This window comes from Cynocephalus volans, chromosome 17, assembly GCF_027409185.1.
Source record: "Cynocephalus volans isolate mCynVol1 chromosome 17, mCynVol1.pri, whole genome shotgun sequence".
NCBI classification, from domain to species: Eukaryota; Metazoa; Chordata; class Mammalia; order Dermoptera; family Cynocephalidae; genus Cynocephalus; species Cynocephalus volans.
The window spans coordinates 14,883,198-14,955,286 of record NC_084476.1 but is presented as its reverse complement, the minus strand read 5'-3'; the positions used below and the strand labels follow the sequence as shown (position 1 = coordinate 14,955,286).

Below are 72,089 nucleotides of genomic sequence, written 5' to 3'. Positions count from 1 at the left end.
AGCAGAGGAGAAAAGACCGTGGAATATGCACAGTCCAATCTTCTAATATTGTCTGAGTCAAAAAGTGTCAAAACTGTGAGACATGCCTACAATCTACTTTCTACATCATCATGATTTTCCTATAAAAATGGACTCTAAATTAAAACAGCTATGTGTGAATGACAGTAAGGCACACTAACACTTAAAAGGTACTTTGATCAAGCACTACTAAGGAATCGACAGTGAAGCGGTTCTTTTGCCGTCTTACCTGTTATTTGTGCTTAAGGTTGGCTTCCCCCCAGTCTTGGTCAAATTATTTCTTTTGCTCTCAATCTTTATACTTTTAGTCAAAAGGACTTCTGAGTCACTTGCACAACTGCAGGTGTGGTAGTTTGGGTTTCAGGACAATGTGGCAGTATGTCCTTGCAGACTTCTGTGGCCTCTTCTCCCCCCCTGGAATGTAGCACACAACGAGGTGCACTAACCTTAGGTTGTATACGTCTACAGATTTTTAAACATTCATAAACCCAAGGAATCATCAAAGGAATCAAGATATAGAACATTTCCAGCATTCTAGAGAGCTCTTTTGTGCTCCTTGCCAGTCAAAACCTCCAAAACTGTAACCACTATTCTGACTTCTATCAGCATTGGTTAGTTTTGTCTACTCACAAGCTTCATTTGAATAGAGTTATAAAGTATGTACTTTTTTGTGTCTAGTTTCTTTTGCTCAGCAGAATGTCTGTTTACATTCATGTCCCTGTATCAGTAGTTTGATTTTTTTTTTTAATGCTGTGTAAGTATTTCATGTTTACCATTGGATATTTGTACTGTTTCCATTTTTTGACTATTACAAATCAAGCTGCCCCTGTGGCAGATTTTAACTCTTCAAACCAGGGCTCAATTTAAAACGTCATCTTTTACATACATTTATTGTTGGAAATGATTCCTGTTCTCTATTCAAAATCCCCTTTTGTGTCTTCTCTTGCTTTATGGCCTGATGGAAAGAGAAAGTGGATTCCTGAGTGTACATGCACCGTTAGGGTAGAGGAAAGGGAACACGTATTTATTAGAAGCCTACTCTGTGAATATGTACTTTACCCGCCTATTTCCTTAACTCTTCCTAACAGCTCTATGAGTTGGTTTTAAAGGAGGAAATTGAGATACAGAAAAATTAGGTGACTTGTCCAGAGTCCTACAGCTATGAAGTGGTGGGAAGCAGCTGTGAAATTCCAAAGCGTGGACTTTTCCCACCATGTGTCCCACCCAATCTCTCCAGAACCAGAATCACAGTAGAGATAGGGGAATGGAGGGTGAAGGGTGCAGTGATGTGGTGGGCATTGGTGATGCTGACACACTTCCAGATGATTCTATCAATAAACCTCAGATGGAGCCCTCTGCACCATATCGTGCAGCCTCGTGGTCATCCTTTTCTTCCTTAGCTAAGTGACGTTTTCTTTCGTCTCCCCTTGATTCACTTTTTCCAGGCTTACTACCTCCTTTCTGATCTGTGACTTGCACACAGCACACCGTGATGATTGTTCACTGAACGTAACGGGTTCCTTGAAGTTTGGAAAGCTGTGCCACTGATCTCCCTGTCCACCTGCTCTTCCCTGCCTCCCCTCCAGCCACACTGAGTGATGCTCCAACCCTGAGCTCTGCCCTCCCCCCACCGTGGGGATACTCAAGGGCCTGTTCTTGTCTTGGTTCTCAGTCTTGCCTCCATGGGAGGGACTCAGACAGATTCTAGTTTCTTCCTCCTCCCTGTGGGGTGGAGGAGGGGAGGGGTCTGGCAGTTGTTTTTCTTTTATTGTGGAAAAATACATGTAACATAAAGTTGATCATTTTAATTGTTTTAAAGTGTACCTTTGAATGGTATTTAGTGCATTTACCATGTTGTATAACCATCACTAATATCTAGTTCCAGAACATTTTTATCATCCCAAAAGGAAACCCTGAAACACTAAGCAGTCACTTCCCACCTTCTACTCCTCCCAGCTCCTGGCAACCATTAATCTTCTTTCTGACCGACATTGTTTTGAGCACTCACTACATGCTAGGTTCCTATATGTACCTCAACATATATATGTAATTTATACATTGTGCTAACCTCATTATACATATACAGTTACCTTATCAATTCTCATGAAAGCAGCTCTGTGGAACTGGGTTTCTTCCTACCATTTTACTGATGACATAATTGAGGCTCAGAGAGAAAAGATATTTATGTGAGGTCACATAGCCTGTAATTGGCAGAGCCTGGACCAAACCCCCCAGCCCAGTGCTGTTTCCAATTGGTGCTAAATGGTGACCAAGATGAGGTGAGAGGCCTTTCCTGTCGTGAATACAGATGACACAGGTCTGGGGGACTCCTAAGAGCATATTTTTCCATTCTAAAAGAATATTCTTTCCTCATTCTGAAGGTCAGTGGTAAGCAAAAATGCAGTTAATACACATTGAAATAACTTATGCTCTAGGAATTTTCCAGGATCTGGATGCTGGGTTGAGGGAATTAACTTGATGGCAAGATCCCAGATAATGTGACCCAAGAAACTGTTGGTTGCCTTCATAAATCTTGGGATGGCATGCAGGGCAGCAGAATAATAAACAAAGTGATCCCAAATGTGCCACAGGCTGAAGGGATCTCACAAAAAGAAAGGCTCTAACAAGTGCCAGATGCTTGGTTCTTGTCCACTGGTTATTTAAGATTCTCTGTTCAAGGGCCTGGCCTCCTGGTTTCCAGAAACATGCAGGCTGACTTCCCTTGTGGTTCTGGAAATAAAAGAAGCTGTTGCAATCTTCACATCTGCAAAAAGAAAAGCGTGGGGGAGGGGGGGCTTATTAGACTTCCTTGAAAAGTTACATTATGACCCATATAATCAAGGCAGTATTTTCCTGTCTTCTGTGTTATTAAGGCACAAAAGTAATTTACACAGATATGATTTGCAGATATATAATTTACATACATATGTTGAGGAAGGTTTTAGTTGACTAATATATTACATTTTGTAGACATTTAATCAAGCATTTATAATTCCAATTTTGTCATTTCATTATTTATTTATTTATTCTTGGTGGCTGGCTGGTTTGGGAATCCGAACTTGTGACCTTGGTGTTATAAGGCTGTGCTTCAACCAACTGAGCTAACTGACCAGCCCCTGATTTTATTTTAGTATTTTGGACAACACGTTCTTTCTTCCCAGTCTCACATAATTCCGTAAGCCTTTACAAAGCCCAGTGTCATCAGACATTGCATCCGTGGGTTTCTCGAATAATCTGTCTTTGTGGGCCTCTCTGGATGAGAGTCACTCTTGGGTAGCATCCTGCTCTTTGAGGTAAATCTGATCATCCATACAGGAAATCAGAGATGAGGTCTCTGCTAATTTAGAGAAATGTGACTTAAGTTCCCCAACTGAGTGTTCTAGGGGAAATTTTTTACATATTCAGCTTTATAAATATAGCTCAACTTGTAGCTGCTGTTCAAAATGGCAGCTAGTCTGTACACTAATGGCCAGCAAATGAGTGAGGGGGCAGAGAATCTCACCACTGAATGGACTCCAAGTAGTGCAAAAGTTGTCAAAGTACAGGCGTACCTGTGGGCGTAACCTTCCTAGTAGAGGAGCATGAACAGATAAATCGTTAAAGACCTATTACAGTGTTGTGATTTCAAAATTATTTTATAGTACATAATTGAGGTATATTGTACATACATTGAAATGCACAAATCTTCAGTATATAGCTTGAACTTTAAAAAAATCTATACAGGTAGCTATTAATCTGACTTCTAGTACCACAGATATTTTTGCCTGTTCTTAAATTTCATATGAATGACATCATGGTATATATGTATTCTTTTGTTTCTTGCTTCCTTTGCTCAATGTAACATTTATGAAATTATCCACGTTGCTATGTTTATCAGTAGTTTGTTCTTTTTTAATCCTAGACAGCCTCCTCAATAGATGGTACTGGGAAAACTGTACATCCATATGTAGAAGAATGAAACTAGACCCATACCTCTTGCCATATACTGAAATCAACTTAAAATGGATTAAAGCCTTAAATATAAGACCTGAAACTATAAAACACTTAGAAGAAAACACAGGAGAAACACTTCAGGAAGTAGGACTGGGCAATGACTTTATGAATAAGACCTCAAAAGCACAGGCAAAAAAGAAAAAAATAAACAAATGGGATTGGATCAAATTAAAAAGCTTCTGCACAGCAAAAGAAACCATCAACAGAGTGAAAGACAACCTACAGAATGCGAGAAAACCTTTGCAAACTATGCATTCGACAAGGCATTAATATCCAGAATATATACAAGGAACTCAAACAACTTAACAGTAAAAAAAACAAGTGACCTGACTAAAAAATGGGCAACGGAGCTGAATAGGCATTTCTCAGTGGAAGATATACAAATGGTCAACAGGTATATGAAAAAATGCTCAACATCACTAATAACCAGGGAAATGCAAGTCAAAACCACATTGAGATATTATCTCACCCCAGTTAGACTTGCTGTTATCAAAAAGACAGAAAATGACAAATGCTGAGGAACCCTCCTACACAATTGGCGGTGACCGTAAATTAGTGCAGCCATTATGGAAAACAGTATGGAGGTTCCTCAAACAACTACAGATAGAACTAACATACGATCCAGCAATCCTACTGCTGGGTGTATACCCAAAGGAATGGAAATCATCATGTCAAAGGGATCCCTGTACTCCTATGTTTATTGCAGCTCTATTTACAATAGCCAAGTATGGAACCAACATAAATGTCCACTGGCAGATGACTGGATAAGGAAAGTATGGTATATGTACACAGTGGAATACTACTCAGCCATAAAAAGAATGAAATTCTGCCATTTTCAGCAACATGGATGAACTGGGAGAAAATTATGTTAAGAGAAATAAGCCAGGAACAGAAAGAGAAATTCCACATGTCCTCACTCATAAGTGGGAACTAAAAAGAGGGAAAGAAAGAAAGAAACTATAATCACAATATGTTGAACTTTCAGAAGGAGGGAACAGAACTGGTTGGTAGGGGTGGGAAAGGGGGAGAGGGAGGGGGGTTAATCAGAAATTGGTTAATGGCCACAAAGATTATGTTTTGTAGTGATGAATATGCTAATTATCCTGATGTGATCATCACATATTGTACACTGGTATTGATAGTCAACTCTGTGCTCCTACAAATACCTATAATCGATTATGTCTCAATAAAAAAAGAAACAGACATAAAACTCATCTCATTTTGAAAATTAAAAAGCTTCATTTATATTAAAAAACAAAAAGAATGTATGAGAATTCTAGTTTTTCCACATCTTTGACAACACTTGGGTATTATAATATGTCTTTTCAATTTAGCCATTCTTCTAGTGTCTTATAGTTTTAATTTTCGTTTCCCTGACAACTCATGATGTTGAATTATCTTTTCCTATATCATTGGTCATTTGCATATATTCTTTTATGATGTGTCTCTTCAAATCTTTGGCCCAGTTCTTATTGGGCTGTTTGACTTCTGACCACTATTATAAGTTATAGGTATTGCAAGTGTTTCTCCTAGTCTGTGGGTTGCCCTTTTATTTTCTTACCATAACTTTGAAGAACATTTTAATAAAGTCTAACTTACCATTTTTTCCCCTACGGTTAGTTTTTTGTGTGTGTGTATGTGTCTTATCTAAGAAATTCTGCTTACTACAAATTCATGAAGATATTTTCCTATTTTTTCCTAGAAGCTTTATTGTTTTATTCTTAGGTCTAAAATCTGTTTTAACTTAATTTTGGTGTATCATGTGAGATGGGGTCAAAGTTTGTTTCCCCCCCCCCCATTTAGACATTGAGTTGCTCTGGCGTCATTGTTGAATACACCCTTCTCTCCCTTTCCCTTTTCACTGTCACCTTTGTAAAGAATAAAGTGACTCTGTGTGTGTGTGTGTGTGGCTATTTCTGGACTCTCCACTATGTTTCACTGATTTGTGTATGCTTATGACAACATCACACTGGTTTGTAGCTTTATAGCAAGTAGCTCTTTTGTAAGTCTTCAAATTGTTTAGTACAGGTTTTTCAACTTTGTTTTACTTTTTAAGATTATTTGAGCATTTCCAGGTCCTTTGTATATCTATACAAATCTTAGAATCACCTTGTCAGTGTCTATAAAAATGCCTGCTGGTATTTCGAGAGGGACAGTGTGTTGAATCTCCAGATTGAGTTGGAAAGAACTGCCATCTTATTGTTGAGCCTTCCAACTCATGGGCATGGTATATCTCTTCATTTATTTAAGTGCTTTAATTTATCTTAGCCTTGTTTTATAGTGTTCAGTATATAGGTTTTGCATGATCTTGTTAAATTCAGACAAAAGCATTTTTGATGCTATTGTAAATGGAATTTATGGATTATTATTATTTATTTATTTATTTTTGCAGCTGGCCTGTATGAGGATGCAAACCCTGGACCTTGGTGTTATAACACCACACTCTAACTAACGGAGCTAACTGGCCAACTAGTGAAATTGTTTTTTAAATTTAATTTGGCTTCATTTAAAAAAAAATTTGTTTTGGCTAGTATATAAAAATACAACTGACTTTTTGGATTCTGTAATCTTGCTAAATTCACATATTGGTTTTAATAATTTTTTTGCAGATTCTTGGGCCTTTCTATGTAGATGTTAGTGTTATCTTTGAATACAAAGAATTTTACTTCCTTTTAGAATTAATTAATTTTTATTGATTTATTTATTAATTTTTTTTTAACATTCTAAGATGTTGCAGAGCAGTTGGGGGGAGGGGGAGAAGGGAAAGAGGAGAGAAATAGGGTGGGAAGTGGAGGAAGGAGGGGGGCATGGTCAAGGCCCATGGCACCCCACTCATTCTAGCAGGGGAGACTAGGGGCTTTCCAGTGGCAGCTCAGTTGTCTCTGGGCTGGAGGCATATGTCAGGGGGTGTGGCTGAAGCCCTCAGTTCCCCATCGCCTCAGCTTGGGAGCCCAGGAGGTTTCAAGTGGTGTGTTGGTGGTCATCGCTGGGCTGGTTACAGATGTTGGGAGGGTGTGTGGCTGAGTCTCTGGACCACTCACCACCACAGCTCAGGAGCCCAAGGCATTTCTGGCAGTGGCTAAGTTTTCATTGCTGGGGCATGGTTGAAGCCCTCAGCCCCCCACCACCCAGATCAGGCGCCCAGGGCGCTTCCTGCAGTGGCTCGGTGGTCATTGCTGTGCTGGTTGTAGATGTTGGGGGGTGTGTGACTGAGGCTTTTGGCCTCCTACCACCCTGGCTCAGGAGCCCAGGGAGATGCTAGCAGTGGCCTGGTGGTTGTCACTGGGCTGGGTGTAGTCATTGGGGGGACATGGCTGAGGCCCTCAGACCTCCCCACTCACTGGCTTGGGAGCTCAGGGGTCTTCCAGTCTTTCTAGGTTTTATAGGTGTTCTTCGGCAGTGTCAGACCTTTACTAATTAATATCAAACTTTGTCTCTGATCTGTGGGTATTCTGGGTTTTTTTTCAGTTCTATGTTGGATTATTCACTGTTACCACCACTTAAACTATGCACTGGAACTAATTTGTTGTACTTTGGTTACTTCCAAAATGGGGGAACTCCCTGTGGGGATCAGTATTCGAGCTCTGTGGTTGAGCTAAATTACTGCTTTGCTGCTAATTCCCTGGGAGAGGCTTTTAGTGCTGCTCAGGTTTTAATTGTTGACCTTGTATGTATGTCCAGGTCTTGTGAGGTCTGTGCAACCTGGGTTGTGTGAAAACTCTGGTCTGGGCCTGAGTCTGTATGTCCAGGTCTTGTGAGGTCTGTGCAACCTGGGTTGTGTGAAAACTCTGGTCTGGGCCTGAGTCTTTTTAGCAAACTGCACCCCCTGCTGTTCTATATTCTTTACCAGTCTCTACTGAGTGGAAGGCAGATCCGCTGCCCATGCTGTGCCCCAGTGTTCCCCTGGTGGGCCCATCTTCTCCAATTTCTCTGCTCCAAACACTTCCCATGGTCCCTCGCGATGACTCACTGGCCTCTGAGTGGCTCCTTTTTTCAGTTGTATGTGGCTTCTCACTCCTATGTGGGTCCACGGGAACCCTGTTTGTGGTCTTGCTGGCCTGGGGACCACCAAGACCCTCTTCTCTCCTTCCACCTCCAAGCAACTTCATACAATGTACACAGCTGTGGCTTTTGTCATCTCTTGCTCTGTGCACTCAGCAGCTCCTGCCTTGAAGTGGCCGGGGCTTGAAATGGTGGAAATGATCCTTTCTTTCTCTCATCGTGGCTTCTCCTACCTTATGAAGTCCATAGGTCTCTCCCCCTCTTCTCCTGAGTTCTAGCAGCCCCAGGGGGGCTGTCATTGCTTTTTAATAGTTGTCAATTGGTTGATTTGTGGGAGAGAGTGACGCTGGGGACCTTCTGTTCTGCCATCTTGACTGGAAGCCTCTACTGCTTCTTCCTTTTCAATAGCTATGCCTTTTACTTCTTTTTCTTGCCATGCTGTATAGCTGAGACCTCTATTGCAGTATTTAGTAGAATCAGTGAGAAAAGACTTCTTTCCCTTGCCTCCATCTTAGGGTGCTTGCATTTAGTTTTTTTACCATTAAATATGATGTTAGCTGTTAAGCATTTTATAGAATGATCTTTATCAGTCTGAAAAAGTATCTATTCTAAGCTTACTGAGAATTTTGTTTTATTGTTGATTTTTTTTTTTTTTTGTCAAATGCTTTTCCTGCACCTATTAAGATGATTATGCTTTTTCTTTTTTACTCTGTTGATATGGTAAATTACATTGGTTGATTTTTCAGTGTTGAACCACCTTTGTATACTTGGGATAAACCATCCTTGGACATGAAGTCTTATCCTTTTCCTATATTTTTGGGTTCAATGTGATAATATTTTAGGTAGAGTTTTGTGTCTATGTTCATGAGCGATATTAGTCCGTAGATTTCTTTTCATATAATATCTCTGGTTTTTGATTCAGGATAATGTTGTTCTCATAAAATGGATTGGAAAGTGGCCACAACACTATTTTCTGAAAGAGTTTATGTAATGTTGGCATTGTTTATTCTTTAAATATTTGCAGAATTTATCAGTGAAGGCATCTGGAGGTTTTGCTTTGGGAAGATTTTAAGTCATGAATTTAGTTTTTAAAAGAGTTATTTAGAGTTTCCTTTTTTTCTTGAATCTCTTTTTTCTGATTGTGTCTTCAAGGAATTTGTCCTTAGGTTGTTGAGTTTACTGGCAGAAAGTTGTCCATAATATTTATTTATTATACTTTTAATGTCTGTAAGGCATGTAGTCATGTCGCTGCTATCATTTGAGATATTGATATATTTGACTTTTGCCTGAGTTTTAGCCATCCTGTGCCCTTAGGAGAATAACCAACTAAACATGAATTTCATCCAGGTGGTTCCTTTATAAGGTTAATTCCCTCTGTATTAGTTTGTGTCTGTTGCTTATAACAGAATACCTGAAACTGGGTGATTTATAAGGAATAAATATTAATTGCTTACAGTTTCAGAGGCTGGGAAGTCCAAAGTACAGGGAACACATCTGGTGAGGGCACTGTTCTTGGTGGTGACTCTACAGCAATGCAGGGTATCACATGGCAGATAGCTTGAGCAAGAGAGAACTAACCTTCTCACTCCCTCTCCTTATAAAGCCATCAGAACCACACTCATTACCACCCATTAAACCATCAGCTTATTGTCCCATGAATGGGTCAATCCATTCATGAGGGTACAGTCTTCACAATCTAATCACTTCTATCAGGCCCCACATTTCAATTACCATAATAGGATTCCCTACCCTCTTAACACTGTCACACTGGGGATTAAGTTTCTACTACACAATTCAATCCATAGCATTCCATGGCCCTCAAAGTTCATGTTCCTCTCACAGGTAAATACATTCATTTTATCCCCATAGCCCCAATGTCTTACCGTGTTCAGCTCAAAAGTATAAAGTCCAAAGGCCCATGTATGACATTAAAACATGTTATCTACTTCCAAGACACAATGGTTGGACAAGCACAGGGTGTACATCCCCATTCAAAAAGGGAGAAATATACCAAAAGAAGGGGTCCTAAACAAGTCCAAAACCAAGCAGGGCAGGCATCAAATCTATAGCTTTCCTGGTCTCCAGGCTGGTGTTCCACTATAGTAGCTCTACAATTCTGGGGTCTCCAAGTTAAAAGACAACCAACAGAGTGGGAGAAAATATTTGCAAAATATACATCTGACAAAGGATTAATATCCAGAATATATAAGGAACTCAAACAACTTTACAAGAAGAAAACAAGCAACCCAATTAAAAAATGGGCAAAAGAGCTAAGTAGGCATTTCTCTAAGGAAGATATCCAAATGGCCAGCAGACATATGAAAAAATGCTCAACATCACTCAGCATCCGGGAAATGCAAATCAAAACCACATTGAGATACCATCTAACCCCAGTTAGGATGGCTAAAATCCAAAAGACTATGAACGATAAATGCTGGCGAGGCTGCGGAGAAAAAGGAACTCTCATGCATTGTTGGTGGGACTGCAAAATGGTGCAGCCTCTATGGAAAATGGTATGGAGGTTCCTTAAACAATTGCAGATAGATCTACCATACGACCCAGCCATCCCACTGTTGGGAATATACCCAGAGGAATGGAAATCATCAAGTCGAAGGTATACCTGTTCCCCAATGTTTATCGCAGCACTCTTTACAATAGCCAAGAGTTGGAACCAGCCCAAATGCCCATCATCAGATGAGTGGATACGGAAAATGTGGTACATCTACACAATGGAATACTACTCAGCTATAAAAACGAATGAAATACTGCCATTTGCAACAACATGGATGGACCTCGAGAGAATTATATTAAGTGAAACAAGTCAGGCACAGAAAGAGAAATACCACATGTTCTCACTTATTGGTGGGAGCTAAAAATTAATATATAAATTCACACACACACATACACACATACACACACAAACCGGGGGGGGGGGAAGAAGATATAACAACCACAATTATTTGAAGTTGATACAACAAACAAACAGAAAGGACATGGTTGGGGGGAGGGGGGGAGGGAGAAGGGAGGGAGGTTTTGGTGATGGGGAGCATTAATCAGCTACAATGTATATCGACAAAATAAAATTAAAAAAAAAAAAAAAAAAAAAAAAAAAAAAAAAAAATCTATAGCTTTCCTGGTCTCCAGGCTGGTGTTCCACTATAGTAGCTCTACAATTCTGGGGTCTCCATGGCTGTCTTGCTCCCATGGCTCCACTAAACATGGCCATGGTGGAGATTCTTTGCTGCAACTCTGACCCCAGATTTCCACTCAGTATTGCTCTAATGAAGGTTCTATGTGGTGACTCTGCCCTGCAACTGACCTCTTCCAGGATCCCCAGGATGTATGATTTTTCATACATCCTTTGAAAATCCCAAGCCTCTACAGCTCTTTACTATGTGAGACTGCGGACTTAACAACACGTGGACTCCACCAAGATTTCTGGCTTGTATCTTCTAAAGCAGCATGTGCAGCAGCACCTGAGGCTGATGTAGCCATGGCTGGAGTAGTCTGAGCAGCCAGGGTGCAGGGAGCAGCGTCTGATGTGGCCCTGGGCAGTGAGCCCATGGAGGGTGCCTCAGACCTGTTTCCTGAAATCATTCTATCTCCCCAGTCCTCTGGGCCTGTGATGGGAAGGACAGCCTCGAAGATCTCTGAAATGCCATCAAGGTATTTTTTCCATTCTCTTGATAATCCCTTCCTTCTGGGCTAATATCCTTAGCAAATGGCCTCTGGGCTACACCCTTGGTTTCCTCTCTTGAACAGACTTTCTCACTCTTTATGTGGCCAGGATGAGAGTTTTTCAATTTGTTACCTTTTCCTTCCCTTTTAATTATAAATTCTGCTTTTACTTCATGCCTTTGCTGCCATAAATCAGTATAAGCTGTTACAAGTATACACGCAGCTTCCTGAGTGTTTTGCTGCTTAGAAATTTCTTCTGCCAAGTACTCTGATTTAACACCTTTAATTTCCACGTTCCATAAAACTTTTTGGGTGAATTCTTCTTTGCTTCAGGTCTCCAAAGTATCCTGAGTTTTCTGGGTCTGTAGGAGCTAACATTCTTTATCCATCTGTAAGGCAACCATGTAAACTGTGTATTCAAGTTACCAGGCCAGTTTTTTTCAAGGGGGCTTTATTGGCTCCATAAAGTCAACCTTAGTTCCTTAAAGCTTTCTGGTCATATCTAAAAATATGACATTCTACTCAAAGCCTTGGTAATATAACCAGTGTTTCCAATTGTGTCCTGTTACAAGGAGAACAGATTCTGATTGAGCTTATGCAAAAAACTATATTGCCATAAGAATAATCACAAGTAATTTCCAAATTCTGGAGGGATCAGGAAAGGAGAAAAAATAAATGCTTCAATTTTTATTCACAAAGGTATACTTTATGAAATTTTTGTAAGCTATAGATATCTTGAGAGAAAAAAAGTTTCTTAAATCTGGCAAATGAAACATTAAAGGACGAGCAATGTTTCAAATAGAAAGTCATAAAAAATTATCCTCATCAGTTCATTTAGTCCCATGTAATTAATTCTTGTTCTGCCTGATCTTAGTGAGCAGTTTCATGAAGTCATCAGTTTCATTAGAGTTCTGGAAATTCTTACCTGGTCCATTGGTATGATCTTAAAGTTATCAGAAACTTGTATTCAAGAGTACTTCTCAGAGTCTTTTCCATGAGTCTCCTTGAAGAAGACGCAACTTTAGACTGTAGCCAATTGCACCTGCTATTAGAGAAGAATCAAACAATAACTGTGGGTGAGAAAGACTTACAATGCCCATGGTTAACAATCTGATGAGAGTTTATTATAACTGGCAATCGACAAGGAAAGTAGGTTATTTCTGTGGTATACAACATTTTAACATAGTAACTAAAATTATGACTGATAACATATTAGATTTCTAGGATTCACATACAATTTTTGGAACACTCATATGAATAACATACCCATAAGTTAAAGAAGGTTTAGCAACACTTGTTATTTGACAATGCTTCCCATGTAATTTTAACATACCAAATAAGTCTAATTCATTTAACATCTCTCTTTTACAAGGTGAGAAACACATTCTTTCAACTTTCCACGGGCCCAACTGGAAAATTCCAAAATTAATTCGAGGTCAAAAAAGACTTCATTTCGAATTTGATTTGGGAAGTTTGTTGAAAATGTCAAAAGTTTAAAAAAATTTAATTAAATCTTGGTTATCTATTTAATCAAAATGACAATAAAAGATTTTAAAGGCAAACACAGAAGGTTACACAGTTGTGAACGAAAACTTAGTTCTTTTAATATTGAGAAGACTCACTTTTCTTAAGTAATCAAAGACCCAATAAAGACAACATCAAGCACAAGAAATTACATTGATAAAACACAAAATCCTCATTTGAGCCATCTCCAAAGAGGTGAAAAGATGCAGTCTTCTCAAGATCCAGTCTTCTCAAGATCCAGAGCCACCCTAAAAAACAGATAAAAGAAAGAGTCAGACAACTCTTTGAGAACTGACAAGCAGTCAGCATGCTAGCCACAAATGGGGTACAACCCATATTTCTGTATGGCTGTTTTCTTGGGGGCTCCCAACATTTCAGTTGGCCACCTGCACACGCAGATCTAATAACCTGCATGCTCCCAACAGGCAGAAAACCAAGCCAAATTCTCAGGACATGAAAGGAAGAAAACAATAGCTGTCCATAGGAGGGAAAGTATAAATAATAAATGGGTACCCCCCTGACGATGAGTCACAATTCAAACTTATTCTTGCAAACGTTAAGACAGTCATTTAGAATGAGAGTTCTCTAAAATATTTTTTCTCAGATAAGCAACTTATTTATTCAAAAGTGACCGTGGATGCAAGTGGCATTCTCAAAGTGGGCACAGAAGATTCAGCCCCCGTGATCCAAAAAGTTCATTCCCAGAGATAGACTAAGAAAGCAAAGACCTTCAGTGTCACTATGGTAAGGATAGTGTTTGTGAAAATATCTTCAATCTCCCATGGAATGTGCGATGCCTCCAGTAACAGACTCGCTAAGCTGTGACACCAGGGAGGTGATACTGGGGTGGGAGTGTCCCAGCACTAATCTAAGCAACAAAGGTTGAGGCAACAAAAGCCCCTTATGGATGGGGACCTCTTATAAGACAAACTCCCTTGAAAACTGACATGTTGGACAAAGAATGTTCAGGTTCCCAGCCTACTTGACTGGCTGCCTGACCCAAGCCAAAACTTACACCCCTTGTCTGGCAGAGACCAGAGAGAATATTCTTACTGGTCACAAAGCCAAACTCTCAAGACACAAAACAAGATGAAAGCAGAACCTCATCCAGGTTTTGTCTCATGGACTCACAGCTTGTACGCTACCATCTCTTCCATTCCATCCATTCCGTGTCCAGGGCAGGCATTGCTAATCTATCACAGGGTATTATTTCTCACTGGGATCGATCAGAGCTTTTGAATCATTATCCACTTCGCTCTCCAGGCAGCTACTCTTAGTTAAGCAGTGGTAGCACACGAAAAGAAATGTATTTGTTATTTCTGGGAATAAGGAGAATAATAGGTCACGAAGAGAAATGAAGCTAGGGAGTCAGGCAGGTCCAAGGCTGGGAAGATGCTTGTGATGATGATATTAGTGATTATAAACTCTTGAGGAAGCCAGGAAGCTTTGAGAGTGTAATACCGGAATAGTTTCAGTGCTCCTGGAGCTACCTCTGTGAGGCTCGGTCTATTCTTGTTAAACAAGGCCCCAGAGAAACTCCATTTGAGAATCTCCCAGCTGTTCTGCAATGACACTAATTAGCCACTCAGGGATGGTCTTCCTGGTTTAATTAAGTGGCCTCTGTGCTAAAAAGTTTGACTTCTCCTAAGTGAGTGGTAATTAGGTATTAGGCATGATTTCTCAGTGGATCAGTGTTTTCCTTGGAAACACAGATGTAACCAACTCAAAGTATTGGAGAAACAGGCTCATCTTTCATCTCTCAGGCTCACCTGCTTCTCTTTCCAATCAAACAAGCAGGGTCTACATGGGTCTGGTCTGGAATGACACCCAGAACTGAGGGACCAAGTTGGAGGGTGGGTATGCACAACCATAGTCATCCTTAGTAATCGCCTCTGTGTTGAAGGAATGGGACTGGTGAGAGGCCTGAGGCAGGAGTGTTCCTGATGTGTATGAGAAATAACAAGGAGGCCAGTGTGGTTGGACTGGGCTGAATGAATGGAGAGAGGTAGGAGGTGAGGTCAGAGTGGCCACAGGACAAGTTCACATGGGCCTTGTGGATCATCACAAAGATTTTGGCCTTAATGCTGAGCCAACTTTATCAATATTTTGTTGTCAATGCATTTTGATCTTATTTAAGAAATATTTCCCTAGCCCAAGGTCTAAATACAACCATTTTTATTTTCTACAAAGTGTTTTATTTTTTAAAGTCAGGTTTTCCAAAGTGTAATTTAGGTACAATAAAATTTATTCAGTGAAGCATTTCATAAGATGCGTTTTGACAAGTGTATACTGTTACGTAACAACCACAATCAAGATAAAGAACATTCCTGTTGTCCCTAAATTTCTCTCCCTAACACTTTGTAGTTATTGTTCTTTTCCCACTCCTCATCCCAGGCAACCACTGATCTGATTTCCTTTTTCCTTTTCCCAAATGCCATATAGATAGAATCATATAGGATGTGACCTCTTTTGGTCTAGTGACTTTCATTCATAGTACTTCTTTTGAGATTCATCCAAGTCATTGCATATATCAGTGGTTCAGTCATTTATATTGCTGAATAATGGTCCATGTATGGATGTACCACAGTCTATTTATTCATTCATCAGTTGATGGACTGTCTCCACTTTTTGGCTACTGTCAATAAAACTAGTATAAACCTTGGTGGCATACAGTTCTTTGTGTAATCGTATGTTTTCTTTTCTCTTGGGTAAATACCGAGGGGTGGAATTGCTAGGTTGTGAGGTAGGTATATATTAAACTTTTAAGAAACTGCCAAACTGTTTACAAAAGGGGCTGCTCCATTTTGCAATGGATGAGATTTCCAGGTGCTCCCCTCACCAGAACTTGGTATTGCCAGTCTTTTAACTTCTAGCTATGTTAGTGGATGTGCAGTGGTATCTCATTGTGGTTTTAATTTGCATTTCCCTAATGTCTAATGGTGTTGAACATCTTTTGATGTGCTTATTTGCCATCTGTATACAAAAGATATACTTTTTTGGTTAAGTGTATATTCAGATCTTTTGCCCATTATTTAATTGGGTTGACTTATTATTCTGATAATTTGGGTTTTTTTTTCATTTCATATCATTTTTAAAAAATTTTAATTTTTTATTATTATCAGAACATTCATTATTACAAATCATTATTTTTCTTTATTCCCTTTAGCTGACCTATCCCTCCCCAAGCCCCTTCCCTCCCTCCCTTCCATCTGTAGAGTAACCTTAGGTTTGTTCTCTCCTTCTGAAAGTTCAATGAGTTGTTGTGGTTCATTCTTTCTCTCTCTCTTTCTTTTTTATTTCTGTCTTTCTCTCTTTCTTTCTTAGCACCCAGTTATAAGTTAAAACATGCAGTGTTTCTCTTTCCTTGTATGGCTTATTTCACTTAACATAATTTTCTCCAGACTCATCCATGTTGCTGCAAATAGCAGAATTTCATTCATTTTTATGGCTGAGTAGTATTCCATTGTGTATATATACCACATTTTCCTTATGCAGTCATCTGTGGAAGGGTACTTAGGTTGGTTCCATATTTTGGCTATTGAAATAGAGCTGCAATGAACATGGGAGTGCAGCTATCCCTTTGACATGAAGATTTTCATTCCTTTGGATATATACACAGTAGTGGGATTGCTGGATGATATGGTAGTTCTATCTGTAAAGAAGAATATTACTTCTCTCTAAACTTTTCCAAAAAGTTGAAACAGAAGCCATTCTCCCAATCTCATTCTATGAGGCCAGCATCATCCTATTGCCAAAACCAGATAAAGATACAACAAAAAAAGAAAATTACAGGCAAATATCTTTGATGAACATAGATACAAAAATACTCAACAAAATATTAGCAACCAGAATACAACAAAACATCAAAAGAATTATACACCATGATCAAGTGGGATTCATCCCAGGGATGCAAGTTTGGTTCAACATACGTAAGGCAATAAATGTGATACACCACATCAACAAAACCAGACAAAAGCTATATGATTATCTCAATAGATGCAGAAAAAGTATTTGACAAAATTCAACATCACTTCATGATAAAGACTCTCAGAAAATTAGGTATAGAAGGAAATTATCTCAACACAATAAAAGCCATTTATGACAAACCAATTGCCAATGTGGTCCTGAATGGGGAAAAGGTGAAAGCTTTTCCCTTAAGAACAGGAACAAGACAAGGTTGTCCACTCTCACCACTCCTATTTAACAAAGCATTGGAAGTACTAGCCGGAGCAATCAGGCAAGAGAAAGAAATAAAGGGCATCCAGATTGGAAAGGACAAAATCAAATTGTCCCTGTTTGCAGATGACGTGATCTTATATACAGAAAAACCTAAAGATTCAACCAAAAAACTCTTAGAGCTTGTTAACAATTTCAGTAATGTTGCAGGGTACAAAATCAACACCCACAAATCAGTAGAATTTTAATGCTCCAGTAATGAACTAGCAGAAAAAGAAATCAAGAAAGTAAGCCCATTTACAATAGTCACCAAAAAAAATAAAATACCTAGGAATCAATTTAACCAAGGAGGTGAAAGATCTCTACAATGAGAACTACAAAACACTACTGAAAAAAATTAAAAAGGACACAAAATGGTGGAAGGACATACCATGTTCTTGGATGGGAAGAACTAACATTGTGAAAATGTCCATCCTATCCAAAGCAATCTACAGATTCAACGCAACCCCCATCAAAATACCAATGACATTCTTCACAGAAATAGAAAAAGCAATCTTAACATTCACATGGAATAACAGAAGACCTCGAATAGCCAAAGCAATCCTGAGAGTTATTTATTCTTTTTGTTTTCAGTAAGAAACAAAAGCAAAAACCATAATAGAAAAAAACCTGCTAAATACAGCCTCCTGAAAATTCAAAATTTCTGCTATTTAAATGATACTGTTAAGAAAATTTAAAGGCAAGCCACAAGCTGAGAAAAAATGTTTGCAAAACACATGCTTAATAGGACTTACATCCAGAATAAAGGTTACAAAGCTTTTCTCCTGTGTTTTTTTCAAGAAGTTTTAGTTTTAGCTCTTGAGTATAAGCCTATGATCCATTTTGAGTGGTGTGAGTTAAATATCGAAGCTTTTGTTTGTTTTTTGTTTTGTGTCTGGATGTCTGATTGTTCCAGCATCAATTGTTGAAAAAAAAAAAAAAGATCCTTTCCCTATTGAACTGCATTAACACCTTTGTCAAAAATTAATCAACCATAAATATGTAGATGATCTATTTCTGAACTCTTCTGTTTCATTTATCTGTAAAACCAATAGCACACTGTCTTGATTATTGCAGCTTAGTAAGTCTTGAATTGAGTCCTCTTTTTTTCCCCAAATTTGTTTTGGCTCTTCTAAGGCTCTTTGGAATTTCTATATCAATCTTAGAAAACGTTTTACAACTTCGAAAGAAGCCTGGTAGAACTTTGACTGAGATTGCACTGAACCAATAGATTAGGGGTTGGCAAACTATAACCCATGGTCCAAATCTAGCCCATTACCTATTTCAGTATAATCTACAAGCTAAGGACACTTTTCACGTTCTAATTGATGCTAGAACCAACAGGATGTGTGTGTGTGTGTGTGTGTGTGTGTGTGCAGAGAGAGAGAGAGAGAGAGAGAGAGAGATCGATTTATGCTATCTTAAGGAATTGGCTCATGTGATTGTGGAAGCGTGGTGTATCGGTCTGCTTCTGTCATACTTATAACAGAATACCTGAAACTGGGTAATTGATGAATAAATGAAATTTATTTATTATAGTTTTGGAGGCTGGGAAGGCCAAATTCCAGGGAACACATCTGGTGAGGGCCTTCTTTTGTAGTGACTCTGTAGCCAAGCACGGTGTCACAAGGTGAAGGATCTGAGCAAGAGAGAGACTAACCTCCTCATTTGCTCTCCTTTAAAGCTATCATAACCATGCCCATTACCCCATGAATGGATTAATCCATTCAAAATGGCACAATCCTCATAATCTAATCACCTCCTTATGGCCCCATCTTTCAATGATCTTAATAGAATTTCCCATTCTGAACACTGTTACAGTGGGGATTAAATTTCAATGAGTTTGGGGGGAGACATTTAATCCATAGCACTTGGTAAATCCAAAATCTGCAGGGTGGATGGACTTGCAGGCTGGAGACTCGGGGAAGTGTTGCAGTTTGAATCCAAATGCAGTCAGCTGATAGAATTCCTTCTTGCTTTCAGGAGGTCAGTCTGTCCTTTTAAGGCCTTCAACTGATTGGATGAGGCATAGCCACATTATGGAGGAAATCTGCTTTATTCAAAGCCCACTGATTTAAATGTTAATTTCATCCAAAAATACACCCTCACAGAAACATGCAGAATGATGTTTGAACAAATATCTGGTTACTGTGGCCAAGCCAAAGTGACACATAAAATCAATCATCATAGTCCCCCTCCTCACAAATGTCCCCATTTTCACCTTCAACCGTCATTAGTGGACTACATTTTTACCAACATTCAAACAAAAAAAAATAGGATTTTGTAGTTTGTCTATAATTAAAAATATTTTTTCATACTTAGAAATAATGTTTATGGTCAGAGAACTGGGACTCTTTAGGAAGAAGTAAATTTTTAAAATCTCTACTTCCACTACCTGGAGATAACCATTGTTTCTACATTTTGGTGCATTTCCATATCTAACTTAAAATTATTTATATTTATACCACGTCATCTTCCAGAAGAGTTTAAGGCAGCTTGAAAGAACATATGAAACACAAGATAAACCGAAAATGAAGTTAGAGCAGAACAGAAGAAAAGTAAACAAGGGTGGGGACATAACATTGAGCCAGGAATGACTGAAAAATGTAGATTATGATCACTCTTGTTATTATTAGGCCTCAGATTTGGCTCAAGCTTTCCAGTCAGTCACACAGTTCACAGTGACCAAATACAAAAAATAAGCCAGAAATGATGAACGTTTGAGGTAATAGACATGCTAATTACCCTGATTTGATCATTGCACATTGTATACATGCACCCAAATATCACAATGTACCCCATAAATATACACAATTATTACATATCAATTAAAAAAATAAATTTAATAAAATGGAAAAATAAAATAAGCCAGTTGCTTAAGTGAAATAAAACAGACACAGGTTCTAAAGACATACACATTGTATGGGTTTTCTTATAATCTGTCTCATTATAGTCTTTGGCAATCACATCAGAGCATAAAAACTCACTATAAGCAATAGTTCAGAGGCAAAAACAATGCTGTCCAGGTTCTCAGGTCTCCAGTGACCTGGGATGACAACATATTGGGTTTTAGACTTGCAGAGAAGTATGGATGAACTATACATCCTTTGAACAATCTTCCCTAAACAATTTTTCCTTTAGTTAAACTTTTGATAAATGCTGAGTGTCAGTGACCTCCAAATAACATTCCCTGGCTGGTGCCTCAGCTATGGCTGGTGTCTATTGTCATTTGAGTGGAGATGGGTGCTATTTAGAGTTGCCACTAAGTAACGCACTGCAGTATTGACAGCAGGGTTTTGGGTGAGATGGATGCTTCAGATCCTAACACCATAACTCAACCAACTGTGCAATAAGCAAGTTATAAAGTTTCACCAAGTCTCAGGGTCCTCTTCTGTAAAATGAGATAATATTAGTACTTATGTCGTAGGGTTGTTGTTGAATTTAAATTTGATTACACAAGTAAAGTATTTAACACTATAACCAGTGCTTAGTAAGTGACCCATAAATGGCATAATTATTATTCATTATTATTATTACCTCTTTATAAAGCTGAGGGGTATAACAAGGACTTGTGCCTAGAAAAGATGACCATCAGACATCTGCTTTAAGGTGAGCTGAGGTAGCACCCACCAAACATGCTCCAGGGCCAAAATGAAGTCTTAACCTTAAATCTCAATTTTAGACTACATAACTTTCTAACTACCTCCCCGGTTCCCATGTATTCTATACCTGTGCTTCCCAAATGTTAGCCTGTGGGTCGATGTTGGCCCATGATGAAGTTTTCATGGGTCTGCAGTGAAATGAGTATTTACATTGGCTATACGCCCAGTGCTTTTCACTATCTTTATGTCCAACGTCTATTTCTTATAAAAAGCATTTAGATGGATCTTTTATTGATGAGGCTGGTAATCTCTGTCTTTTCAACTTCTGGGGAGGAGATGATTAGAATACTTACATTCTATGTAATTACTGACAGTTTGGGGTCTAAACCTACTGTTCCATTTTGTTTTCTATTTGTCCTTTATGTTCTTTGTTCATCTGTTCTTTCTTGCCTCCCTTTGGGTGGATTGATTATTTTTTTAGTATCGTGTTTTATTTCCTTTATTTATCTGTTTTAGTTATGTCTCTGTGTTTATGGTTATTCTAGAGATTACAATACTCACTTCCACTTATGGTCTAATGCTTCACAAATAACATAAACCTCCGAGAAGAGTGCACTTCTGATTCTTCTGCCCAGCCTTTGTACTCTTGCTGTCATATGTTTTACTTCTAAAAATGCTATAAGCCATAGAATACATTGTTATTATTTTTATTTTCAACAGTCAACAGTTGTCTAAAGAGATTTAAAGACTTTATATAATTATAAACATATTTATAATTTATCTCCTTGTAATTGTAAATACATAATTCTTTTCCTTTTTTTTCAAAAAAGATTATTTATATTTACCTACATTTTTATTCTCTCCAGTGCCTTTCTTTCCTTCCTACAGATCTATATTTCTGTCTGATGTCATTTCCCTTCAGCCTAATAAGCTTCTTTTAGCATTACTTGTAGTGTGGGTCTGCTGGAAACAAATTATCTTAGCTTTTGTCTGTCTAAAAATCTCTTCACCTGCTTTCAAATTTAAAGGACATTTTTGCTGGATATAAAATTCTAAGTTGATAGAGTTTTTTTGGGTGGGGGTTTAGCACTTTAAAGTTGGTGCTCCATTGTTTTCTGACTTTCAATGTTTCTGACAAAAAAGCTCAGAGATTATTCTTACCTTCCCATCCTTTTACTTTTGCATGGAATATGTGTGTATAATTAAAATTATAGTGTCTATAGACACTATAGACACATAAAATTAACCATCACAATTCCTAAACAGCTTATCTTATACCCAATGGAATACTACTCAGCCATAAAAAAGAATGAAATTCTGCCATTTGCAGCAACATGAAGGAGTCTGGAGAAAACTATGTTAGGTGAAATAAGCCTGAAAAGGAAAGAGAAATACTGCATGTTCTCACTTATAACTGGGTGCTGAGAGAGAGAGAGAGAGAGAGAGAGAGAGAGAGAAACAAAGAAACAGAAAGAAAGACCAAAACAATATGTTGAACTTTCAGAAGGGAAAAACAAACCTAAGGATACTAGAAATGGGGTGGGGATGGGAGGGGGCGGGGGTTGGGGAGGGATAGATTGGGTATAGGGCATAAAGAAAAATCACAATTTGTAATAATAATATGCTCATAAATAATTAATAATAATAATAATAATAATAATTTTATGTGTCAACTTGACTGGGTTAAGGGATGCCCAGGTAGCTGGTGAAACATTATTTCTGGGTGTGTCTGTGAGGATGTTTCCAGAAGAGGTCAGCATTTGAATCAGTGGACTGAGTAAAGAAGACCCACTCTCACCAGTGTGGGTGGGCATCATATCCAATCAGTTGAGAGCTCACACAGAGCAAAATGATGGAGGAAGGGTGAATTTGCTCTCTCTCTGGAACTGGGTCATTCATCTTCTCCTGCCCTCAGACACCAGAGCTCCAGGTTCTCAAGCTTTCAGACTCTGGGACTTCCACCGTTGGCCTCCCTGGTTCTCAGGCCTTGGATTCAGACTGAATTACACCACCAGCTTCCCTGGTTCTCTAGCTTGCAGACAGCAGGTTGTGGAACTTCTTGGCCTCTATAATTGCATGAGCCAATTCCCGTAATAAATCCCCTCATATATATCCTATCGGTTCTGTTTCTCTGGAGATCCCTGAATAATACAGAAATAAAGTTAATAAGAAATGTGCAGGCAGCAGCGGCCTCTCCTCACCCGAACATCAGGGCCCTCCAGACCCAGGTGCCCCAACATATCCAGCCGAGCTGGAGCCGATGGGTGGCGGCTGCACTCGGACCGGGGACTCCACGCGCTGCCCCGATTCACCTCTGAGTCTGCCTGCTGTGTTCATCAGACTGCCCAGTGGAACAGAAGATACTCTGCTCATTTCATATGAACTGTGGACTGTGAAACCCCCTGCCACAATGAATAAACATCAAAGAAAAGATACCAGAAATACGAAAAATCAAGAAAGTATACCACCAAAAGATAATAAATCTCGAGCTCTAGATCCTATAGAACAAGAAGCCCTTGAAATGATTGACAAGGAATTTCGAGTGATAATTCTAAGGAAACTGAATGAGATACAAGAAAACTCACCTAGACATCATGATGAAATGAGGAAAAGTATACAGGACCTGAAAGAGGAAATGTACAAGGAAATCAATGCCCTGAAAAAAAATGTAGCAGAACTTGCTGAACTGAAGAAGTTATTCAGCGAAATAAAAAACACAACGGAGAGTTTAACCAGCAGGCTTATGGAAGATGAAGAGAGAACCTCTGAACTTGAAGATGGGCTGTTTGAAATAACACAAGCAGGCAAAAAAAAGAGAGAAAAGAATCAAAGGCATTGAAGAAAATCTGAGAGAGATATCAGACAACCTTAAGCCCTCAAATATCCGAGTCATGGGTATTCCAGAAGGGGAGGAAAAAGGAGATTGCATTGAAAACGTATTCAACAAAGCAGTGGCAGAAAACTTCCCAGGTATAGGAAAAATCACAGATCTTCAGATCCAGGAAGCTCAACGATCTCCAAACATATTCAAACCAAAAAGGTCTTCCCCAAGACATGTTATGGTCAAATTGGCAAAACTCAGAGACAAAGAGAGAATCTTAAAAGCTGCAAGAGAGAAGCATCAAATCACCTATAAGGGAGCCCCAATCAGGCTAACATCAGACTTTTCATCACAAACCCTAAAAGCCAGAAAGGAATGGGTTGATATATTCAAAATACTAAAAGACAGAGATTGTCAGCCAAGAATACTCTACCCTGCAAGGCTATCCTTCTGAAATGAAGGGCAAATAGTATATTTCTCAGACAAACAAAAACTGCGGGAGTTCACTACCACACGACCACCCTTACAAGAAATTCTCAAGGGAGTACTGGGTTTGGTTTCTGAAAAATAACTACCACTGCCATAAAAACCCAAGAAAAATCTAAACCCACTAGCATAATAAAAATGGCATTCATAAAGAGAAAAAACACAAACAAAAAGGCTATCTACAACTTAAGGAACCAACAAACACAGAAAACAAACAGTAAATCAGAAAGCAAGGAACAAAAGACACCTAAGACAACCAAACAACAATCAATAAAATGCTAGGAATAAATCAACACTTTTCAATAACAACTCTTAATGTAAAAGGCTTAAATTCCCCAATCAAAAGACACAGACTGACTGACTGGATTAAAAAGGAGGACCCAACTATATGCTGCCTACAAGAGACCCACCTCACCCATAAAGACTCACATAGACTAAGAGTGAAAGGATGGAAAAAGATTTACCATGCAAACAGAAAAGAAAAATGAGCTGGAGTAGCTATTCTTATATCTGACAAAGTAGACTTTAAACTAAAAACCATAAAAAGAGACAATGAGGGACACTACTTAATGATAAAAGGACTGATGCATCAAGAAGACATAACAATCATAAATATGTACGCACCCAATGTTGGAGCAGCCAGATTTATAAAACAAACTCTATTAGACCTAAAGAAGGAAATAGACACTAATACCATAATAGCAGAGGACCTGAACACCCCACTGTCAATACTGGACAGATCATCTAGGCAAAGAATCAGCAGAGAAACACAAGATCTAAACAATACTCTAGACCAATTGGAATTGGCAGATATCTACAGAACATTCCATCCAACAACCTCAGAATATTCATTCTTCTCATCAGCACATGGATCATTCTCCAGGATAGATCACATATTAGGTCACAAATCAAGTCTCAACAAATTCAAAAAAATTGCAATTATCCCATGTATTTTCTCAGACCATAATGGATTAAAACTAGAAATCAATAACAAATGAAATTCTGGAAACTATACAAACACATGGAAATTAAACAGCATTCTACTTAACGACATATGGGTCCAAGAAAAAAATCAAGCAGGAAATCAAAAAATTTATTGAAACTAATGAAAATAATGATACATCATACCAAAACCTGTGGGATACTGCAAAAGCAGTATTAAGGGGGAAACTTATTGCATTAAATGCTCACCTCAGAAGAATGGAAATATGGCAAGTGAACAACCTAACACTTCACCTTAAAGATCTAGAAAAACAAGAACAATCCAAACCTAAAGTTAGCAGACGGAAAGAAATCATTAAGATCAGAGCAGAACTGAATGAAATTGAAAACCAAAAAACAATACAAAAGATCAATTAATCAGAAAGTTGATTTTTTGAAAAGATAAATAAAATTGACAAACCATTAGCATGGCTAACAAAAAAAAAAAGAAGAGAGAAGATTCAAATAACAAAAATTAGAAATGAAAAAGGCGATATTACAACTGATTCATCTGAAATACAAGGAATCATTCGAGACTACTATAAACAACTATATGCCAACAAGTTTGAAAATCTGGAGGAAATGGATAAATTTCTGGACGCACACAAGCTCCCAAAACTGAGCCATGAAGATGTAGAAAATCTGAACAGACCAATAACAATAAAGGAGATTGAAGCTGTTATCAGAAGGCTCCCAAAAAAGAAAAGCCCAGGACCAGATGGATTCACAGCAGAATATTACCAAACATTCAAGGAGGAATTGACACCGATTCTTTACAAACTATTCCAAAAGATTGAAACGGACGCAAATCTCTGAAACCCATTCTATGATGCAAACATCATCCTGATACGAAAACCAGGTAAAGATATAACCAAAAAAGAAAACTACAGGCCGATATCCTTGATGAATATAGATGCAAAAATCCTCACTAAAATACTAGCAAACAGAATACAGCAACACATACGAAAAATCATTCATCACGATCAAGTGGGATTCATCCCAGGGATGGAAGGTTGGTTCAACATATGCAAATCAATAAATGTGATACACCATATTAATAAACTCAAACACAAGGACCATATGATCATCTCTATAGATGCTGAAAAAGCATTTGATAAAGTTCAGCACTCATTCATGACAAAGACCCTCTATAAGTTAGGTATAGAGGGAAAGTATCTCAACATAATTAAAGCCATATATGCCAAACCCACAGCCAATATCATCCTGAATGGGCAAAAGCTGAAAGCTTTTCCTTTAAGAACAGGAACTAGACAAGGATGCCCACTCTCACCACTCCTATTTAACATAGTGTTGGAAGTACTAGCCAGAGCAATCAGAGAAGAGAAGGAAATAAAGGGCATTCAGATTGGAAAAGATGAAGTCAAACTGTCCCTGTTTGCAGATGATATGATCCTATATATCAAACAGCCTAAAGCCTCTACAAAAAAACTCTTGGAGGTGATAAATGATTTCAGCACAGTAGCAGGATACAAAATCAACACACAAAAATCAGTAGCATTTCTATTCTCCAATAGTGAACATGCAGAAAGAGAAATCAAGAAAGCCTGCCCATTTACAATAGCCACCCCAAAAATAAAATACTTAGGAACTGAGTTAACCAAGGATGTGAAAAATCTCTACAATGAGTACTACAAACCACTGCTGAGAGAAATTAGAGAGGATACAAGAAGATGGAAAGATATCCCATGCTCTTGGATTGGAAGAATCAACATAGGGAAAATGTCCATACTACCCAAAGTGATATACAAATTTAATGCAATCCCCATCAAAATTCCAATGACATTTTTATCAGAAATGGAAAGAACTATCCAGACATTTATATGGAATAACAAAAGACCATGCATAGCCAAAGCAACACTTTGCAAAAAAAATAAAGCTGGAGGTATAACACTACCTGACTTTAAAATATACTACAAAGCTATAATAACCAAAACAGTATGGTACTGGCATAAAAACAGACACACTGATCAATGGAATAGAATAGAGAATCCAGAAATCAACCCACACACCTACAGCCATCTGATCTTTGACAAACGCACCAAGCCTATATACTGGGGAAGAGAGTGCCTCTTTAGCAAATGGTGCTGGGAGAACTGGATATCAATATGCAGGAGAATGAAACTAGACCCATATCTTTCACCATACACTAAAGTTAACTCAAAATAGACTAAAGAATTAAACATACACCCTGAAACAATAAAACTTCTTAGAGAAAACATAGGAGAGACACTCCAGGAAATAGGACTGGACACAGACTTCATGAATATGACCCCAAAAGCACAGGCAACCAAAGGAAAAATAAACAAATGGGATTATATCAAATGAAAGAGCTTCTGCACAGCAAAAGAAACAATTAACAGAGTTAAAAGACAACCAAAAGAGTGGGAGAAAATATATGCAAAATATACATCTGACAAAGGATTAATATCCAGAATATACAAGGAACTCAAACAACTTTACAAGAAAAAAACAAGCAACCCAATTAAAAAATGGGCAAAAGAGCTAAGTAGGCATTTCTCTAAGGAAGATATACAAATGGCCAACAGACATGTGAAAAAATGCTCAACATCACTCAGCATCCAGGAAATGCAAATCAAAACCACACTGAGATACCATCTCACCCCAGTTAGGATGGCTAAAATCCAAAAGACTCTGAACGATAAATGCTGGTGAGGTTGCGGAGAAAAAGGAACTCTCATACATTGTTGGTGGAACTGCAAAATGGTGCAGCCTCTATGGAAAATGGTACAGAGGTTCCTCAAACAATTGCAGATAGATCTGCCATATGACCCAGCTATCCCACTGTTGGGAATATACCCAGAGGAATGGAAATCATCAAGTCGAAGGTATACCTGTTCCCCAATGTTCATCGCAGCACTCTTTACAATAGCCAAGAACCAGCCCAAATGTCCATCATCGGATGAGTGGATATGGAAAATGTGGTACATCTACACAATGGAATACTACTCAGTTATAAAAACGAATGAAATACTGCCATTTGCAATGACATTGATGGACCTTGAGAGAATTATATTAAGTGAAACAAGTCAGGCACAGAAAGAGAAATACCACATGTTCTCACTTATTGGTGGGAGCTAAAAATAAATAAATAAACTCACACACACACACACACACACACACACACACACACACAAACCAGTGGGGGGGAAGAAGACATAACAATTACAATTCCTTGAAGTTGATACGACAAGTATACAGAAAGGACATTGTTGGGTGAGGGGGGGAGAGGGAGGGGGGGGAGGTTTCGGTAATGGGCCACAATAATCAATCACAGTGTATATCGACAAAATAAAATTAAGAAAAATAAATAAATAAATAAGAAAAAAAAAGGCTGAATGGAAAAAAATAAAATAAAATAAATCATTTTGGTTGGGAAAAAAAACCAAAAGAAATGTGCATACCTTAATGAAGAAAACTTTAGACTTCTGCTTCCATTTAGGATGTCGAAAGTCATTACAGAATATTGCTCCCACCTTCACAATGAGAACCAAGTCTTTTTATTTTTAATGTATTTTTTAAGTGCAAAACTATGTAAAAAACTAAAATACAGAAAATGCATTCATTCTCGGTGGAACAGCAGCAGAAGGAGAAAGCTTTCAAAGGTGAGAGTAAGAAGGAACAGTTAAAGTTTCAACAAATATCTGAAGGCTACATGTGGGCTGGCCTGATGGTTCACAACTGGAACTTCAGCCAAGACGGTCTACACCAACCAACCTACTCTTTCCAATATGGCTTCACGAAGGTCTCATGAGAAAGGTTGGGGCAGAGCATGGGATCTGAGAGTCCCCTGAAGCATGGTGGCCTGATGAAAGTTGAAGACATGGCAGGAAAACTGAGCATTACTTTTCTGAGTTTTTTTTTTTTTCCCCCTCTTGGAAAGCAGATGAAATTAATAGATCATGAAAAAAATGGCCAGAATTCTCCACTTTGTCTTACCCACCCTCTTTTCCCTGCAAACTTGTGCCCTCCCATTCATGAGTGACACTAATGCTCCCTCCCCACCACACCCCTTTCCCCTCCTCAAAAGTGACTGACATCTTTCTAATACTGTAGTTTAGTTTTCTCTGTTTAAAAAACCTTATATACATAAAAAGCACAGTGTGCTTCTTTTGTGTCTGACTTCTTTCACTCAACATTGTTTTTGTTTTTGTTTTTTGCTATAGAGGAATCCTTTTATAGGGAAGAAAGCTTCAGTAAGAAAAATGAATCTGCTGCTTTAGGGGCAGCTGCAGGTTTACTGTTTCTGGAGAGAAAAAGGTCAAGAAGGACAGGAGCCAGGTTTGTTTTAAAAGCAATGAATCAACACAGTCTGAGTGGCTAGCTGACTTGTCTAGTGCAACTACGATGTCAATTACAAAGAGAGCAATTCCATATACTTATTAGGTTATTTTATATCCTTCACTCTTCCCATGGCTGTAATAATGAAGAGTAGGCGAGACCAAGGGTAAGTACAACCCACTCAAATCCAAGCCTCATACTGTACCTTGGGCTGCAGCACCGGGAAGCTCTGCACACCCTGGCTTGGGAACATTTCAGCCGGTGCAGAACAAGATGTAGGAGGACCATCTACTCTTTAGGGTTCTGATGACTTCACTCCAGAAAGGTGCATGAAGAGGTCCCCAAGCTCTGTCATGTTGACATCTTCAGTGTTGGGGACATGCTGGTTTTCTTGGTTCTCAATGAAATCCCAGAGCCACACTGAATTGAAGAACCTCATGGTGCCTTCAGAACGGAGCTGTTTCTGAGGCTTCTCAGGTTCTGCGAGCCACCCACAAGGGTAGGCATGGCGGTAAAGGCATTTTCCTCCAAATGTGCAGGTCCCCTTGCCCTGTTCAAAGTACTTACAAGCTTATTTTCCTATCCCCTGTATGAAAGCTTCAATCAACTCATTCTTTTTATTCTGATCTTCTACCCAATACACACTTGGAATCACAAATTCTGATATCACACAGCATTCTGGACAAGACAATGATTGGGTTTTCAAACTGGTTGGCACACCTCCACTGCCAGAGGCAGGACAAGCAGTATGTGTGGTTACAGTTGGAGAGAATCCCAAATCTCCTCTTAGAAGCAGATGACTTCTCCAGGATCACTTCCATGCAGATACTGCACACTTTGTCTTGATTTGCCTGGAAGGCAAAGGCCTTTCCCATCTCCTGTTCAAATGTCGACATGCAGATCTTTTCATGAGCTTTCCTTTGCTCTGGGTCAAAGGGGTGCAGGACCCGTAGCCGACAGATTTCACACACTTCCCCATGCAGGCAGACACAGCCATCCCCAAACCAGCACTCCCCTGGCAGCTGCGTAGGGAGGGGCACAGCTGCTGCTCGCTGCTGCAGGAGCTGCTGGCCTCCAGGTCATCGAGGCCACTCCTGATGGCATCCAGATAGGAATGTGGCTTCATCTCCAGGCTGGGCTGGGCGTTGCTGCAGCCGACTGGACGGTTCACCACGCTCAGGTGAGTCTTCTCTTCAGCCATGCCAGACAGATTTTGGTCTCTAAGTACCAATGTTCTCTTTTCACCCTTCTCAGGTTTGTGTGAGTTCGTTTTCACAATAGATGCAGTAAGTTTCGAAGGAGGGTGAGGACTGTGGAACCCCGGGGAGGGCACACTGTGGAGCATGGTGCCCACAGCACCACCAGCTGCAGCAGAGGGCCTGGTGTGATCGTATCTGCAGAGCTCCTTAGGGGCAGTATCCTTTCTGATAGTATTTGCAGATGGTGGATGCCTTGCTGTTTGCCATGTAATGTGAGAAGAGGCACTGGCTTCCTTCCCGACACACGCCATGCATAAAATACCTGCAAGTGACCTGCTTGGTACTCATGGCAGTTAGGCTTGGGGGCAGTCGTTGCGCTGCCACCTCCTCCACCTCGGCTCGGCCCATCCCGCCTCAACATTGTTTTTATGAGACTCATTTATGTTGGTACAAATAGCTGTAATTTGTTTATGTTCCTGTAGAGTACACAGAATTGTTCATGTTGCTGTAGAGTATACAGAATTGTATCCACATCACAAATTATTTATCTATTTTCCTTTTGTTATCTATTTTCTAGTTTCCTGTTGAACATTTGGGTTGTTTCCAATTTTTTGGCTATTATGAATAATGCTGATAATGAACATTCTTGGACCTATCTCTTGGTGAAAACATGTACACATTTTTGTTGGCTGTTTACCTAAGAGTGAATTTGCTGGGTCAGAGGGTATTAGGTCCCCCAAACTGGTGGATACTCCTTCTGGTACTATGTAAGAGTTTTCACTGTTCTACATTTTCACCAATACTTGGCAGTGTCAGTGCTTTAAAATTAAACCATTCAGGTAGGTGTGCAGTGGCGTTTTATTGTGTGTGTTTTAAATTCTGTAAAAATCAAACATTCATAGAGAAAAGTGGCCAAATTATTACTATAGATCTTTGATGAATTTTCACAGGACAATGAATACACCATGTAACCAGCACTCACATTAAACAATAGAACATTACCAGCACCCAGGAATCCTGTGAAGCCCCTTTCAGGCACTGTCTGTCCCAAACGCAATCACTCTCCTCACTTCTAACACCGTGCATTAGTATAGTCTGTTTTGAACATTGAATGAAGGAAGTTAGACTACTCTTTTGTGTCTGGATATACATGTGTTTTTGCCCAACATGATGTTTGTAAAATGTACCTGTATATTTGGGTGTAGTCATAGTTTGGTCATTCTCATGGTTGTACAGTATGGTCACGTGCCACATAACAATGTTTTGGTCAACAATGGGGTGCACATGTGATGGTGTTGGGAGCACTAGGCTACACACCGCATGGCCTAGGTGTGGAGTAGTCTACACTGTCTAGGTTTGTGTACACTCTAGAACATTCGCTCAACCACGAAATCACCTAATGATGCTTTTCTCAGAACATATTTCTGCTATTAAGCAACGTCTGACTGTATTTAAGTCTGTGAATTTACCACGATTTATTTTTCCATTCTACTTTGAATGGGCACTTGAGTAATTTACAACTTTGGGTGTAATCAATAATGCTGCCCCAATCACGGGTATTCTGATATTTGTCCCCTAGTGAATGTATGTGTGCAGGCCTGTTGGGTGTATTGCTAGGAGTGGAATTGTTAGATCATAAAGTATACACATGTTCACACGAGTAGATAATGCCAGTTTTCCAAAGTGATACAATTTATACTCCTGCTAAAAGTAAAGAAGAGTTTTGATTGCTCCTTAATCCTGCCTAGACTTTAAAAATTTTTTTCTTTCCTTTTAGCAATTCGGGTGGGTGTTTAGTGATATCTTGAACTCCTTTTTGTATTTATCGGTCATTTGGATATTTTTTTGAAAATGAAGTCCTTGTCCAAGTCTCCTGTTTTCCTGTTTTGAAGGAGCTTCTTATATATTCTGAAGATGAGCCTCCTGTGAGTTACACGTGTTGGAAATATCTCCTCTCCCTCTGCGGTTTGCCTTCTCACTCTTTATACAATGAGTACTTTGAATTCCAGTCTTTATTAATGCAGTCAAATTTATTAGCCTTTTGTTTTATGATTAGTGTGTTTATGTACCAATTAAGAAACCTTTGCTTACCTCCAGGTCATGAAGATAGCCACCGATTTTGTCTCTGGAAGCCTTATTGTTTTCTCTCTTGCATTTAGATGTACAATCACCTGGAATTTTTTTTTCCCTGAATGGTGCAAGGCAGATTCATGGTTTATTTTTTCTATGTGGATAGTGAATAGACCCAGAACTATTTCTTGAAACAAAATCCCCTTGTGGGCTTGCTGATCTCACACATCTGACCTGGCCAGAGGCGTTGGCTGGTACCTCCTAGTCTGGCCAGAAGCTGCGTTCTGCTCCGTTTCATCTCACATGTGGCACAGAACCTCTCCCAGGTAACCAGAGTACAGAAGAAAAGACTATACTTGTTAATAACATGGGTATTGAAGGTTCAGGAATGCTGAAAGGGAATTACACACAGAAAATAACCTACAAGTACAGCACAGACCTAAACTTTCCCTAGGAACGCTTATCAGGCCAGCTGCTAGCCTGCCTCCATGTGGACAGATTCCTCATCCCCACCTTGAATCAGAGGTCTTTCCATGCCTCAGGGTCTGAGTCAAACAGGCTCCCAAGACCCCTAGAAGGAGGTTTTCCCCTTACTTGTCTCCACATCCCACATCCCCATTGTGCTCAGCCATTTATAATCTTTTTTTAAAAATATAGTTCTGTGGGAAAGATTAGTGACTAAGTATAGGGAAGTGTCTGAAGGGAGTCTGTAAGGCTTAGCTTTATAGATCTTTATTTTTTTCTTTTGGCAGCTGACTGGTAGGGGGATCTGAACCCTTGACCTTGGTGTTACGAGGCTGCACTCTAGCCAACTGAGCTAACCAGCCAGCCCTGGCATAGCTTTATGTATGGGTGAACACACAATGGTAAGTTCCGCAATAAAATCTAAATAATATTCAAATATTTAAATAAAATTTGAATAAACATTTAAATATTTAAATAAAACTGATATTTAAAATAAATTTATTTTTTTTTATTTTATTTATTTATTTATTTATTTATTTATTTATTTATTTATTTTTTTTAAATTTTATTTTGTCGATATACATTGTAGCTGATTAATGCTCCCCATCACCAAAACCTCCCTCCCTTCTCCCTCCCCCCCTCCCCCCCAACCATGTCCCTTCTGTTTGTTTGTTGTATCAACTTCAAATAATTGTGGTTGTTATATCTTCTTCCCCCCCCCCCGGTTTGTGTGTGTATGTGTGTATGTGTGTGTGTGAATTTATATATTAATTTTTAGCTCCCACCGATAAGTGAGAACATGTGGTATTTCTCTTTCTGTGCCTGACTTGTTTCACTTAATATAATTCTCTCGAGGTCCATCCATGTTGTTGCAAATGGCAGTATTTCATTCGTTTTTATGGCTGAGTAGTATTCCATTGTGTAGATGTACCACATTTTCCGTATCCACTCATCTGATGATGGGCATTTGGGCTGGTTCCAACTCTTGGCTATTGTAAAGAGTGCTGCGATGAACATTGGGGAACAGGTATACCTTCGACTTGATGATTTCCATTCCTCTGGGTATACTCCCAACAGTGGGATGGCTGGGTCGTATGGTAGATCTATTTGCAATTGTTTAAGGAACCTCCATACCATTTTCCATAGAGGCTGCACCATTTTGCAGTCCCACCAACAATGTATGAGAGTTCCTTTTTCTCCGCAGCCTCGCCAGCATTTATCGTTCATAGTCTTTTGGATTTTAGCCATCCTAACTGGGGTTAGATGGTATCTCAATGTGGTTTTGATTTGCATTTCCCGGATGCTGAGTGATGTTGAGCATTTTTTCATATGTCTGTTGGCCATTTGGATTTCTTCCTTAGAGAAATGCCTACTTAGCTCTTTTGCCCATTTTTTAATTGGGTTGCTTGTTTTCTTCTTGTAAAGTTGTTTGAGTTCCTTATATATTCTGGATATTAATCCTTTGTCAGATGTATATTTTGCATATATTTTCTCCCACTCTGTTGGTTGTCTTTTAACTCTTTTAATTGTTTCTTTTGCTGTGCAGAAGCTTTTTAGTTTGATATAATCCCATTTGTTTATTTTTCCTTTGGTTGCCCGTGCTTTTGGTGTCGTATTCATGAAGTCTGTGCCCAGTCCTATTTCCTGAAGTGTTTCCCCTATGTTTTCTTTAAGAAGTTTTATTGTCTCAGGGTGTATATTTAAATCCTTAATCCATTTTGAGTTGATTTTAGTATATGGTGAGAGGTATGGATCTAGTTTCATTCTCCTGCATAACGATATCCAGTTATCCCAGCACCACTTGCTGAAGAGGCAGTCCCTTCCCCAGTGAATAGGCTTGGTGCCTTTGTCAAAGATCAGATGACAGTAAGTGTGAGGGTTGATTTCTGGATTCTCTATTCTATTCCATTGGTCAGTGTGTCTGTTTTTATGCCAGTACCATACTGTTTTGGTTATTATAGCTTTGTAGTATAGCTTAAAGTCAGGTAGTGTTATGCCTCCAGCTTTATTTTTTTTGCTCAGCATTGCTTTGGCTATTCGTGGTCTTTTATTGTTCCATATAAATGTCTGAATAGTTTTTTCCATTTCTGAGAAAAATGTCTTTGGAATTTTGATGGGGATTGCATTGAATTTGTATATCACTTTGGGTAGTATGGACATTTTCACTATGTTGATTCTTCCAATCCAAGAGCATGGAATATCTTTCCATCTTCTTGTATCCTCTCTAATTTCTCTCAGCAGTGGTTTGTAGTTCTCGTTATAGAGATTTTTCACCTCCTTGGTTAACTCAATTCCTAAGTATTTTATTTTTTTGGTGGCTATTGTAAATGGGCAGGCTTTCTTGATTTCTCCTTCTGCATGTTCACTATTGGAGAAAAGAAATGCTACTGATTTTTGTGTGTTGATTTTGTATCCTGCTACTGTGCTGAAATCATTTATCAATTCCAACAGTTTTTTTGTAGAGGTTTTAGGCTGTTCGATATATAGGATCATGTCATCTGCAAACAGGGACAGTTTGACTTCATCTTTTCCAATCTGGATGCCCTTTATTTCCTTCTCTTCTCTGATTGCTCTGGCTAGTACTTCCAACACTATGTTGAATAGGAGTGGTGAGAGTGGGCATCCTTGTCTAGTGCCTGTTCTTAAAGGAAAAGCTTTCAGCTTTTCCCCATTCAGGATGATATTGGCAGTGGGTTTGGCATATATGGCTTTAATTATGTTGAGATACTTTCCCTCTATACCTAACTTATAGAGGGTCTTTGTCATGAATGAGTGCTGAACTTTATCAAATGCTTTTTCAGCATCTATAGAGATGATCATATGGTCCTTGTGTTTGACTTTATTAATATGGTGTATCACATTTATTGATTTGCGTATGTTGAACCAACCTTGCATCCCTGGGATGAATCCCACTTGATCGTGATGAATAATTTTTCGTATGTGTTGCTGTATTCTGTTTGCTAGTATTTTAGTGAGGATTTTTGCATCTATATTCATCAAGGATATCGGCCTGTAGTTTTCTTTTTTGGTTATATCTTTACCTGGTTTTGGTATCAGGATGATGTTTGCTTCATAGAATGAGTTTGGGAGATTTGCGTCCGTTTCAATCTTTTGGAATAGTTTGTAAAGAATCGGTGTCAATTCCTCTTTGAATGTTTGGTAAAATTCTGCTGTGAATCCATCTGGTCCTGGGCTTTTCTTTGTTGGGAGCCTTCTGATAACAGCTTCAATCTCCTTTATTGTTATTGGTCTGTTCAAATTTTCTACGTCTTCACGGTTCAGTTTTGGGAGCTTGTGTGTGTCCAGAAATTTGTCCATTTCCTCCAGATTTTCAAATTTGTTGGCGTATAGTTGTTTATAGTAGTCTCGAATGATTCCTTGTATTTCAGATGAATCAGTTGTAATATCGCCTTTTTCATTTCTAATTTTTGTTATTTGAGTCTTCTCTCTTCTTTTTTTTGTTAGCCATGCTAATGGTTTGTCAATTTTATTTATCTTTTCAAAAAACCAACTTTTTGATTCGTTGATCTTTTGAATTGTTTTTTGGTTTTCAATTTCATTCAGTTCTGCTCTGATCTTAATGATTTCTTTCCGTCTGCTAACTTTAGGATTGGATTGTTCTTGTTTTTCTAGTTCTTTAAGGTGAAGTGTTAGGTTGTTCACTTGCCATCTTTCCATTCTTCTGAAGTGAGCATTTAATGCAATAAATTTTCCCCTCAATACTGCTTTTGCAGTATCCCACAGGTTTTGGTATGATGTATCATTGTTTTCATTAGTTTCAATAAACTTTTTGATTTCCTGCTTGATTTCTTCTTGGACCCATATGTCATTAAGTAGAATGCTGTTTAATTTCCATGTGTTTGTATAGTTTCCAGAGTTTTGTTTGTTATTAATTTCTAGTTTTAATCCATTGTGGTCTGAGAAGATACATGGGATAATTCCAATTTTTTTGAATTTATTGAGACTTGATTTGTGACCTAATATGTGATCTATCCTGGAGAATGATCCATGTGCTGATGAGAAGAATGAATATTCTGAGGTTGTTGGGTGGAATGTTCTGTAGATATCTGCCAATTCCAATTGGTCTAGAGTCTTGTTTAGATCTTGTGTTTCTCTACTGATTCTTTGCCTAGATGATCTGTCTAATATTGACAGTGGAGTGTTCAGGTCCCCTGCTATTATGGTATTAGTGTCTATTTCCTTCTTTAGGTCTAATAGAGTTTGTTTTATAAATCTGGCTGCTCCAACATTGGGTGCGTACATATTTATGATTGTTATGTCTTCTTGATGGATCAGTCCTTTTATCATTAAGTAGTGTCCCTCATTGTCTCTTTTTATGGTTTTTAGTTTAAAGTCTATTTTGTCAGATATAAGAATAGCCACTCCAGCTCGTTTTTCTTTTCTGTTTGCATGGTAAATCTTTTTCCATCCTTTCACTCTTAGTCTGTGTGAATCTTTATGGGTGAGGTGGGTCTCTTGTAGGCAGCATATAGTTGGGTCCTGCTTTTTGATCCAGTCAGCCAGTCTGTGTCTTTTAATTGGGGAATTTAAGCCTTTAACATTAAGAGTTGTTATTGAAAGGTGTTGATTTATTCCTGGCATTTTATTGGTTGTTTGGTTGTCTTAGGTGTCTTTTGTTCCTTGCTTTCTGATTTACTGTTTGGTTTCTTTGTTTGTTGGTTCCTTAGGTTGTAGATAGTGTTTTTGTTAGCTTGTTTTCTCTTCATGAATGCCATTTTTATTGTACTTTCGGGTTTAGATTTTTCTTAGGTTTTTATGGCAGTGGTAGTTATTTTTCAGGAACCAAACCCAGTACTCCCTTGAGGATTTCTTGTAAGGGTGGTCTTGTGGTAGTGAACTCCCGCAGTTTTTGTTTGTCTGAGAAATATACTATTTGCCCCTCATTTCGGAAGGATAGCCTTGCAGGGTAGAGTATTCTTGGCTGGCAATCTTTGTCTTTTAGTATTTTGAATATATCATCCCATTCCTTTCTAGCTTTTAGGGTTTGTGATGAAAAGTCTGATGTTAACCTGATTGGGGCTCCCTTATAGGTGATTTGACGCTTCTCTCTTGCAGCTTTTAAGATTCTCTCTTTGTCTCTGAGTTTTGCCAATTTGACTATGACATGTCTTGGAGAAGGCCTTTTTGGGTTGAATACGTTTGGAGATCGTTGAGCTTCCTGGATCTGAAGATCTGTGATTTTTCCTATACCTGGGAAGTTTTCTGCCACTATTTTGTTGAATATGTTTTCAATGGAATCTCCATTTTCCTCCCCTTCTGGAATACCCATGACTCGGATATTCGAGCGCTTGAGGTTGTCTGATATCTCTCTCAGATTTTCTTCCATGTCCTTGATTCTTTTTTCTTTCTTTTTGTCTGCTTGTGTTATTTCAAACAGCCCATCTTCAAGTTCAGAGGTTCTCTCTTCAACTTCGACAAGCCTGCTGGTTAAACTCTCCGTTGTGTTTTTTATTTCGCTGAATAACTTCTTCAGTTCAGCAAGTTCTGCTACATTTTTTTTCAGGACATTGATTTCCTTGTATATTTCCTCTTTCAGATCCTGTATACTTTTCCTCATTTCATCATGATGTCTAGCTGAGTTTTCTTGTATCTCATTCAGTTTCCTTAGAATTATCACTCGAAATTCCTTATCAGTTATTTCAAGGGCTTCTTGTTCTATAGGATCTAGAGTATGAGATTTATTAACTTTTGGTGGTGTACTTTCTTGATTTTTTGTATTTCTGGTGTCTTTTTTTTTGGTGTTTATTCATTGTGGCAGGGGGTTTCACAGTCCACCGGTTTAAGACTAATGACTAACTAGGATGTTGCTGTGGTTGCCAATTTGGTATGGCTCCCGCCGTGACTGCTCAGTTGGCCTCTAGTGTCTTGTGTGTGTGGTTGCCTCGGGTCTTGGGCTTCTCCGGGGATCCACCTTTCTGGTCAGCTTGTACTCTGCTGGGCTGGTGGATCACGTACCACAGGGTGTGTGATCTCTGTTGAGCTTTCACTTTCTGTACAGGACTTCTCCCCGTTCAGTGTGCTCTGGCCCAGGCTGTTAGATCGTGCAGTGGCGACCCCACCGGGTGTGTGGTTTCTGTCGAGTCTCCGCCTCCCTGGCCGCACGTCTCCCCCCTCTGTGCACACTGTGCTGGGTTGGGGCGTGTCTTCTGCACCCCTCGTCTATCAGCTGGGCCTTCAAGACCCTGCTCAGCACCGCCTCGCCCAGGAAGTCTACCAGGTTTCTGCTAGGCACAGACGACCAGTCTCTCTGGGTGCCTTTGTAGCACTGTGTAGATCTTTCTCGGGTCTTGTTCACCTTTGTATCCCCCCGGTATAAACCGAGTCTAGTGCCCGCCTGCAGCCTGCTCTCTGGCAGGTTCAAGCAGACCTGGGAACTCTCCAACCACACTATTCCCAACCAGAAATTCGTTAGGCTTTTTTCCAAACTGGTGGTCGCAGAGATGGTATCTGCCTCCCAGTAACAGGAAGTTTACCGGGGCCGGAGTCCAGGGTGTGGTGGAGTGACAGTCGGCCCGCCCGTACTTCCTAGCACTCCCAAAACTGGTCGGGACGCCCCACACCCCCAGCCCTGCCAGAGAACCGTGGAGGGAGTGGGAGAGGAGGTCGGCCCGCAGGGTCCGGAAAGCCCCGCGCCAGGCCAAGCAAATGGGCTCAGTGATGGCCGAGCAGGGCGGAGCTGCCCGCACCTGGGAAAATGGAGGCAGCACCGGGGCAATGAGTGGCCTGGTGGTGCAGGCGGGGAGCCGCGTGGGCATCCACCCCCCGAACAGAGCTGTGCCAGGGATCACTCACAGTGCTGTGCCAGGTCGGGCGCTCGCTCTGTCTCTGGTTTGTTGCCTTCCGTGTTCTCGGCGCTGCCGCCTGGGGCTGTTCAGTCGCGGCGCCGCTCGGGCGCTCCCAGGAGTCTTCTTTAATGCCGGCCTGAAACCTCGAATCCTGGATAGGGCAGCTGGCCGCCTTCAGTGCGGCCCCAGCCTCCGGGATCCTGGCTGCATCCACAGCAGCCCTGGCGCCGTGTTCCCTGTTTCAAGACTCACTTTTGCAGCTAAGAATCAGTTCTTTTCCTGCTCCACACTTCAAAGCTGTTGCCTGTAAATGAGGCAGCCTCTCCTGCCGGGGGCAAAGTGGCGTTGAGCCCCCACGACCGGCCAGCAGCAGCAGTCCTCCCTTAAGAGATGGCCAGAGAAAGGTCCACAAGTTTCCCGGCTGCCTGAGGCCCAGTGGCCACCTTTTCCACCTCAGCTACTCCGCGCCAGCCGCCGCAGCCGCCGCCATCTTGAAAACTTAAAATAAATTTAAATTAATTTGAAATTTAATGTTTAAAATCCAAGTAAATTTAGTATTTTAAAAAAATTAAAATTTTAATAAAGTAAAAATAAAATTTCTAATATAATTGTTAGAATTTTAAAAACATATCTGAGCACATGGGCAGAAATTTAACAAATTATCAAAGCCTCATACCAAAATATATATTCTAGAATTGAAATAGGATTCTAATACACAGGCTGGAAAGTTTGCAGCCTTTGTCGGTGGGCTTTGGAAAGCCTCCTTGAGACAGGTTTGGGAAAGTAGCTTCTCTCCTTAGGAGTGGTTTGTGAGAATCTCTCTGTAACTAGTAGGGGTCAGTTAAGATTGTTGGGGTCTTCGAGGAGACATAAGAAGTAGGACAAAGGGATGGTAGATGGAGGTCTCCTTTGTTACTGATAGAGGTGACACTGGAGGATGCAGCTTCAAGCGAAAGTCAAAAAGGGCTAAAATGAGGTTGTCTCACCCACAGGCCTAGAGAAGCAGAGTAGATTTCCTGATTTCTGTAGGTGAGGACTGAGCCAAGAAGGTGACCAAGATAGGCTTAACAATTTCCTCAGCTTGGCTAAACTTTAAACAGGTTTCTTCCTGACTGGAGGTCCCAGACCTCCCTTTTCTTAGAGCATTTAGTTTAGAAAACTTGTTATTATGAATTCTTTCTTTGCCCCCTTGAGATGTGAACTTTTAAAAAAAGCCTCTTGCTGGTTTTAAAACTTAGAAATGTTTTTCTCAAAGACCTGGCAGCCATCCCTTTGAAATGTAATCACCAAGGGAGAAAACACCCTTATCTCCTAGTCTCTGTGGGAAGGTAGGAGCCCAACTTCCACAGGTGCTTTGCTCCCAGTTACAAAATTACTTCCTGTCATAAAAACCTGAGAAGTTTATTCTTGGATAAAGCCAATTAGCAAACACAGGCGGCCTGTGACCTCCCCCTAACATCCTCCAGTACTTTTCCACTAGCTCATCCCAGTGCTCAAAAACTCTCCTGCCCTTTGTTTTAGTGGAGTTGAGTTTAGACTGAATTTTGGCCTGTCTTCCTATTGCAATAGCCCTGAATAAAGTTTTTCTTGCCTGTTTAACTTTGGTGCGATTTTTGCTTTGACACAGGCCAAATATATGCTTCCCAAATTTATGAGTCCATTAAGGCACTCATTCTCCTCTGGAGTAGGAACTTGAATTGGGTAAAAAAAAAAAAAAGAAGAAGCGTATTGCATTAACTAAACTCTCTTCACATGGAAGAAAAGATCGAGAATAGAAAGAACATGTTCCTACCAAACAGTGATGTTTAACCTTTCTGCTTTTAGATGTTCACTTATAACAACAAATTTTGTACCACATTCCTGAGTTTTCACCTCTTGCCACAAGATCAGTATCTTCCTAGGCTGTGAACATTTATTCACAGTGGAAAAGCTCTATGGCTCAATAAAATTATAAAATAAAAAGTCTAAATCTGGTATATTTTCTAGTCTGTCTTGCTTTGACATATATCTTGTTAGAAAATATTACTGTTGTCAGTTCTGAAAATAAGGAATATGAATCTCTTTATTATTTAACAATTTTTTCTGAATTGAAAATGATCTTAGGTAGTACCTAGTTCAATTGCTGCCTGATGTACAAACTGTCTTTATAATACCCTTCTCTAGTGGTGGTGGACCTCGCTTTTCAACAACTCAACTTTTGAGTTATTTCCTTATACTTCCAGGAATTATTTCCCAAGTACTACACATATTGGGTCTAGCTCTGTCTCTAAAAGCTACTTGGAATAAACCTCATGACAGAAGAATAATCTCTCCCTGGAAAACAAGCAGATAATGATATTGGAAATATAGATACTTCTAGGGTGAATGACACTAAAAAGGCTCAGGAAGAGTGATGGACCAAGAGCTCCTGGAGGCACAAAGGGAAGAACCCAGAGAAGAGACACAGAAGTTCCATTGCCTATGACTGATTGCCCAGAGTGTTGGACCTGAGTGGCTAAATCAACTAGCTAATGAGTGTCAACAATTGATGACATACTGCATTCAGGACCCAGGACACTGTGCTTTCCTATAAAAGAGGAGACATCATCTATTCTCTGCCTGATGGACAAGAAACTGTCCCTGCTGCTGAGGAGGTACTAATCTTAAGGGGAAGAGAATAACACGTGTGTGCACCTGCACACACCACCTATGCATGAACACACCCACTACCACCTTAAGTAATTGCAAAGATGTCAGCACTGCTGCAAACTGAGTAACTAATTGCAACTACTTCTTGAAATATGTAAGGATGCTTGGGGTTCAAAATATCAAACAAGGAGAAATTTGGTCAAGAAAAATTAACACACAATATTAGTTTTCAGCTGTTTTTGGAAGGACTGAATGGGAAAAGAGAATGGGCAGGGAGTCATATGGATGCATAGAAAGACCTTGGGCTAATCAGGGGACCTTGATAAGGGGTTCCTTAATTGGTGAGCCCAAACATATAAGACTGGGCACAACGCTCTAGTCTTGTCATCTATACCACTTCGTATGAAGAACCAGGATTAGACATGCTAACCTTCAGTTGCTTGTTATATACACCAGGAATCAGCAGAAACCAGTTCCCACAGAAAAGGAGTTATTCTTGGGCATGTCCATGGACATACCTAGAACTTCCTCTTGTCCATCATCTTCCTCAGGCTGTAGATAAAAGGGTTTAGAATGAAGGATAAAAATGTGTAAATGACTGTTGTCACTTTGTCCTTGATAGTGTAGCTGGACAGGGGTCAGACATAAACATAAATAATACTTCATTAAAGACGGTCACTATGGTAAGGTGGGAACCACAGGTGGAGAAGGCTTTGCATTTCCCAGCAGCTGAGGGGATCTTGAGAATCTTGATGAGAATTTGTATAGGAGAAAGTGATGCCTAGAAAGGGGTCACCAAAACAACAGATCCTTCTGTCATTATCACAATTTCATTGACAAATGTGGAGGAGCAGGACAATTTCATCAGAGGGTTGATGTCACAGAGAAACCGGTGGATAACACTGGAGTTACAAAAGAGGATATGATTTATGAGAAGAGCTAGTAAGAGAGAATGGAGATGGGAGATGGTGCAGAAGAAAGTCAGTAGTGGGGCACAGCAGTGGGGACTTGTGGTGATGACGTAGTGGAAGGGGTCACAGAGGGCCACAAAGCAGTCAATGACCATGGCTGCCAGGAGGTAACTCTCTATGTTGGCAAAGCCAAGGAAAAATGCATCTGAGTCAGACACTCAGCGTAGGAGATGGACTTCTGCCTTGACCGAAAGTTCGCCAGTGCCTTGGGAATGATGGTATGTGAATAGCAGACATCAATGAGAGAGAAGGTGCTGAGGACAAAATGCACAGGTGTTTGGATTTGAGTGTCAGAGTGGATGGCAAGGATGATGAGCAAGTTCCCCACCATGGTGACAATGTACATGGTGAGGAACAGGGCAAAGAGTGGCTTCTGGTCCTCAGGCCACGAGGAGAGTCCCAGGAGGATGAAGGCAGAGAGACACTGCCAGTTTGGCTGACCCTAGTCATGATCTGCAGTACACTAATGAATGTAGAAAGTCTTAGAATTTTCAATTTAGCAAGTTTTGATTTATTCCTATGTCTCCTAGGATTCCTATAAACGGTCCATGATTCTATCTTCCCATCCACAGTCCACAAAAATAAAAATAAGTTGAGCGATAAGTAAAGTTTAACCTGTGCTAAATGCAGGGACATCCGCAAGTGGATTTCCCTTCGGAAAGAATCCCAGGTGGACCTCAGTGATCCATACTTCTCTAGTTCCTCATCAATAGTATTCAGATATGTCAGATTGAGGCTCATCTCCCTACTATCCTTGCAAACAAAAGAAAACAAACAAATAAAAAAACCCAAACAACTAAATGAACCAGGTAAATACAAAGGCCCACAATGTTTATAGTCCCCTTTCAGAGCCAACATTTTCATTCAAACCTTGCAAAAAGTATGTTGCAAATGAACCTATTTATTAAAACATTCCTAGATGTTGGGGATCTATGCATTCACAATTATTCAACACCATGTATTAAATATTCACTGGTAACCCAACCCTGGGATTACAAAGATGACTAATTCTCAGTTCCTATTCTTAAGGTTGTTGCAGTCTAGTGGAGCAGAAAGCCTTTTTTTTTTTTTTCCTTTTACCCTCTCTTTTCTTTAATTAATTAGTTTTTAAATTCACATGTATTAATTGTACGGAGTATCTTTGAATACATGTATATAATGTGTGATGATCAAATCAGGGTAATTAGCATATGCATCATCACAAAAATTTATCATTCCTTTGCAATGAGAGCATTTGAGTTCCTCTCTTCTAGCCATTTGAACACTTACAATACATTACTATTGATTAATAGATGCCTAGCACTACTGTAGGCCTCAGAACTTATTTTCCCTTTCTAGCTGTAATTTTGTATCTGTTAACCAACTGTTCCCTATTCCCCTCTCTCCTCCCCTTCCTAGCCTCTAGTAACTACAATTCTACTCTCTACTTCTATAAGCTCAACTTTTTGGGTTTTTTTAGCTCCCACATATGAGTGAGAAGATGTAATATTTATCTTTCTGTGCCTGACTTATTTCACTTAACATAACGTCTTCCAGGCTCATCCACGTTGCTGTGAATAACAGGATTTCATTCTTTTGTATGGCTGAGTAGTATACCATTGTGTATGCGTACCACATTTTCTTTATCCATTCATTTGTTGATGGACACCTAGGTTGATTGCATATATTGGTTCTTATGAACTGTGCGGCAGTAAATATGGGGTGCAGATATCTCTTTGGCATGCTAATTTCCTTACCTTTGAATAAATACCCAGCAGTGAGATTACCAGACCATATGGTAGTTCTATTTTTAGTTTTTGGAGGAACCTCCATACAGTTCTCCATAATGGCTGTACTATATTACATTCTTACCAACAGTGTACAAGAGTTCCCTTTTCTCTGCATCATTGCCAGCATTTGTTGTTTTTTGGAAGACTAACTTTTAAACAAGTTAAGTGCAATAGAACACTACAGGTGTAGTGATGGATGCGTTAAAAAGCCACATAGCATAATGTACTGCTTTTGCTAAAGCATACATTTTAAAATTAGCTTCTTCACATTCTGGCTTTGTGGTCTTAGGCTGGTTCCCTGACATTGCTGATGGCTGTTGTCCGCATCTATCATACGGGAGTGGTAACTATCTCCCTACTCTACCTCATATTCCTCCTTCTCTCCTTCTTGCTTTATTTCTTCCTTTCCTTCCTGCCAAAACCCTCTTGCCATCAAAATCCTCCTCCCTGTCAGGTGTCTCTGGATGTTCTGAAAGCAACTATTGTATTTTTTTTTTTGTAAAATCTTGCAGCTTTTATATTTTTCATAGTTTGACCACCCTTCACCTGAGTTTGTGAGACTTTGCAGGAGAAATATTTATTTGTGCTTCGTATGATGTGAAAATGAATATGCAATTAAGGCAAATAATAACAGTCATGCTTAAGATACATTGAATCCTTACTTTGTATCAGGCACTGAGCTAAATACTTTGTGTATATTACTCAAAACAACCCTCTGAGCTAGTTCCCAACACTATTCCCTTTTAACAGATAAGAAAACCAAAGTTCAAGTTGTTAAGTGCTTTTCTCAAGTGTGACAGGGCCAGAGACTGTACACCAACCAGAATGGGTCTAAACGTAAAACACCTCCTCACGTTTTAGCAAAGCTTCAAGTGTTTATGCCAGAAACAAATGTACAGGAGCACTATTTTTCAATGTGAAATTTTTCTACCTTAACATTTTTATTCCAGTGACTGACAAGTTTTCCAAATCAGTGTTGCATAGAGTCCCTTACCATAATTCCTGGAGACAGGGCCTCTCTCAAGCTTCACGTTGGTTGGGGGCTGCATTTTTAGGGTGCTGTGGAAGGGCAGAGGGAAGCACTCAGGATGTACAGACAGAAGATGGGGGTTCAAATCCTAACTCCACCATCCACTTGTAAATCTTTGGCAAAGTCACTGCTCTGAGTTTGACTTTCCTCATCTGTAAGATAAAATAAAATCTGCTTGTAGTGCTCTCTAGAGAAAAGTAAAGAACATGCATGAAAAGCAGTTTGTAAACCATGAACACAATATGTTAGAGGGATGACTCTGATAAATGTCTGGTAAGGAAGAGATGAGTTGCAAGGGAAGGAGAGGCTGAGCTAGACTAAATGCACAGGAAAATGGAAAGGACTTTGGGCTCTTGTCAAAGCCAGCATTTCTCACCTAGATTATTGCAGTGCTGTCCCAGTGATGTATTTGGTGTTTCCATATTCCCTCTTAACCTCCTCTCCCATCCATGCTCTGCACTGCATCTATCATGATCTTTTAACAGTAAACATTTGATCATCTAACTTGCTAGCTTAAAGTCCATGTTAGTTTTCTAGGGATGCTGTAACAAAGTACCATAAACCCAGATGGTTTAAAATAATAGAAATTTATTCTCTCACAGCTCTGAAGGTGAGGAGTCCAAAACCAAGGTGTCAGCAGGGTGGGTTCCTTACGAAGGCTCTGGAGGTGAGTCTGTTTCATGCCTTCCTCCTAGCTTCTGATGGTTGCAGGCAATCCTTGGTGTTCCTGGGCTTGTAGACCCATCACCTTAACCTTTGCTTCTGTCTTCACGTGGCTGTCTTCCCCTGTGTTTTTCTCTGTGCCTTCAGGAGGCATTCTCCTCTCTGTGTCTGTGTTCAAATTTCTCTCTTTTTATAAGGACACCAGTCATTGGATTAGGGCTCAGGTTAATCCAGTATGACCTCATCTTAACTCGATTTCATCGACAAAGACCCTATTTCCAAATAAGGTCACATTCTGAGGTTCTGGGTGGGCATGAGTTTTGAGGGGCTCCTCCTCAATCCAGTACAAAGTTCCTCTTTATTTGATGAATATCTCTGGCTTCCCACTCCTTGGGATAAACGCTAATTAGCTCCTCTCCAGCTGAATCCCATGCCTACTCCCCCCAGGGCCTTCAACCAGCTCCTCAAAGGCGTCAGGCTTCTTCCTACATTGGCTCATGATGGTCCTTGTCTTTTTCTGTTATCTTTTGCAAATCAGCTCAGCCATCACTTTTCTGGACCAAGTCACTCTGTTACCTGCTCTCATACAACTTTGTTTCCTTCTTTTATAGCTCTTATCACAGTTTATAATTGCTCATTTGTGTGATTAATATTTGTCTTCTCCTTGACATAATACACAGGGATCCTACTTCTTTTACCTTACCCTTATACCCCTGCAGCATAGTGTCTGGCATATTGTGCATGGTCAGTAAATATTTGTTGAGGAAACGAAGCCATGGCATTGAAGTTGGAGACACCTCAAGGTACAAGCCAGAGTTGGTTGATAAGCTACAGGTGGTGTCTATGCAGCATATTCCTAATTTGCCTATCTGTATATAACTTGTGCCCGAGATTCCTGATGGGAGGTGGGCTAATCTTTGCTCTGGTCCTGTGTTTACCTGAGCTACAAACACAGACACACACTTCCCTTGATTCCTCATCTTCTGTCATTTCCTGTACTCAACCTATGGTTATATTCTGGAGATATATTTCTGCCATCTTCTCTCTGACTCCGCTATCACTGCCCTCATGGAGACCTTTATCATCTCTTCCCACCAAACCAGTCTTCTTGCAGACAAGACCGTCTCCTCTCAATCCATTCTCTACTCTGTAGGCAGATCAGTGTTTCTAAAATGCAAGTTTGAATATTTATTGTATTAGTTTGCTAGGGCTGCCATTACCAAGGACCACAAGCTGAGTGGTTTGAACAGCAGACAGTTCTGGAAGCTAGAAGTCTGAAATGGAGGTGTTTTGGGGTTGGTTCCTTCTGAGGGCTGGGAGGGAAGGATCTGTTCTGGATCTCTCTCCTTGGCTTGTAGATAGCTGTCTTCTCCCTGTGTCTCTCGACATTGTCTTCCCTTACACATTGCGTTTTGTGTCCAAACTTCCCCCTTTTCTAAGAATACCAGTCGTGTGCAATTAGTATCCACCCTAATGACCTCATTTTAACTCAATTATCTCCATAAAGGCCTCGTCTCCAAATAAGGCCACATTCTGAGGTATTAGGGATTAGGACTCGAGCATATCTTTTTGGGGGGACACAATTTAACCAGAATAATTTTTTTTCTGCTGCATAAGTCTCCCCATTACCTGCAGACTCAAGGCCAAACTCCTTCCTGTGTCTTCCTGGGCTTCCTGTGATGTGGCTCCTACTGGGCTCTGCAGCCTCCTCTCTTGCTTTTCTCTCTATCCTCCTGCATTTCATGCTCCAGTTGTAGCCATTTCTTGCTTCTTCTTGCCTTAGGAACTCACTGTTTGCCTTTCTGAAAATGCCCATTCCCCCTGTCTGTTAGCCCTGATGATTAGTCCTTCCCTTCAGGCTCAGACTAGATATCACCCCCTTTTGGAAACCAGACCTGATGTTCCTCCACCAATTCTGGACCAGGCACCCCTCTCGCGTACACAATATGGAAATGAATCATCATACTTACAACTCTGTCTTCCCCATGAGACTGTGAGCTGCCCAACTATGAGGACTGCATCTGGTTGCCTGTTACACTGCTCCACCTGGCACAGTGCCTAGAACATAATAGTCCCTTGATAAATATTTTCAGAATGAAAGAATGCCTGGATGGTCATTTAGGGTTTTGAACAGATGTAAGGAGGAAATGCAATGGACCTCAAGCCACTGTCTAAAGAGCAGAAGTCTGTTGAAGTCACGGTGGGTAGGGCAGAGACCAGCTGGGCCCGACGGGAGCCCTCTCCTTGTAGGTGCCTCTTGGTTTCTTAATATTTCAACTTTAAAACAGACTTTTAGAAACTCTGAGCTGGAGAAATTCTTTGAGATTATGGAGTCCAACGCCCCCATTTTAAAGGTGGGAGAAATTGACAACTGACAGGAGAAAGGACCTTAATTATCATAACACTCTTATTATTAGGGCCAAGACTGGAACCCTCTTGGCTTCTCCATGAAAAGAGAGATGCCGTGCCTGATATAGAGGTCATATTGCATGGAAGTTAAGAGAATAGGCTCTTGTCCACTTTCTAGATATGTGGTCCCGCCCCTCATCAGGTAAGTGGTCTAGGGCAAGTTTAACTTTCCTGTGATACAATTTCCCCATCTGTAAAGTAGGAGTAATGGGAGTGCCTACGTCATAGAGTTTTGGGGAGGGCTCAGTGAATAAAAATATGTAAAAGCACAATGCCTGGTAGGTCAGCATCCCTACCCCCAAATGTCAGCTATTTACTATGAGAGAGAGAGACAAATATTTTAGTAAAGTAAGTAACCAGTTGTGGTTAAGTTTTGGAAGTCAGCCTGGTCTGCACTTAGGTTAACCAAACATGTGAAAACCAAAGGCTTAGTCACAGTGACCACCCACCCCTTTTTGTACACACAGATATGGCTTAATTTTGTTCAGTTAATTTGGACAATAACACATGGGTAACCCTTTCCTGATTCACTGGTGTCTTATCAAAACAGTCTAAATTATTTTTGCCGGTGTTTGATTCATGGACTCTTTGGAACTCACTGCTTTCCCGTGGAGGGCAGTGAGGGAGGCATACCTGACGGATGTGGACTGTAAAGGCTGCTGTTCAGTTGTGGCTGCTGCCTATGCTGTCGTCTCTCCAGAAGCAGAAGGTTTTTCCGTGCCATGTCTGCAAATTTATTCACAATCCACCCTTCAGCCAAAGGCTCCAGCTTCTTGACATTTCCCCCTCATTGCCTAGAGGACAAGGAGTACAGGTGAGGGGACCAGACCCTGGTCGACAGGGGTAATAGGTTTTCCTGACACTGCTTCAAATTCCTGTCTCATTCCCTACCTCTGGTCCTCAGCACCATCCTGACTCCTCATTTCAGGAGACAGAGTTACCCAGAGCCACTGAGGTGAGGACTTACGTGATCTGGAGACCACCCCAGCCTGTAATCCTTTGACCTTCCTTTGACAGTCCTTGGGGACCTCTGCACTCTGAAAGGAACAGGCTGTCCTCTCTCCTTGCTATTCAGTTAGGGATTTCTGCTCTGTGCCTTCTGCAAATTTAGAAAGCAAAGCACAGCACAAGAGGATGGAGAATGTCAGTGCCTCTTCCCCAGTGTTGAGACTCTTTCCAGACGCTCCTTGGATTCATGGTCTCATCTCCTAGGTGTGTGACTCAGCTTCCTCATCTGTAGGTGACTAAGGCTGAGTGGTGGGTGTTTTGGAAGATGAGGATGTTTATAGAAGTACACTGCTATTTTGTTTTACGGTGTGGGATAGATTAATATTGGGGAAAGGGACAACAGTTTTCAGGTAATGGAAAGATGTGGTTTGTGGTATGTGAGAGTGTGTGTGTGTGTGTGTGTGTGTGTGTGTGTGTGTGTGTTTGTGCTAGTCCAGGGACAAGTGAGGAAGGTAGATTAGACATAATGTTGGTTTATGAGGTACTATCAGGTTCTTTGGGTCCCGGGGATATTGAAGATGTCAGGGGCTCCTTAGTGTTGGCTTTTCAGTGTGGAGTCAGAACAAGGTTTTACAAGGTTTTACAAGGTTTTACAGCTTCCTTGGGGAAGCTCTTATAATTGTTCCAGTTTCAGCTGCAATAGTGGCCAAGCAGCTCCTTCCAGTTAATGACCTTTGTTAGCTGATGCAGAGTCCTCTGTCCTCCAGGGAGTACCTCTGGCTCTAGGGTCGAGGAGGGAGAATGCAGTCCTGACCTTATGAAAACTGGAAAATATGCTCAGTTATTTCTTTACAGATCAGAGGAGGTGGGGACCTGTTCAGGAGAGAAGGTAGACTTTCTGTTAATCTATATTTTGGGAAGTCTGAAAGTTATACTCTGAGATACCCCAGATTTACATGAAAAATAATTAGCCAAGTGTTTCTTTCCTCCACTCCTCCTTCCTTTCCTTGCATGCTCTCTCCTTCCCTTCCTCTTTTCCTTCTTTCTTTTCTTTTTTCTACCTCGTCCTCTTCCAAAAAGGATGGGGTTGTTTAGAAAGATACATACAACAAATAAATTAAAAATAGCTGAGAGACAAGAAGCAAAAAAAAAAAAGTGAGGTAGGAAGATCATGGTACATGTGAGGTGGGTGTGCAAAATCAGTAGGAAGGCAGGGTCCTCGGTAGGGACTGACCATAGATGGATGAGGCTTCACCCAGCACCAAATTTTAGAGCATTACAATAGGGTCAATGATAGGCAGCACAGCATGCACGGTAGCAGCACCGTGGAGGTTTTGTTTATCCTCTGCACATCTCGTATCCATGGTCATTGCACACTGGAATGGAGCTCAGCTCAGGCTCTGCACCAGATCTGGGGTCCTTTTGGATTTTACATCTTGACGGTCATGTAACCCTCTCTGGAATATATTTCTAGCTCTTATTTTTCTGTGCAGCTCTTTTTACTGGTTAACCGATAAGCAACTGACAAACAGATAGAGCATGCTGGCTCACTACATAGCAGGATCCTCATATATCGCAGATCCGGTGTACGCCTACACATTCTTTGAATTACTGTGTTGAGGGACAAAACCAAGAATCAAATCCTCAGGTTTTCATGAGGCTGAAAAGATCATAGTCAACCTGTTCATTCTTTCTTTCCAGCTTGCCTCTGACTTTTGTCAATACTCCTTTACCATATATTCCTTAAGCATTTAAAAAATATTTCTAATTGTGTATGTGTGTGTATATATACATATTTATTTTCGTGTGTTGATTTTGTATCCTGCTACTGTGCTGAAATCATTTATCAATTCCAGCAGTTTTTTTGTAGAGGTTTTAGGCTGTTCGATATATAGGATCATGTCACCTGCAAACAGGGACAGTTTGACTTCATCTTTTCCAATCTGGATGCCCTTTATTTCCTTCTCTTCTCTGATTGCTCTGGCTAGTACTTCCAACACTATGTTGAATAGGAGTGGTGAGAGTGGGCATCCTTGTCTAGTTCCTGTTCTTAAAGGAAAAGCTTTCAGTTTTTCCCCATTCAGGATGATATTGGCAGTGGGTTTATCATATATGGCTTTAATTATGTTGAGATACTTTCCCTCTATACCTAACTTATAGAGGGTCTTTGTCATGAATGAGTGCTGAACTTTATCAAATGCTTTTTCAGCATCTATAGAGATGATCATATGGTCCTGGTGTTTGAGTTTATTAATATGGTGTATCACATTTATTGATTTGCGTATGTTGAACCAACCTTGCATCCCTGAGATGAATCCCACTTGATCGTGGTGAATAATTTTACGTATGTGTTGCTGTATTCTGTTTGCTAGTATTTTAGTGAGGATTTTTGCATCTATATTCATCAAGGATATCGGCCTATAGTTTTCTTTTTTGGTTATATCTTTACCTGGTTTTGGTATCAGGATGATGTTTGCATCATAGAATGAGTTTGGGAGATTTGCGTCCGTTTCAATCTTTTGGAATAGTTTGTAAAGAATCGGTGTCAATTCCTCTTTGAATGTTTGGTAAAATTCTGCTGTGAATCCATCTGGTCCTGGGCTTTTCTTTGTTGGGAGCCTTCTGATAACAGCTTCAATCTCCTTTATTGTTATTGGTCGGTTCAAGTGTTCTACGTCTTCATGGCTCAGTTTTGGGAGCTTGTGTGTGTCCAGAAATTTATCCATTTCCTCCAGATTTTCAAATTTGTTGGCGTCTAGTTGTTTATAGTAGTCTCGAATGATTCCTTGTATTTCAGATGAATCAGTTGTAATATCGCCTTTTTCATTTCTAATTTTGGTTATTTGAGTCTTCTCTCTTCTTTTTTTTGTTAGCCATGCTAGTGGTTTGTCAATTTTATTTATCTTTTCAAAAAACCAACTTTTTGATTCGTTGATCTTCTGAATTGTTTTTTGGTTTTCAATTTCATTCAGTTCTGCTCTGATCTTAATGATTTCTTTCCATCTGCTAACTTTAGGTTTGGATTGTTCTTGTTTTTCTAGTTCTTTAAGGTGAAGTGTTAGGTTGTTCACTTGCCATCTTTCTATTCTTCTGAAGTGAGCGTTTAATGCGATAAATTCTGCCCTCAATACTGCTTTTGCAGTATCCCACAGGTTTTGGTATGATGTATCATTGTTTTCATTAGTTTCAATAAAGTTTTTGATTTCCTACTTGATTTCTTCCTGGACCCATATGTCATTAAGTAGAATGCTGTTTAATTTCCATGTGTTTGTATAGTTTCCAGAGTTTCGGTTGTTATTAATTTCTAGTTTTAATCCATTGTGGTCTGAAAAGATACATGGGATAATTGCAATTTTTTTGAATTTATTGAGACTTGATTTGTGACCTAATATGTGATCTATCCTGGAGAATGATCCATGTGCTGATGAGAAGAATGAATATTCTGAGGTTGGTGGGTGGAATGTTCTGTAGATATCTGCCAATTCCAATTGGTCTAGAGTCTTGTTTAGATCTTGTGTTTCTCTACTGATTCTTTGCCTAGATGATCTGTCTAATATTGACAGTGGGTTGTTCAGGTCCCCTGCTATTACGGTGTTAGTGTCTATTTCCTTCTTTAGGTCTAATAGAGTTTGTTTTATAAATCTGGCTGCTCCAACATTGGGTACGTACATATTTATGATTGTTATGTCTTCTTGATGGATCAGTCCTTTTATCATTAAGTAGTGTCCCTCATTGTCTCTTTTTATGGTTTTTAGTTTAAAGTCTATTTTGTCAGATATAAGAATAGCTACTCCAGCTTGTTTTTCTTTTCTGTTTGCATGGTAAATCTTTTTCCATCCTTTCACTCTTAGTCTATGTGAGTCTTTATGGGTGAGGTGGGTCTCTTGTAGGCAGCATATAGTTGGGTCCTCCTTTTTGATCCAGTCAGCCAGTCTGTATCTTTTGATTGGGGAATTTAAGCCTTTTACATTAAGAGTTGTTATTGAAAGGTGTTGATTTCTTCCTAGTATTTTGTTGATTGTTGTTTGGTTGTCTTAGGTGTCTTTTGTTCTTTGCTTTCTGATTTACTGTTTGGTTTCTGTGTTTGTTGGTTCCTTAGGTTGTAGATAGCGTTTTTGTTTGTTTGTTTTCTCTTTATGAATGCCATTTTTATTATACAAGTGGGCTTTGATTTTTCTTGGGTTTTTATGGCAGTGGTAGTTATTTTTCAGGAACCAAACCCAGTACTCCCTTGAGGATTTCTTGTAAGGGTGGTCTTGTGGTAGTGAACTCCCGCAGTTTTTGTTTGTCTGAGAAATATACTATTTGCCCTTCATTTCGGAAGGATAGCCTTGCAGGGTAGAGTATTCTTGGCGGGCAATCTTTGTCTTTTAGTATTTTGAAAATATCATCCCATTCCTTTCTAGCTTTTAGGGTTTGTGATGAAAAGTCTGATGTTAGCCTGATTGGGGCTCCCTTATAGGTGATTTGACGCTTCTCTCTTGCAGCTTTTAAGATTCTCTCTTTGTCTCTGAGTTTTGCCAATTTGACTATGACATGTCTTGGAGAAGGCCTTTTTGGGTTGAATACGTTTGGAGATCGTTGAGCTTCCTGGATCTGAAGATCTGTGATTTTTCCTATACCTGGGAAGTTTTCTGCCACTATTTTGTTGAATATGTTTTCAATGGAATCTCCATTTTCCTCCCCTTCTGGAATACCCATGACTCGGATATTTGAGCACTTAAGGTTGTCTGGTATCTCTCTCAGATTTTCTTCAATGTCCTTGATTCTTTTTTCTTTCTTTTTGTCTGCTTGTGTTATTTCAAACAGCCCATCTTCAAGTTCAGAGGTTCTCTCTTCAACTTTGACAAGCCTGCTGGTTAAACTCTCCGTTGTGTTTTTTATTTCGCTGAATAACTTCTTCAGTTCAGCAAGTTCTGCTACATTTTTTTTCAGGACATTGATTTCCTTGTACATTTCCTCTTTCAGATCCTGTATACTTTTCCTCATTTCATCATGATGTCTAGCTGAGTTTTCTTGTATCTCATTCAGTTTCCTTAGAATTATCACTCGAAATTCCTTGTCAGTCATTTCAAGGGCTTCTTGTTCTATAGGATCTAGAGTTTGAGATTTATTAACTTTTGGTGGTGTACTTTCTTGATTTTTTGTATTTCTGGTATCTTTTTTTTTGGTGTTTATTCATTGTGGCAGAGGGTTTCACAGTCCACTGGTTAGAGACTAATGACTAACTAGGATGTTGCTGTGGTTGCCAATTTCGTATGGCTCCCTCTGTGACTGCTCAGTTGGCCTCTAGTGCCTTGTGTGTGTGGTTGCCTCAGGTCTTGGGCTTCTCCGGGGAGCCACCTTTCTGGTCAGCTTGGACTCTGCTGGGCTGTTGGATCACGTACCACAGGGTGTGTGATCTCTTTTGAGCTTTCACTTCCTGTGCAGGACTTCTCCCTGTTCCGTGTGCTCTGGCCCAGGCTGTTAGATCGTGCAGTGGCGACCCCACTGGGTGAGTGGTTTCTGTTGAGTCTCTGCCTCCCTGGCCGCACGTCTCCCCTCTCTGTGCGCACTGGGCTGGGCTGGGGCATGTCTTCTGCACCCCTCGTCTATCAGCTGGGCCTTCAAGACCCTGCTTGGCACTGCCTCGCCCAGGAAGTCTACCAGGTTTCTGCTAGGCACAGACGACCGGTCTCTCTGGGTGCCTTTGTAGCACTGTGTAGATTTTTCTCGCATCTTGTTCACCTTTGTATCCCCCCGGCATAGACCGAATCTAGCACCCGCCTGCAGCCAGCTCTCTGGCAGGTTCAAGCGGACCTGGGAACTCTCCTACCACACTATTCTCAACCAGAAATTCGTTAGGCTTTTTTCCAAACTGGTGGCTGCAGAGATGGTATCTGCCTCCCAGTAACAGAAAGTTTACCGGGGCTGGAGTCCAGGGTGTGGTGGAGTGACAGTCGGCCCGCCCATACTTCCTTGCCCTCCCAACACTGGCCGGGGATGCCTCACGCCACCAGCCCCGCCAGAGAACCGCAGAGGGAGTGGGAGGAGAGGCCAGCCCGCAGGCTCCGGAAAGCCCCGCGCCAGGCCAAGCAAGTGGGAAGGCTCAGTGACGGCCGAGCCGGGCGGAGCTGCCCGCACCTGGGAAAATGGAGGCAGCACCAGGGCGGTGAGTGGCCTGGTGGTGCAGGCGGGAGCCAGGTGGGCGTCAGCCCCCCAAACAGGTCTGGTCCAGGGGTCACTCACAGGGTTGTGCCAGGTCGGGAGCTCACTCTCTGCCTCTGGTTTGCCACCTTCCCCATTCTCGGCCGCTGCTGCCTCGGGCTGTTCAGTCGCGGCGTGGCTCGGGCGCTCCCAGGAATCTTCTTTAATGTTGGCCTGAAACCTCGAATCCTGAATAGGGCAGCTGGCTGCCTTCAGCGCGGCCCTGGCCTCCGGGATCCTGTCTGCATCCACAGCAGCCCTGGCGCCGTGTTCCCTGTTTAGAGACTCGCTTTTGCAGCTAAGAAACAGTTCTTTTCCTGCTCCACACTTCAAAGCTGTTGCCTGTAAGTGAGGCAGCCTCTCCTGCTGGGGGCAAAGTGGCAGTCACCCCCCACGACCGGCCAGCAGCTGCGGTCCTCCCTTAAGAGATGGCAAGAGGAAGGTCCACAAGTTTCCCAGCTGCCTGAGGCCCAGTGCCTGCCTTTTGCACCTCAGCTTCTCCGCGCCAACCGCCGCAGCCACTGCCATCTTGAAAAGTCCAGCCTTTGTCTACATATTTATTTTCAATTGACAAATATTTGTATATATTTATGGGGTATGATGTAGTGTTTTGATAAATGAATACACTGCAGAAAGATTAAATTAAGCTAATTAATATATCTAACACCTCACCTACTTATCATTTTAAAATAATTCTTTTTTTAAAGGTTTTATTTAATTTTTAATTGACAAGTAATAATTGCATATATTTATGGGGCAAATAATTAATATAATACATCACCTCAAATACTCATTTCTTTGTGGTGAGAACATTTAAAATCCATTCTTTTAGCTATTTTGATATATACATTACTATTAACTGTAGTCACTGTGCAACGGATCACCAGAACCTATTCCTCCTGTCTAACTCAAACTTTGTACCCTTTGACCAACAGCTCCTTTTTCCTTGTCCAACCCCCACCCCCAGCCTCTGGTAACTAACTTTTACTCTCTACTTCAATGAATTTGACTTTTTAAGATTCCACATCAAAGTGAAATCATGCCATATTTGTTTTTCCATGCCTGGCTTTTTTCACTTGGCATAATATCCTCTAGAATCATCCTTGTTCTTGCAAATGACAGAATTTCCTGCTTTAAAAGATAATTTTTAATGTAATAACTTCTATAATATTTGATGCAAAAATTAGGCATTTTAAAATTCTGTGACCACTAGGACTGCTAGCATCCAATGAAGAGTTGGAATTCCTTCCCAATAACTACATCAAAACATGACTATATTCCCTTACAAGATTTCTGTTATACCTTTTCTATTTAAACTATTCTCCCTCCCCTTTTTTCTCATTATCACTTGCATTTTAATAGGCTTCAGACAGAGGCATTCAGTTGCATATATCACTTTTCTAAAAGTAAATTTACTTCTTTCAAAAAAATTAAAAAATAAAATAAGTTTACTTTCTTCTCTGGCTGATAAATCTCCATGGGTATTACATCAATTGGAGGTTTTAGTCTGACTTCTCAAAATTTCTTTTTATTCTGGCAGCCATTTTATACCTATGTTTCATTTTTACTTATTTCTATAACTCAGTCTACAAATTCTTTATTACACCATATACCTGTGGTGGAGAGATTAAATAATGTTTAACACGTTAGTTATAATCATTTCAATTTCCTAACCTTTTTAGCAAAAACACCATTTTCTCAAGCACATATTTCCCATAACTGGTATAATTACTAGAGGTCATTGCTCAGCAAACTGTAGGTTCTATCTGGCTTGGGGACATAATTATACTTCGTCCACCAAGGAATGTGTTTAATACTAACTCAAGTACCAGGTGTCATGGTGGAGCACTGTACCTCTGTCTCCCATGAGGATGATTCAGGGTTGATCTCTATCTGTTCAGACTCTACCAATGTTGGAGTGAGCAGGACTGAAGCCATGTTGGGACCTAAAATCACATGGGCTGTAGGCAAATTTTGAAAGGACACAGTTTTTTTTTTGTTTTTTTTTGTTTTTTTTTGGCGTGCATTTCTCTGAGTTCTGTCTTTCCCATGGTTATTTGATATTTTGAACCTCGGTTATAGGGCAAGATGTACATTATGTATATGAATGTAAAGTTTTCCAGCCAGCCTGATGATGCAAACTAGCAGACCCTGGGAAACCAAGGAATACATCAGTAAAGCTATGCTGATTGCACCCCTCCAGCAGGACCATGAGATAACAGCAAGGATGGAAGCAGAAACCAGAGTGTACCTGAGACCTTGCATGAAGCCTTCATGGCTCACATTCCCCTTCCTCCTGCCTTTCATTTCCCATGTTCCATTCCCTCAACCCCCTCTTTAAAAACCCCTCAGTAAATCTGAGTCCTTGAGATGGCTTTAGCCTGTCCATTCTATTTCAAGTTTACTGGAGAGATGGGTCAGCCTAACATCTCTCCTTAAGTCATTGGTATTCCTGAGTAAAAGCTGACTTCCATTTTCACCAGTGTTTGACTTTTGAGTGGTTTGCTTTTGTCTGGGGGCAGGCAGCCGGACCTGTGTATCTGGTAAGAGCCAAAGCTCCTTTCTACTTTTTGACACTGTCACTCTGAGGGAGTATCAATAAATACCATGGTTACCAGTGATCTTACCATATGCCATAGTTTAGGCTGTCTATATTGTTCCACACACATACCCCCTCTTGCCAGAGCCCGCAGCACAACTGGCCACCGCAGTTTAAATAGATCAGATGCTATTGCTATCAACATGGCAATGGTTCTGTCATTGTTGGGAGTATGTATTCTTGCCCAGAGTTATTGACAAGCAAGATACTAAGTCAGTTTAGTAAAATGCATAGTCCATTCAAACACTGCTTCATCATATTTCTGGGCCAAATGTCAAGTTCAGCCAGTTTCCTAGAAGAAGACTCCCTCTTGTGGCCATGTAGACCACAGTGGTGTGTCTTCAGGAAAGACATTTCTACTTGACTCAACATACTTAATTGAGTTCCCAACCTCCTAAGTTCCTCCTAGTACTGTGGACCATGTTGGCTGTGTGATCACAAGTGTTGCTGCCATGAATATTTGTGGCACAAGCCTAAATCAAGTAAACTATGCACACCAAAAAAGTGTTGTGGTCCTCAAGAGATTGCAGGGTGAGCACATCTAATTCCCAGGTGCCATTCAGTTCAAGTATCCCATAATTATTGTTTTTGAAAGTTCCAGGGTGAAATCATCATTGATATGTGACAACCATGACATGCCAATATTCCCCTCTTGGACATCATTGTGATTCCTTGAATGCATGTTTGTATTGTTTTCCAAATATATTGATATCTGCTGTAGTTAAAAGAGCAAACTAGACTCCAGTACACTAGGCAGACAAGAGCAGTGTTTCTCTTTCATATCCAGGTACTTGCTTTAACTATGGGTGTCATTCTGGCTTATAGCAACATAACATAGCATCTGTTAGCTGACAGTCACAGTATGTCCAGTGAGGTTCAAAGGCAGAAATCCTTTTAGCACTACAGAGAATAAGCATGATAAATATAACAAAATATGACTAACACAATAATCCCAACCTACTATTATTTAGGCAGGTCATCAAGGAAGTCTGATTGTGAGGAGCTGCCCGAAATCGCCATTACAAGATGGCGCTGATTTCCGGTGGAGGGCAGGGCTGCTCGGTAACACGCCTGGGCCAATTAGGCAGCCACCAATAAGGTAGGAGCACGTCCTAGGCGAGGAGCAGTCTCTATATAAAGGGCGCGGGTTCCCTCGCTCGGGGTCTCCATTTTTGGCAAGCTTATGCTCTCCCTCTCAAGATGCATTAAAGCTGATCTGCAGAAGGATCCTTTGTGTGCCGCGTCGTTCTTGCTGGCGAGACGGTAGCGCGGGACATCTGATGTCTTCTCTCCAAATCTCATACGTAAGGTCTCAGGTAATTGTAGTGTGATTTCAGTCCAATTCTCCTTATCAGGGGTCCTGGGGCATCTTCCTGTATTGACCATGACTCAGTACCATATAGGACAGAAACAGCTAAGAATATCATTCTTGTACTCTGAAATACTATCCAAAGAAAAGAATGATGACTCCCCTTCAGAACATTATTTCCCATTATATCATCTCTTTTCATCTGCCACAGTTCCCCCGCTCTTTCCATTTATTACCTGTTCTAACCAGACTGAGCTTCTCTGGTTCAGCTATGCTGCCCTGTAAAGGCACGTAGCAGGATTAGGCTTTCCAGAACTGCTTGTGTCCATTTCCAGGAAGAAGGCGTAGGGTTAGAAAAACAAAGGATGATTTCTCTTCAAGATTGTTTTCACTATTCTGGGTGCTTTCCATTCTGATTTAAACTTTAGAATTGACTTGTCGATTTCCATAAAGAGCATGTTTGAATTATTATTTTTTGTTTTCAATAAACTTTATATCTTAGATTAGTTTTAGACTTACAGAAAAGTTGCAAAGATAATACAGGGATTTTCTATTTACTCCTTACCAAGTTTCACCTACAGTGAACATCTTACATTACCATGGTTCATTGTTACAACTAAGGAGACAGCATTGGTACGCTACTATTAACTAAAACACAAAGTTTATTTAGATTTCACTAGTATTTACCCTGTATCCTCTTCCTGTCACAAGATCTTATTTAGGATACCACATTTTATTTATTTGCCATGTCTCCTTAGTTGCCTTTGTCCTATGACAGTTTCTTTGCTTTTTTTTGCTTTCGATGACCTTGATGAATATTTTGTAAAATGTCTCTCAGTTTGAGTGTCTGAGTTTTTTCGTGATGTTACTGCGGTCACGAGCATTCTGGAGGATGACCACAGAAGTGAAGTGCCATTCTCATTGCATTATATTGAGGGTACATGTTATCAACATGACTGTCAACGTGAGGATGTTAACTTTGATCACCTGACTGAGAGAGCATTTGCATGCTTGTATTCTGATCGGGGTTTTATTAAATTTATAGGTGGATTTGGAACGAACGGACATCTTAACAATCTTTTAAAAATATTTATTTATTTTTAATTGATCAGTAAAAATTGTATATTTTTATGGTATACAACATGATGTTCTGATATATGTATACATGTGGAATGGCTAAATCAAGCTAATTAACATATATGTCTCTCACATACTTACCGTTCTTTTTTGTGGTGAGAACATTTAAAATATATTCTTTTGCCAGTTTTTAAGTACAGTCATCATGTTGCATAACAGACTCTCGAACATATTCCTACTGTCTAACTAAAATTTTGTCTCCTCTGACTAATTTTACCAATGCCCCTCCCCAGCCCCTGGTAACCACCATTCTACTCTGTGCTTCTATGAGTTCAACGTTTTTAGATCCCCAAAATACATGAGATCATGAGTATTTGTAGCTCTGTGCCTGGCTTATTTCACTTGCTATAATGTGCTCGGCTCATCCATGTTGTCACAGATGACAGGATTATCTTCTTTTTTAAGGCTTAATATAATTATGTTGGGTACACAGACCACATTAAAAATAAAATAAATTTTTTTGTAATTCATCACATCAGAAGGCTAAAGACGAAAAACCATGTAATCATACTAATCAAGGCATAAAATGCATTTGACAAAATCTAACACCCATTTATGATAAAAACACTCAGTAAACTAGGATTGGAGGGGAACTTCCTCAAAAAGGTTTTTTGATACAAAAAACCTACAGCTATCATTATACTTAATGATAAGAAACTCAAAGCTTTCCCTCTAAGATTAGGAACAGGGTAAGAATGTCCCCTCACACCACTGCTTTTCAACATTGTATTTGAAGTCCTAGCTAATGTAACAAGACAAGAAAAAAAAAAAGGTATACAGATGGGGAAGGAAAAAATACAATTGTCTTTGTTTGCAGATAACCTGATCATCTATGTAGAAAATCCAGAAGAATCCACAAAACCCTCCTGAAACAGATAAGCAATTACAGCAAGTTTGCAGGATACAGGTTAATATACCAAAGTCAATTGCTTTCTTATATACCAGTAACGAACAAGTAAAATTAGAAATTAAAAGCACAATACCATTTACATTAGTACCAAAAAAAGGAAACACTTAATGTAATAAATCTTACAAAATATGTACAAAATCTACACAAAGAAAGCTACAAAACTACAAAACTGGGATGAAAGATATCTAAATAAATAAATAATAAATAAATGGAGAGTTATTCCATGCTCATATATAGGAAAACTCAATATTGTCAGTTCTTCCAAATTTGATGTATGGAATCCATGAAATTCCTATCAAAATCCCAGAAAATTATTTTATGGATATCAACAAACTGATTCTACAGTTTATATGGAGAGGCAAAATACCCAGAATAGCCAGCTCAATATTGAAGGAGAAGAACGAAATTGGAGAACTGACACTACCTGACTTTAGGACTTATTATAAAACCACGGTAATCAAGACAGTGTGGTATTGGTGGGAGAATAGATCAATGGATCAATGGTACAGAATACACAGCCAAGAAATATACACACATAAATATAGTCAACTGGTCTTTGACAAATAGCAAAGGCAATACAATGAAGAAAAGATATTCTTTTCAACAAATGGTGCTAGAACAAGTGGACATCCACACATGCAAAAGACAAACAAACAAACAAACAAACAAAAAAGAATCTAGACACATACCTTACACCCTTCACAAATACTAACTCAAATGGATTACAGACCTAATTATCAAACACAAAAACTTAAAACTCAGAAGAAAACATAGGAGAAAATCTAGATGACCAAGTGTTTGGCAATGTCATTTTATTTTTTTTTATTTTTTATTTTTTATTTTTTTTTTAATTTTATTTTGTCGATATACATTGTAGCTGATTAATGCTCCCCATCACCAAAACCTCCCTCCCTTCTCCCTCCCCCCCCCAACAATGTCCTTTCTGTTTGCTTGTTGTATCAACTTCAAATAATTGTGGTTGTTATATCTTCTTCCCTCCCCCCCCCGATTTGTGTGTGTGTGTGTGTGTATGTGTGTGTGTGAATTTATATATTAATGTTTAGCTCCCTCCAATAAGTGAGAACATGTGGTATTTCTCTTTCTGTGCCTGACTTGTTTCACTTAATATAATTCTCTCAAGGTCCATCCATGTTGTTGCAAGTGGCAGTATTTCATTCGTTTTTATAGCTGAGTAGTATTCCATTGTGTAGATGTACCACATTTTCCGTATCCACTCATCTGATGATGGGCATTTGGGCTGGTTCCAACTCTTGGCTATTGTAAAGAGTGCTGCGATGAACATTGGGGAACAGGTATACCTTCGACTTGATGATTTCCATTCCTCTGGGTATATTCCCAACAGTGGGATGGCTGGGTCGTATGGTAGATCTATTTGCAATTGTTTAAGGAACCTCCATACCATTTTCCATAGAGGCTGCACCATTTTGCAGTCCCACCAACAATGTATGAGAGTTCCTTTTTCTCCGCAGCCTCGCCAGCATTTATCGTTCATAGTCTTTTGGATTTTAGCCATCCTAACTGGGGTTAGATGGTATCTCAATGTGGTTTTGATTTGCATTTCCCGGATGCTGAGTGATGTTGAGCATTTTTTCATATGTCTGTTGGCCATTTGTATATCTTCCTTAGAGAAATGCCTACTTAGCTCTTTTGCCCATTTTTTAATTGGGTTGCTTGTTTTCTTCTTGTAAAGTTGTTTGAGTTCCTTATATATTCTGGATATTAATCCTTTGTCAGATGTATATTTTGCAAATATTTTCTCCCACTCTGTTGGTTGTCTTTTAACTCTTTTAATTGTTTCTTTTGCTGTGCAGAAGCTTTTTAGTTTGATATAATCCCATTTGTTTATTTTTCCTTTGGTTGCCCGTGCTTTTGGGGTCGTATTCATGAAGTCTGTGCCCAGTCCTATTTCCTGAAGTGTTTCCCCTATGTTTTCTTTAAGAAGTTTTATTGTCTCAGGGTGTATATTTAAATCCTTAATCCATTTTGAGTTGATTTTAGTATACGGTGAGAGGTATGGATCTAGTTTTATTCTCCTGCATATCGATATCCAGTTATCCCAACACCACTTGCTGAAGAGGCAGTCCCTTCCCCAGTGAATAGGCTTGGTGCCTTTGTCAAAGATCAGATGGCAGTAAGTGTGTGGGTTGATTTCTGGATTCTCTATTCTATTCCATTGGTCAGTGTGTCTGTTTTTATGCCAGTACCATACTGTTTTGGTTATTATAGCTTTGTAGTATAGCTTAAAGTCAGGTAGTGTTATGCCTCCAGCTTTATTTTTTTTGCTGAGCATTGCTTTGGCTATTCGTGGTCTTTTATTGTTCCATATAAATGTCTGAATAGTTTTTTCCATTTCTGAGAAAAATGTCTTTGGAATTTTGATGGGGATTGCATTGAATTTGTATATCACTTTGGGTAGTATGGACATTTTCACTATGTTGATTCTTCCAATCCAAGAGCATGGAATATCTTTCCATCTTCTTGTATCCTCTCTAATTTCTCTCAGCAGTGGTTTGTAGTTCTCATTATAGAGATTTTTCACCTCCTTGGTTAACTCAATTCCTAAGTATTTTATTTTTTTGGTGGCTATTGTAAATGGGCAGGCTTTCTTGATTTCTCCTTCTGCATGTTCACTATTGGAGAAAAGAAATGCTACTGATTTTTGTGTGTTGATTTTGTATCCTGCTACTGTGCTGAAATCATTTATCAATTCCAACAGTTTTTTTGTAGAGGTTTTAGGCTGTTCGATATATAGGATCATGTCATCTGCAAACAGGGACAGTTTGACTTCATCTTTTCCAATCTGAATGCCCTTTATTTCATTCTCTTCTCTGATTGCTCTGGCTAGTACTTCCAACACTATGTTGAATAGGAGTGGTGAGAGTGGGCATCCTTGTCTAGTGCCTGTTCTTAAAGGAAAAGCTTTCAGCTTTTCCCCATTCAGGATGATATTGGCAGTGGGTTTGTCATATATGGCTTTAATTATGTTGAGATACTTTCCCTCTATACCTAACTTATAGAGGGTCTTTGTCATGAATGAGTGCTGAACTTTATCAAATGCTTTTTCAGCATCTATAGATATGATCATATGGTCCTTGTGTTTGAGTTTATTAATATGGTGTATCACATTTATTGATTTGCGTATGTTGAACCAACCTTGCATCCCTGGGATGAATCCCACTTGATCGTGATGAATAATTTTTCGTATGTGTTGCTGTATTCTGTTTGCTAGTATTTTAGTGAGGATTTTTGCATCTATATTCATCAAGGATATCGGCCTGTAGTTTTCTTTTTTGGTTATATCTTTACCTGGTTTTGGTATCAGGATGATGTTTGCTTCATAGAATGAGTTTGGGAGATTCGCGTCCGTTTCAATCTTTTGGAATAGTTTGTAAAGAATCGGTGTCAATTCCTCTTTGAATGTTTGGTAAAATTCTGCTGTGAATCCATCTGGTCCTGGGCTTTTCTTTGTTGGGAGCCTTCTGATAACAGCTTCAATCTCCTTTATTGTTATTGGTCTGTTCAAATTTTCTACGTCTTCACGGTTCAGTTTTGGGAGCTTGTGTGTGTCCAGAAATTTATCCATTTCCTCCAGATTTTCAAATTTGTTGGCGTATAGTTGTTTATAGTAGTCTCGAATGATTCCTTGTATTTCAGATGAATCAGTTGTAATATCGCCTTTTTCATTTCTAATTTTTGTTATTTGAGTCTTCTCTCTTCTTTTTTTTGTTAGCCATGCTAATGGTTTGTCAATTTTATTTATCTTTTCAAAAAACCAACTTTTTGATTCGTTGATCTTTTGAATTGTTTTTTGGTTTTCAATTTCATTCAGTTCTGCTCTGATCTTAATGATTTCTTTCCGTCTGCTAACTTTAGGATTGGATTGTTCTTGTTTTTCTAGTTCTTTAAGGTGAAGTGTTAGGTTGTTCACTTGCCATCTTTCCATTCTTCTGAAGTGAGCATTTAATGCAATAAATTTTCCCCTCAATACTGCTTTTGCAGTATCCCACAGGTTTTGGTATGATGTATCATTGTTTTCATTAGTTTCAATAAAGTTTTTGATTTCCTACTTGATTTCTTCCTGGACCCATATGTCATTAAGTAGAATGCTGTTTAATTTCCATGTGTTTGTATAGTTTCCAGAGTTTTGTTTGTTATTAATTTCTAGTTTTAATCCATTGTGGTCTGAGAAGATACATGGGATAATTCCAATTTTTTTGAATTTATTGAGACTTGATTTGTGACCTAATATGTGATCTATCCTGGAGAATGATCCATGTGCTGATGAGAAGAATGAATATTCTGAGGTTGTTGGGTGGAATGTTCTGTAGATATCTGCCAATTCCAATTGGTCTAGAGTCTTGTTTAGATCTTGTGTTTCTCTACTGATTCTTTGCCTAGATGATCTGTCTAATATTGACAGTGGAGTGTTCAGGTCCCCTGCTATTATGGTATTAGTGTCTATTTCCTTCTTTAGGTCTAATAGAGTTTGTTTTATAAATCTGGCTGCTGCAACATTGGGTGCGTACATATTTATGATTGTTATGTCTTCTTGATGGATCAGTCCTTTTATCATTAAGTAGTGTCCCTCATTGTCTCTTTTTATGGTTTTTAGTTTAAAGTCTATTTTGTCAGATATAAGAATAGCCACTCCAGCTCGTTTTTCTTTTCTGTTTGCATGGTAAATCTTTTTCCATCCTTTCACTCTTAGTCTGTGTGAATCTTTATGGGTGAGGTGGGTCTCTTGTAGGCAGCATATAGTTGGGTCCTGCTTTTTGATCCAGTCAGCCAGTCTGTGTCTTTTAATTGGGGAATTTAAGCCTTTAACATTAAGAGTTGTTATTGAAAGGTGTTGATTTATTCCTAGCATTTTATTGGTTGTTTGGTTGTCTTAGGTGTCTTTTGTTCCTTGCTTTCTGATTTACTGTTTGGTTTCTTTGTTTGTTGGTTCCTTAGGTTGTAGATAGTGTTTTTGTTAGCTTGTTTTCTCTTCATGAATGCCATTTTTATTGTACTAGCGGGTTTAGATTTTTCTTAGGTTTTTATGGCAGTGGTAGTTATTTTTCAGGAACCAAACCCAGTACTCCCTTGAGGATTTCTTGTAAGGGTGGTCTTGTGGTAGTGAACTCCCGCAGTTTTTGTTTGTCTGAGAAATATACTATTTGCCCCTCATTTCGGAAGGATAGCCTTGCAGGGTAGAGTATTCTTGGCTGGCAATCTTTGTCTTTTAGTATTTTGAAAATATCATCCCATTCCTTTCTAGCTTTTAGGGTTTGTGATGAGAAGTCTGATGTTAACCTGATTGGGGCTCCCTTATAGGTGATTTGACGCTTCTCTCTTGCAGCTTTTAAGATTCTCTCTTTGTCTCTGAGTTTTGCCAATTTGACTATGACATGTCTTGGAGAAGGCCTTTTTGGGTTGAATACGTTTGGAGATCGTTGAGCTTCCTGGATCTGAAGATTTGTGATTTTTCCTATACCTGGGAAGTTTTCTGCCACTATTTTGTTGAATATGTTTTCAATGGAATCTCCATTTTCCTCCCCTTCTGGAATACCCATGACTCGGATATTTGAGCGCTTGAGGTTGTCTGATATCTCTCTCAGATTTTCTTCCATGTCCTTGATTCTTTTTTCTTTCTTTTTGTCTGCTTGTGTTATTTCAAACAGCCCATCTTCAAGTTCAGAGGTTCTCTCTTCAACTTCGACAAGCCTGCTGGTTAAACTCTCCGTTGTGTTTTTTATTTCGCTGAATAACTTCTTCAGTTCAGCAAGTTCTGCTACATTTTTTTTCAGGACATTGATTTCCTTGTATATTTCCTCTTTCAGATCCTGTATACTTTTCCTCATTTCATCATGATGTCTAGCTGAGTTTTCTTGTATCTCATTCAGTTTCCTTAGAATTATCACTCGAAATTCCTTGTCAGTTATTTCAAGGGCTTCTTGTTCTATAGGATCTAGAGTATGAGATTTATTAACTTTTGGTGGTGTACTTTCTTGATTTTTTGTATTTCTGGTGTCTTTTTTTTGGTGTTTATTCATTGTGGCAGGGGGTTTCACAGTCCACCAGTTTGAGACCAATGACTAACTAGGATGTTGCTGTGGTTGCCAATTTGGTATGGCTCCCGCTGTGACTGCTCAGTTGGCCTCTAGTGTCTTGTGTGTGTGGTTGCCTCAGGTCTTGGGCTTCTCCGGGGATCCACCTTTCTGGTCAGCTTGTACTCTGCTGGGCTGGTGGATCACGTACCACAGGGTGTGTGATCTCTGTTGAGCTTTCACTTCCTGTACAGGACTTCTCCCCGTTCCGTGTGCTCTGGCCCAGGCTGTTAGATCGTGCAGTGGCGACCCCACCGGGTGTGTGGTTTCTGTCGAGTCTCCGCCTCCCTGGCCGCACGTCTCCCCCCTCTGTGCACACTGTGCTGGGCTGGGGAGTGTCTTCTGCACCCCTCGTCTATCAGCTGGGCCTTCAAGACCCTGCTCAGCACCGCCTCGCCCAGGAAGTCTACCAGGTTTCTGCTAGGCACAGACGACCGGTCTCTCTGGGTGCCTTTGTAGCACTGTGTAGATCTTTCTCGGGTCTTGTTCACCTTTGTATCCCCCCGGTATAAACCGAGTCTAGTGCCCGCCTGCAGCCTGCTCTCCGGCAGGTTCAAGCGGACCTGGGAACTCTCCTACCACACTATTCCCAACCAGAAATTCGTTAGGCTTTTTTCCAAACTGGTGGTCGCAGAGATGGTATCTGCCTCCCAGTAACAGGAAGTTTACCGGGCCGGAGTCCAGGGTGTGGTGGAGGGACAGTCGGCCTGCCCGTACTTCGTAGCCCTCCCAACACTGGTCGGGACGCCCCACACCCCCAGCCCCGCCAGAGAACCGCGGAGGGAGTGGGAGAGGAGGCCGGCCCGCAGGGTCCGGAAAGCCCCGCGCCAGGCCACGCAAATGGGCTCAGTGATGGCCGAGCAGGGCGGAGCTGCCCGCACCTGGGAAAATGGAGGCAGCACCGGGGCAGTGAGTGGCCTGGTGGTGCAGGCGGGAGCCACGTGGGCATCCACCCCCCGAACAGAGCTGTGCCAGGGATCACTCACAGTGCTGTGCCAGGTCGGGTGTTCGCTCTCTGTCTCTGGTTTGTTGCCTTCCGTGTTCTCGGTGCTGCCGCCTCGGGCTGTTCAGTCGCAGCGCCGCTCGGGCGCTCCCAGGAATCTTCTTTAATGCCGGCCTGAAACCTCGAATCCTGAATAGGGCAGCTGGCCGCCTTCAGTGCGGCCCCAGCCTCCGGGATCCTGGCTGCATCCACAGCAGCCCTGGCGCCGTGTTCCCTGTTTCAAGACTCGCTTTTGCAGCTAAGAATCAGTTCTTTTCCTGCTCCACACTTCAAAGCTGTTGCCTGTAAATGAGGCAGCCTCTCCTGCCGGGGGCAAAGTGGCGTTGAGCCCCCACGACCGGCCAGCAGCAGCAGTCCTCCCTTAAGAGATGGCCAGAGGAAGGTCCACAAGTTTCCCGGCTGCCTGAGGCCCAGTGGCCGCCTTTTCCACCTCAGCTACTCCGCGCCAGCCGCCGCAGCTGCCGCCATCTTGAAAACCCAATGTCATTTTAGATACAAGACCAAAGGCATGATCCGTGAAAGAAAGAATTGATAAACTAGACTTCCTTAAAATTAAAAGCTTCTGCTCTGCAAAAGGCATTGTCAAGAGGACAAAAACAGAAGCCACACATTCTAGGCTGGTTGTAGCTATTAATATTATTTTCGTATACTTCTAAATAGCAAGAATATAATCACCACAAAGAAAAGATATATGTGTAGGTGATGGATATGCTATCTACCCTAAGTGAATCATTGTACAATATGTGCATGTATTGCAACAACGCACAGTGTTCCACAAATATGTAAAATTAAAAATAGTAATTTTTTAAAGAATATAAAACAAGAGAAGCTACAGACTGGGAAAAAATATTTGCAAAAGACATTCCTGGTAAATCACTGTTATCCAAAATATACAAAGAACAATAAGAAAAAAACCCAATTAAAAATGGGCCAAAAATCTTAGCAGATACCTCACCAGAGAAGACATACAGATGGAAAATAAGCACATGAAATGATACTCTACCTCACATCTCATCAAGGAAATTCAAATTAAAATAACAATGAGATACCGCTATATTACCTATTAGAACAGCCAAAATCCAGAGCACTGACAACACCTCTTACTGGTGAAGATGTGGAGCAACAGGAATTCTCACTCATTGCTGGTGAGAATACAAAATGGTACAGCCACTTTGAATAGAATAATTATCCTTAGTTTTACATGTGGGAAACTGAGGAACAAGCAGGTAAAGGATCTCTCTAGCACAGACCCGAACTTCTGACGTGTGCACTCACTGGCTACTCAACCTCTGTGCTTGGAAGTTAATAAATACCAGTAACTAAGCATGTCAATAACCAAACTCTTGATCTCTTCTAAATCTGGTCCCCTATGGGCTTCTGCACCTGAATTAATGAAAGTCATCCTGGACTCATGTCTCTCTTGCCCATGCCACAACCAATCTGTCTGAAAATCTTGTTGGTTCTACCTTCCCATAATATCCACCTCTACTGCCACCATCTTTGTCCAGGCCACTATCATCTCTCATTTGGACTATTGCAACTGCCTCCTAACTGGTCTCCTAGATTCCACCCTTACCCTCTTAATGTCTAGTCCCAACACGATACCCATAGTGATTCTTTTAAAGTGTATGTCACTTTTCTGCTGTAAACCCTTCCATTTTTCCCCATTTCCCTTAGAGAATTAGCCAACGTCTTCCCAATGGCCCACAAAGCCCTAAACATTATAGTGACCTCATCTCCTCTACTCACTCACTTCCTCTGACCACAGTGGCCACACCAGGTAGGCTCCTCACCTCCTGCAGGTCTCTGCTCAATCTCACCATCTCAGTGAAGCCACCCTGACCACCATATTCAAATTAAAGCACTCCCAGCACCCATGTTCTCGATCCTGCTTAGCCTCATCTACTTTAATTGTCCCTAACCTGCTCTCCTTTTTTCTTAACATTATCACCTTCTAATATATTATGCAACATACTTACCATGTATGTCTTTTGTTTTCTGTTCTCTATCCCCTCCCTATTAGAAAGGTAAGTTCTAGAAAGATGGGTATTATTTAATCTTTTGTGCCCTACTGTATCAGAGGTATCTAGAATAGTTCTCAGTATGTAATATCACTCAATAAATATTTGTTGAATGAATAAATAGAAAAAAGGAAAGCCACACAAATATTAAGTGAAGGATCCAGGACTCAAATCCAGGGCTTTCTGTCTCTTAGCACATATTCTTAATATATAGAA

General features: G+C 40.1%; 2 pseudogenes; both read right to left on the bottom strand.

Moving 5' to 3' along the window:
* Positions 1-29,935: 29,935 nt before the first annotated feature.
* On the bottom strand, positions 29,936-31,187 carry LOC134365416 (E3 ubiquitin-protein ligase makorin-2-like; annotated as a pseudogene).
* A 7,501-nt stretch (positions 31,188-38,688) lies between these two features.
* On the bottom strand, positions 38,689-44,520 carry LOC134365548 (olfactory receptor 1L3-like; annotated as a pseudogene).
* Between the last annotated feature and the right edge of the window lie 27,569 nt (positions 44,521-72,089).